At 38.5% G+C, this 59,578-nt stretch overlaps 2 protein-coding genes across 6 annotated transcripts; both read right to left on the bottom strand.

Annotated features, from left to right (window-relative positions):
• Positions 1-7,133: 7,133 nt before the first annotated feature.
• On the bottom strand, positions 7,134-16,106 carry LOC126828216 (arylsulfatase J). 2 transcript variants are annotated; one of them, XM_050557856.2, is made up of 8 exons: positions 15,844-16,106; positions 13,898-14,084; positions 11,911-12,110; positions 11,118-11,229; positions 10,725-10,820; positions 10,136-10,379; positions 8,902-9,062; positions 7,134-7,510 (listed from the first exon to the last, which is right to left on the bottom strand). In XM_050557856.2, the coding sequence occupies exons 1-8, from the start codon at positions 16,084-16,086 to the stop codon at positions 7,212-7,214; spliced, it is 1,542 nt and encodes a 513-aa protein (XP_050413813.2). In that variant the 5' UTR covers positions 16,087-16,106; the 3' UTR covers positions 7,134-7,211. The 2 variants fall into 2 exon arrangements, with proteins under 2 accessions (XP_050413813.2, XP_055959505.1); XM_056103530.1 differs by lacking the exons at positions 11,911-12,110; positions 13,898-14,084; positions 15,844-16,106 and adding an exon at positions 12,179-13,859.
• A 4,264-nt stretch (positions 16,107-20,370) lies between these two features.
• LOC130010229 (alpha-1,3-mannosyl-glycoprotein 4-beta-N-acetylglucosaminyltransferase C-like) lies at positions 20,371-58,633 on the bottom strand. Of its 4 annotated transcripts, XM_056103531.1 has the most exons (6): positions 52,775-52,842; positions 29,197-29,330; positions 26,346-26,405; positions 25,776-25,828; positions 24,058-24,091; positions 20,371-22,900 (listed from the first exon to the last, which is right to left on the bottom strand). In XM_056103531.1, exons 2-6 carry the CDS (start codon positions 29,303-29,305, stop codon positions 22,194-22,196), a joined length of 963 nt encoding a protein of 320 aa, XP_055959506.1. In that variant the 5' UTR covers positions 29,306-29,330; positions 52,775-52,842; the 3' UTR covers positions 20,371-22,193. The 4 variants fall into 4 exon arrangements, with proteins under 4 accessions (XP_055959506.1, XP_050413875.2, XP_050413894.2 ...); XM_050557918.2 differs by lacking the exons at positions 29,197-29,330; positions 52,775-52,842 and adding an exon at positions 58,514-58,633; XM_050557937.2 differs by lacking the exon at positions 29,197-29,330 and having other exon boundaries at positions 52,775-52,846.
• Between the last annotated feature and the right edge of the window lie 945 nt (positions 58,634-59,578).

Here is a 59,578-nt window from a genome sequence, read left to right as displayed (position 1 = left end):
CTGTTTATATTAATGATTTTAGTAATGATGACCGAGACTATGCAAAAATTTCACCCGCTTCTTTCTCGGCTCATAGTGGATCAATTTGACTGACATTTTCAGCAAATTACCTTTACACTATCTAGTTTTTAACTATTATAGCGAGAACTGCCATCTCTTTATCTTATCTCCCATAATGTATCTTTAAGTCTAAGAATGCTTTGTGAAACCGGGGAGTAGGATGTTGAAACCTATTTCATTTCACTTATCTCTTCTAAGTATTTAGATGAATTGTGCCCTTTGTAAAAAAAAAAGCGGATGCCATTCACAAGACACACAACGTCCTTATGGTCTTAAGATTTAGACCTCAACTCAAAGAAGTGTCACTAGCTGGTCTACAAAAAGTAATCATATCCCTGACTCGTGCACATAGGCGGGAGCACAACAGTAGGACGCTGTACACCATTTCTTTTCATTTCATTTCCTGCTCATAGGCGCACGGACTCGATAAATGTCAGGGGGACAGAACTGAAATGCCTCTAAAAAATTCACGTTTACAGACTGTCGAGCCGGTCTTCAGCGAGCGCCGTAGGCTTACCGTGTAGGGACCTCCCCAAGAAATTTTGAAAAAATGTGACGGACACATGAACGCTTTTTGGTGCTGCTTTTCCAGTCCGTGGTCCAAAATAAACTGATTTCGAAACAACCAACTGATCGCCAAGTCCACGGAGCCGCGGCCGGAGAAGTCGGTTTTTGCGGTGTATGGGGGCCTCGCCCTTCCCGAGAAAATTTTACATCTGCAAATGTGTTTTTTTCTCTCTGCTATTCTAGCCCACGAGTTAAGCAACTTTAAAGTTGTCCAAAGGGCAAACCACACTGCAAAATCCCGGGGAACTTTCTTGACCAACACCAGGATCAATGTACATAATCCTATCATGTTTATCAAGGTTGGAAATGACAGCATGGTTAATGGCTTATCTGAGAAAATTCTGAATGACACTAATTAAGACAGGATTAAGAATTTGAACTGTAGGATGTCAGAAATATTAACCCATGTAATACAAGTAAACCTATCACTTGTAAGATGATACACATTAATTATAGGGCTTAAGGCTGTTTAAACCGTTGGTCGGTATGTTAGTCATTTTGGGAGCTGTGTGGCTTAGTGTGAAATAAACTGAAATGAAATGGGGTTTAACGTCCAACTGGCTAATAAAGACGGACATACTGTAGCCCCATGGGTCTTTTGTCAGACGTGGAAAGCGGGCCACGCACTAAAACCGGTTGCCACATCTTACGTATGACCCAGGCCTCATTCCTTGCTTCATACCTTAATAGCCTTGTGATCGTCTAGTAATTTCCTTGGTTTCCCCTTCACGTTGTGTATTTGCTTCTTGCCATCTCAGTAGTTAAGACGATTTCTAAAAGAAGCGAAGCTAATGCAAATATGTGTAGTTTGCTACCTCTGAGAAACTACAGGCTAAATTCATGGGAACAGAAACTGCAAGATGGCGGCCTCTAGCAGAAACTGTTGTCAAGCCTAATTCACCGGGAAATAGCCTCGACTCATATTTCAATAACGTACGGCTTTAGCTGCAGTGCCGTGTAAACAGGCCTTAGTTTCATTCGACATGATAGATGCTAATATCCATATAGCAGAAAGTACAGATTGTCATGTTCGCTTCTCATAGTGGTCGTGAAAATAGTATTTGAGGTCGTAACAATTATTTAAAGAAATTCACAATATCTACTCACCCCTAAGGTAAGGCTGTATTTTTATTACTTCTGTATCAATGTAATGAAATGGGGTTTAACGCCCTACTTTTCTGCCAGGCAGCGGCGTTGCGCCCTACTCTTATATCGAATTCCAACTGCCAAGGGTCCTTTACGTGTACATGGGACCTGTGTTTTTCGTCATTTCTGGGCGACTATACGCCAGGTTTAAGGTCCTACTTTTTGTATCGAATTCCAACTGCCATTATACGTTGTCCCTTGCCGGGCCCTCCGTCCCACACTACTGAAAGGGAGGAACCAGGCCGGAAATCCCGATGAACTTTCTCGGCCAAAGCAGGCATCGAACACGGGACCTCCAGGTTAGCGAGCCAACGCCCTACTCACTGGAATTAAACAGGGCATTTTGTAAGGAATACGAAGCACGGGGGAGGGTGCAGTGTCTCCCCAATTGCGGAAGGAATTTTTTAAATTAAGTCATATACCTTAGATGCGTTTTGGGATATGAACGCCTTGTGGTTTGTGTTACATGTGTAATCGTTCCTAGCTGCGTAACATTAAAGGTTTAGAAATACAGAAGTAGTAGGGTGATTTGATGTTGACAGAGTAGAATTTGCCCCGCTACCTACTATACCAAAAATGCCTAGGAACTACAAGAATTTCAGAATTTGACGTCATAAACTGATTAAAACAATCTGTTTAAAACACGGATCCTATTCGGTTCGTTTTTTATAGTTCAAAATTTCGTTTTATGTGCCTTTACTACACTAGGGTCCGGACGAATTGTTATATTACCGGCGTTTTGGTTGAAGTGAGGAACAAGCCAATGCAATGGTCCGTTACGGCCACTTCTTGGCGTGCCATGCACGGAACTGTGAGTAAACCACTAGGAACGTTGATTGATTAATCAATCATTGACTTCATAGGTCAAAAGCCGCTCATACGACCCCTGACACGATCTACGAGTACAACTTGTCAGATCTTCATGTAGTGTAGGTCATCGAAAGTATAAAAAACGACACGAAATATAGATCTGTATTTTAATCAGATTAGTCGTCTGGAGACAGACCACCATTAAATTTCGCCTCCTTGGTCCCACAAGTTCTAGTTCGTCTATTTATAGTAATTCTCTACCAGACCCTTTTCTCCCCTTTAACATAGGCATTTCTGTTGATTTTTGGGTCTAGACTAGACGAAGGGGGGTTCAGTTAACACTTTTTGTCAGGTCTTGGTAAATATTCAAGATTTAAAGGCGGAAGGAGAACATAATTACGCTCGTAACATGTTGGTTACAATGGTATGTACGGAGTATAGTTACATGCTTTTAGTATGCTACGTCAAGTTTGTGTATCTCAAAATTTGGTTGGTCAACCTCATTTAAAATTATCATTTGTTTCTCTGTCTGTAGTGAAAAGCATTCAGCCCAACGAAAATTTGGGGAAAAGATGGAGCCGGGCAAAGAGGCAAATTTAAAATTGATGTCAATGGGAAAGTTAATGGTGGGAAAAGATGGGGCCGGGCAAAGAGGCAAATTTAACATTGATGTCAATGGGGAAATTAATGGTGGTCTGCAACCGTCTGGTCATAAAAGGATTATCTCCCCTTCCAAGAATTTGAAAAAAATTGATAATTCTGTCTTCTATTGTTTGTGTTTCATTTGATTTTTTTTTTTTTTTTGATTTTTTTTTAGCCCAGTCCGATAATTAAAGGTCCTCTGTTGGTGGAATTATTTATAATGGGATGTGGACCTAGCCGAACACGTGGTCGAAAAGCCTCGGAAAACGCGCGAAAACTGCTGTACGACATGATACAAATTCAAACCGATATGGACCAAAAATATGGCGGTCCGAGTTGTAACACGAATGTAACGGACGAGACGGACACATGCACGGATATGATGCGAAGAGCTTCAGTTACAACCAAAAGAAAAAGAACGTCTGTTACAATGACAATAGAATGTGTAACACAGGCACCGCGTGAAGTTTGGAGTCCTGTAGCTGAATAAACTGAAAGACATATTCAAAATTTAGAAACATCTGTTTCTCGGTCTGATTCAATTAATCCTTGCAAGTGTACAGTAGGAACCCTTGTTAGTAATACGACAATGCATATTATTATTAATACGTAAATTAAAAAAATATTCCTTGCAATCAATGATTCATCCACATCATTTTGTTTGTGACAAAGTCTCAATTAAATTCGAATATATAGTTCGAACGCCATTTGCATGATAGACATGGTTGTCAAGAACGACTTGTATCAGCTTCTCTTAATATATTATAGAATCACTCCTTCATGACAACATTCTTGTGCCCTGGACATGTTGAAATCATTATATGATAATTCTACTACGGATTTTTAGGACTGTAAGAGACCGTGAACCGAAATCAAATATCATTATGAACTCTCTTCCATTCTGATTAAAGGTCACCGTTTCAGCAGTAATTGGATTGCTTTAAAAAAATTCCCTTTAAAGACACGATTGAAACTACGGTCGAACAGGGATATTATCAGCCACCTTGGAGGTTTCATGGGTACTATTGTTTAATTGTCTACATGTTTCGCCCGAGCTTGTCAAGACATGCAATAATAATAACAATAACAATATTATGCTATTTATATATATATCTGTTTCATTATTATTATATTGTTGTATGCTTATTCTTCCATGACGTGACGTCATTGTTATTATTATTGACAAGCTCTGGTGAAACACGTATTTTTACCCAAATCTGAGTATTTTTGGTATATAAACCTAAGAGTTGATATATATATATATATATATATATTAGAATTTTAAAAAAGAATGTCAAATTATACTTTGCCGGAGTGAAAAGTCACATCACATCCACCTCATAGCAAATGATCAGTATTAATCTCTGTCTTGCATTAAATCGCCATTTCTACTCAGAAATTGACTTTCGTATTTTTTTTAAGCTTATTCTGTCTGTTTTGACATTCTTTTTTAAAACTCGTAACTCTGTTTGACCGGTGGGTCTACAATTTTTGGGTAGGTTGTCAAACACCCATATCGTACAGCATGTGAAATTATATAAATGAAATGAAATGGGGTTTAACGTCCTACTGTTTAGCTCCTAAACAGGGCTAATGAAGACGGACAAACGCCAAACAGTGTGCTTTGAGGGAAATTTTGCCCGGACAGCGGCGCTACGGCCTACTCTTATATCGAATTCCAACTGCCAAAGGATCTTTTACGTGCACGCCAATTTGTACACGGGACCTCGGTTTTTCGTCCCATCCCAACGACTAGACAGCTGTCCTTGTCAGTCCTGCATCACTGACAAAGGGAAACCACGCCGGAAAATCTGGATGAACTTTCTCGGTCAATACAGGGGTCGAACACCACGCCAGGTGACTCAATGACAGGCGTTATGATACAGCACGCACGTGCTAACGTGATCCCCTGAGGGTTGGGTATTTGCTGTATTATTTGGGCACCTGTACATCATGTGTATCAAAGGGAGAGAGAGAAATGGTGTTTAACGTCCACTCGACACAAACTAGGTCATTTCGGGACTAACATGTGGTTTAATTTTATTTACATAATTCGCTTGCGCGCAGGGGTCTTTAGCAGTGGGAGAAAACCGGAGGCCCCGGAGAAAACCCACGAGGTTGGACAGGCGACCCTACTCCTTGCCACGTACAACCGGGGATTCGAAACCATGCCAGTCGACTCAATGACAGACTTTATGATATAGCGCGCGCACGCTAACCATTCAGCCATCCACCCTCTCCCCCCCCCCCCCTGTGTATCAAACCGAAGAAACGAAGCTGGACCTGAAAGGTGATAGTGTTTGAGTAGGATCAAGGGGAGAAAAAAACTGATAGTTCTAATTAGTTTTCAAGCGATAGTTACGTACGAACTCATTGTGTGCCTATATGTGGTTACTAATTAGCATAGAATAGCATATTTACCCTTCACGAGAGCGATGCCTTCCTAAATTGAGAACCACTGCGAACGTTTCGAGAATGCCGTTAGGAAATTATTGCAAGCAGTCGCAGCCCAGTGAGATACTTGCTTTAGTGAATTTTTGAATTATTAATGCTTTTTTCACAAGTAACCCAGGACAGACTGATCCTTCATATAAAGTCCAACCGCGACAACGAGTTAAACCCCGGCAAGCGTTACTGTGTTGATATTTCCTTATGTACCCAAGTCTTGTTTAACTAAATACATCAAACTAATAAGGAATCTGTAATCTGATCACTGGGTAAGGCGTTAGCTCGCTAACCTGGGGTCTTAATCATAATTGACGATGGGTATCCCCCCCATTGCATACTGTACGTCGTATGCCCGTCTTCATTAGCCCAGTCGGTGCAGAACAGTAGAACGTTAACCGGTTAACCGAACACTAATCATACGTAAAGATGTGTATTCATACTGGTAACTTTCAGATGCGAATTTGTTATGACATCGTTCGCGCTCTATAAAAAGTGAATCTTTGCTTTAATTAATTATATTAATAAAACCCATAATAATTAGTAGGCATTTTATTTATAAATGCTTATAAATAAAATGTCTACTAATTGTGTCCACACACCGTCATATCCCACCACACCGGATGCTTTTTGATATTTAGTAAGTCAGCGTCTCAATCACTGAGCCACCGTGGCTCCCAGTATAATATATAGGTCCGTAGTTATAACGAATGTATCATGCCCTTTGGAGGTCGTTTTTGTTTTGCTGGTAACGCTCACGGCACGACAACGACTAGCACTGTAAATATTTGCTCGGGCCCTGCTGACATTCAGACCTAATCTACCTATCTTATTTAAGATCGTAGCATTTATGGCAAAGCGGGCCAGCCTGCGCACGCTCGGATTTTTAACACCCGCAGCGTTCTCCTTTGGATGTATTTTACCCGGGCGCTTTCCTGCAAATTAGACGTTACGTCTATTTATGTGGCTTCTTCTGGCAAGTTTCTTAGGAAACACTTGTCTGCGATATTACCCTAGGTGGAAGTGAACGTAAAAATCCAGGAACGAACGATGACGAATGAGGCATGACATACTCTACACCCACGCGGCCGAGAAAATTCATCGGGATTTTCCGGCGTGGTTTTCCCTTGTCAGGGATGCGGGACGTAGGGCCTGACAAGGACAGCTGTTTAGTCGTTCGGATGGGACTAACACCGAGGTTCCGTGTACAAATTGGCGTGCACGGAAAATATCCTTTGGCAGTTGGAATTCAGTATAAGAGTAGGTCGTTGCACCGCTGTCCGGGCAAAATTGCCCTCATAGCACACTGTATGGCACATGCCCGTCTTTATTAGCCCAGTCGGAGCAGAATGGTAGGACGTTAAACCCTATTTCATTTCTACACACACGAACAGGAATACTGCTTTTCAAAGGGCACATATGCACAAAATGAATTAATATTTTCAAAAGAAAGAAAACCATAATATTTATTAGACATTTTATTTATAACCAAAGTCCACACAACCTCATATTATCCCACCACGCCAGATGCCTTTCGATATTTATAACCAGTGTGTCCAAACACCACCGTGTAAATTTGGAAGAGCTTTCACATCCCCTGGTGGGTAATGTACTGGTACCATTGTTTGGTTATAGTACTTAAGGCGATCTAGTAAATCCCTGACCACTGTTGGATGTTGTGCTGAAACGTCGTGTCGCTCTTCTGGGTCGTCTCTGATGTTGTACAACATAATACTTTTTTGTACGGATGATGCGCGAACGACTTTATTTGTCTGTCCGGATGAGCGACCAACTATACCATGGCCTTGACCTTCCGGTCTTTTCCCCCATTCTTTAGACTCTGGAAATGAAACAAAGTTTAAATGGACTAAAAATGAAAGATTGGTTGACCAGTGACCAGGAGCACGTATGTTTCTAGATTGCTTCGTGCTAGATCATCGCGCTGTTATTTTAAATAGCCCTTCTATATCTTTCTGGGTGTCGAATACGTGTTATCTAGAAAACTTTATTTCTGGCTGAGCTGGGTGTCGAATACGTGTTATCTAGAATACTACATGTTATCTCTGGCTGGGTGTCGAATACGTGTTATCAAGAATACTACATATCATCTCTGGCTGAGTGTCGAATACGTGTTATCTAGAACACTTTATCTCTGGCTGAGCTGGGTTTCGAACACGTGTTGTGTTCAGCTATTCAATTTATCACTGTTGTATATTCATCTATAATAAATACAAATAGGACACGTGTGGCGATGACGAACCCACGACCACATATTTATAAGGGCTGTTGACAAAATAGGCTCATGCGATGTAAAAACATATAAGTATGTATTTGGCACGGTTTGACTTGGTTCCTTGTGCATAGCATTTAGAGAGCAAAGGCACCCGTGGCGTTTCTAGTTAGTTCCTGTTTGCATATGGAACATATTATATAACAACCAACAAGAGCGCTTTTCAACAATCCAACTGTTCATTAGTAAAATAAGTCACAGCTCTCTGTCTATGGGGCTGATGGTGTTTACCACTCAATCACAAGGATGTTACGTCTATAATGGGAACAGCTGGCGATAATTACAACGCAATCAATCACAACATTCCGTCTATAATGGGAATAGGTGGCGATATTTACAACGCATTCCGTCTATGGTGGGAATAACTAATCATGATAACTACACATGGAAGTGAATGGTGTCTTATCATGCAACGTGCTCCATATAATGGAAATGGTGAAGGATGTCTTACCAACGTGCTCCATAAAATGGAAAGAGTAAAGGATGTTTTACCAACGTGCTCCATATAATGGAAAGAGTGAATGATGTCTTACCAACGTTCACCTTATAATGTAAATAATGAAGGATGTCTTACCAAAGTTCTCCTTATAATGGAAATAGTGAAGGATGTCTTACCAAAGTTCTCCTTATAATGGAAATAGTGAAGGATGTCTTACCAACTTTATCCTTATAATGGAAATAGTTAAGAGAGAGAGAGAGAGAGAGAGAGAGTGAGATGGGTTTAACGTCCACTCGCTACACAAACTGGGTCATTTTGGGTCTAACATACGATTCAATTTTATTTCAATAATTTGCTTGCGCGTAGGGGTCTTTAGCAGTGGGAGGAAACCGGAGGACCCGGAGAAAACCCACGAGGTTGGAAAATAGTTAAGGATATCTTACCAACGTTTTCCTTATAATGGAACTATTGAACGCGTTTAGAAGTTAACTGAACAACTTACCTGGCAGCCCTTCATATTGACCAGTAAGAAGCTTCCAGTCTCCGGCTCTGATAGCCGCGCTAACTCTGTTATCAAATGTATCAGCGAACGCTCTTTTTCCCCAAACTTGTAATGGATCTATATTATGTAGAAGTTCTGTTCTAGGACTTTTAGCACCATGACTACAAAAGAGAGAATGGGGTTTAACGTCCACTCGTTATAAACTAGGTCATTTCGGGACTAACTAATGGTTAAATTTTATTTCAATAATTCGCTTGCAAAAAGGGATCTTTAACAGTGGGAGGAAACCGGAGGATCCGGAGAAAACCCACAAGGTTGGACAGACGACCCTACGCCTTGTCACCTACAAGCGGGGAATCGAAACTACGTCACTGGACTTAATGACAGACATTATAATCCAACGCGCACGCGTTAAACATTCGCCCACCCAGCTTTAGCTCGGTTTGGTCTATCAGGCATTTCACATGTAGCCCACTAATCTGTATTGCAAGTTTTAAAGTTTGACAACAGAAACATTTGCCAAATTATTATTAGACCACATTTTGTTGTTTTCAAGAAATATAGCACCCATGAACGTTTTAGGATATAGCTTGTCAAGCCATGTTATCCACCATGTAAGCCATGTAATCTATACAGGCAGGACGAAATCTCGGACAAGATATCATGTAATCAGCTGTAACGCTATTGCTGTTTTCAGTGTCTGAAGGATGGTAGAGTGAGTAAGACGTTGGCTCGCTTACCTCTAGGTCACGTATTCGACACCCGAGGTCCCGTGGACACATTGGTGTGCATGTAAAAAAAACCCTTCCGAGTTGGACTTAGATATACAAGTAGGCCGTAGTGCCGCTTTCAGGGCAAAGTTTTCCTCATAGCACACCGAATGACGTATGCCCGTCTTCATTACCCCAATCGGTGCAGACATGCAGGACGTTAAACCCCACTTCATTGTATTTCTGTTTGGAGGGTGTGTAAATTGTGCAACACATCGATTGATCAGGCCAATTAGTTCCTTTAGATTCTCAGCGTGCGTGTAATAATAAAACAAAATCATTTCAATAAATCAATTTTTGTTTTTTTCTTGTCCGATTTGTAAGAAAACCCTACTTCACTGGTTGACAAAACAAACATTTCCTGAAAAGCTACTGATGGCTGATGCGTTCCCAATACTTCTCTGTGTGAGATGATTTTCACATTTGTAAAATGTGTCCTTTGTTATATAAAGCAAATAAACTACCTGATCGTATTCCATAGGTTGAATCCATCCAATGGTTTGGTGCCTTCTAAATTTCCATTGGCTAAATTAACAAATGTAAGATACCAATCAGAAACGTGCATGAGTTCATGATTGACGTAACCTTTCTTAGCTAGACGATTACCATGAACAAAAGCTGCTCCCCGAACACCACCTTCAAACAAGGTACCTTTACCTCCTCTTAATGGCCAGTTACTGCCATGGTTCTTTACAGATCCACCATTGTCTACAAGAATAATTTGGACAATCAAACGATAAATAGAAATTTGTCGTAGATGCTTTAATAAATACGAGAGTAATATATGTACCAAGAACACAGCATGTCATCGTCGCCCCAAGAAGAAGATCGATAATATGAGCAGCGCTTGGGGACCAGTTTCTGGTACAAAAAGTTCTCTTGGTCTCTTTGGTATATGTATTGTGTGGTAGCCCATATTCAAAAGTAGCTTGGTTATATTTCTCTTATCCCGGTTGCTTGTTGGTGCTGTGCTCATCTTCGACCAGTTTTGAAACCTGTCGCAAAGACCAGAATATCATCAAACTTGTAATAACGACCAGGATAGCATCTTACCTGTGGTAAAGACCAGGATGGTGTTATCCCATAACCCAGCTTGTTTAAAGGCGTGGGTTACATTCCGTATACCTTCATCCATACATGTTACCATGCCTACAATTAAACAATATCAACTGTATACCTTCATCCACACATGTAACCATGCCAACAGATAAACAATATCAAATTTTATCACTAAAACCATGATTTAATGCTATGCTTACACTGACTGTCTCTGTGTTTGTGTTTTTCAAATAGATCGACGGTGGTCTTCCGCGAAAGGAAACCCCCCAAAATAAATGTTTGATTATTAATAAGGTTCCTTCTAAGTATACAAACGCATCAGATGAGCCTGGTTCATCATCTATTTTGACGACAACCAATCAGGTTTTCTTTCTTTAAACTGTGTACCTGCGTATATCCGTCTGTTGACGTCTTTGATGTTTGAATACATATCTTCATACTTCTTAGGTACTTCCATCGGCGCGTGTGGTGCTTGGTAGGGCAAATACAGAAACAGGGGCTGAAATTAATACTAACATATTATACATCTGTGATCGATTTGACAGTTATAGAAAGTGGTATCAGAAGGGGTGCAGCCGGTGCGCCGCCTCAGGGCCGATAAGAGTTTACGGGGCCCATGAATATCTAAGTTCAAAATTAAAATGGGCAACTATGCATGAATTTTACATTGTTCCTTTGAAGCTTATAATATAAATATGTACAAACGTTTTCGCTATATCGCAATCTGCTTAATCAAAATCCCCGCTGAAACGCAATTTTTCCTGAGAAGAAAGTTGCTTTTAACCCTTGGTAAACCGATCGATGTTTCAGATAACTAGTGGCTATAGTGCAACTGAATCATCTAGATATGGCTAGTGTTGGAAAGAGTGTGTGTGGGGGGGGGGGGCAAAAACGTCTCGCCGCAGCACATTTTTTTCCCTCTCAAGGTCCCTGATTTGACGGTCTATTATAAAATGGTATTTCACGATCAAATAAAAAGTGGAATGTCACTAATCTTCGATAAAGGAATTTGAAGATTTATTATAATGAGTGGGTTTGGATTATTATAGGGATTGGAGGATTATAAGTGATGCCTAATTTATTTTATGGTGATTATGGACAATATCAATAATGAAATTTGAAGATTTATTACAAGGGGTGGAGTACGGGTGGGGTGGGAGTTATTATAACCGATGTATACCTTTGTTTTATCGTGTTTATGAACAATATCGATGGCTTTCTCGGTAAATAAATGTGTAGAATAATGTCCATGTTGACTTCTGTCAATCGCAAGATTGTCTCTCAGGTCCAATCCACAAACTCTCGAATGGTTCACATGAGACCAGTGTAGATCGTCACAAGATATATGCCCCGAATAACTTTCACTTCCACCCCAAAAACCTTCAATTAAAAAATGTGCAGTATAATTTTTAATTCAAAGGGATAATGAAAAAAAATATAAGTTATACCTTGATGCAGCGTTGGTTACTAGGTTTTTGGTCCCTTCCCGGCGTTGGTCCATAAAGCTCATCTCCTGATTTTCCATCCCGGTTCCCCGTTTCAGTGGTGCATGACGGACAGCCCGACAAGGAACGGTGAGTTGGGTGAAAAACCGAGGTCCCTTGATTGCCTTGACGTGCATGTAAACGTAGATTATGCAATGTGTAACCCATAATGGATACAAGTCACCACATGATAGTGGGCCAATAACAAGTTTCGTTATTCTCTTTATAAGGTAATATAATTAATTTGAAATGTAATTTTCAAGATATTTTTTAAACTTTTGGTTTAAACAGTATTTATTTGCAATGTTTATAACTATAAATATTGTATGTAGCATATGAAAACAAGCATAACTATGCTTATTAATGTGGCTTATGTATATCATAAGTTGCATATTGATTAAACTTGTGAATACTATAATGAATATTATCAGTTAGCTATTGATTAAATTTGTTAAATGAAATGAAATGGGGTTTAAGGTCCTACTGTTCTAGTCATATCTGGAATTAAAACAGCCAATGTGTACACAGGACTTCAGTATTTTGTAACATTCGAACGACTATACGCAAGGCCATCTATCCCGCTTCAATGACAAGGCCATCTATCCCACTTCAATGCCAAGGCCATCTATCCCACTTCAATGCCAAGGGGGAACCACTCGGGATAATCCCCATAAACTTTCTCGGCCAACACTTGGATCGATCACGGGACCCCCAAGTTAGCGATTAAATGTGAATATTATGATGACAAATGTATGTTAGATTTTGATTAAACCTGAGAAAGTAACCATCGTGTTACATAATATCAAAGATAAACTGCAGTTATCAAAAATGCAGTTATACCCTCGACGGTAATCTCGTAACCTCGACTTAAAAAGATAAGTGTTGGATTTTTTTTGTTGCGCCAGACCGACTCAGTCTTTTAGTTCTCTTTGACTTCTGACGTAACGCATATGAAACTGCAACATAGATTTGTATCAGGTTAATGGCCACGGCAGCCATAACTGCTGATATATGTAACCACGTCAGATTACCTCAGACACGAATAAATGAAATGAAATGAAATGGGGTTTAACGTCCTACTGTTCTGCTCCTATGCTGGGCTAATGAAGACGGGCATACGCCATACAGTGTGCTATGAGGGAAATTTTGCCCGGGCAGCGGCACTATCGCCTACTCTTATATCGAATTCCAACTGCCAAGGGATCTTTTACGTGCATTCCAATACACGGGACCTCGGTTTTTCGTCTCATCCGAAGGACTAGACAGCTATCCTTGTCCAGACACAAATACATAAATATTAACTTTATTTACACCAAGAACAAGAAAACATATGATGTTTATATACAATCACACAATACTGTACGGCGTATAACTATTGGGCTAGACCAACATGCCCACTCATCAAGCAGACATTCCGCTACAGAATCAAGAAACCGATCCCAAAGTCTCTTCAACTTCAGGCATGATTGGTCGTATATACATATTGCAGAGTGGATTAGATATCATCCTTTTCAGATGTCATAAAAGTCGCAGGAACCTTCTGTTGTACTGTCTAATTAATATCACATTAACATACATCTGTTTATTGCAGGTTACCAGATTATTTTCGAAGCTACCTACAGTTATTTGTTGTAACTGAAAGAGGCCTACATAGGTTTCCAAAATACATGATCAAATACCTACCATAAAACGTATCAAAACCTTTACTTGTTGGTAAATATTTTACCCTTGCAAATCCTAGATGCCATTTACCAACAGCGTGTGTTTTATAACCAACATGTTTTAGTTTCTCAGCAATGGTTGGACTATCAGATGGTAAACCACTATCTTGAGACCACCATATTATACTATGTTGTAGCCCGGTATGAATCTAATTGAATCAGATAGAACAATCACAATGTTTATAGTTCGAGGGTGTCGAGAGAAATGGGGTTTAACGTCCACTCGACACAAACCAGGTCATTTCGGGACTAACATATGGTTCAATTTTATTTCAATAATTAGCTTGCGCGTAGGGGTCTTTGACAGTAGGAGCAAACCGGAGGACCAGGAGAAAACCCACGAGGTTGGACAGGCAACCCTACTCCTTGTCACGTACAACCTTGAAATCGAAACGACGACAGTTGACTCAATGACATACCTTATGATACAACACGCACGCGCTAACCATTCGGCCATCCAACCCCTCGTATAAGAGAGAGAAATGGGGTTTAACGTCTACACAACACAAACTAGGTCATTTCGGGTCTAACACATGGTTCAATTTTATTTCAATAATTCGCTTGCGCGTAGGGGTCTTTAGCAGTGAGAGGAAACCAGAGAAAACCCGCGAGGTTGGACAAGCGACCCTACTCCTTGTCACGTACAACTGGGGATTCGAAACCCCGCCAGTTGACTCAATGACAGACCTTATGATACAGCGCGCAAGTGCTAACCATTCGGACATCCACCCCCCACCCCCAACCCCTCTTTATAAATACACAGGCATTTGCGCCGCAACAAGTAATAATAACCGACACCAAGTGGTCCTCGAAATTCGTCTGATTGACCTCTGCTTAATGTATCTGGCGCACCAGAATTTTGACTGGTGGTAAATTTTCTGACACCTCTTGTCGAAAGTCACGCCTGAAATTGGGCCTTTAGCTCTATAGATGGTTCGTCTGACTTCTGAAGTGTGACTTAAATCTGACCCTGTCCTGTGTCGTCCTTATGTGTAGAGCAATAATAGGTTACAGCAGAAATTGTGTAGAATTGACAGATATGTTCATAAATATTATGCTATTATTAGGTTGTGAATCTTTCGAGTACCCTGGTATCCACACTTACTGGTCCTTCACACATTAAATCAGCCCAACCCATGTCTTCCAGTAAGATGTTCAGACGTCGAAATAACCGTGCTAATGAATACAGGCATCTGGCATGCAGTGTCATCAGATGTTCAGAAACGATTATTAGACTTACCTGATATCTACCTATGAGATATTGAAAATGAAATGAAATGAAATTGGGTTTGACGTCCTACTGTTCTGCTCCGACTGGGCTAAAGCGCACAGGCATATGTCACACAGTGCGCTATGAGGGACATTTTGTCCGGACATTGGCACTACTGCCTGCTCGTATAGCGAATTATAATTGCCAAGGGTTCTTTTAGCAGAACGCGATATTTCGTCCGATCCGAACGTCTCCAGGCAATCCCCGTCCAGGCCCTGAATTCTGCATCACTTACAATGGGGAGCCACGCCGGAAAAAATGTTGCAAGACTTATCTGATAGCTATCAGTGAAATGTTGCAAGACTTACATGATATCTACCTATGAGATATGAAATAACACGGCAAGACTTACCCAATATATGGATCTGATAGGTCTTAACTACAAGACATACCGGATATCTGGCTATGATAAGTCCCAATAACACTGAAATACATAGCCGATATCTGCTGGCTATGATAAGGACATACCAGATATATGGATCTGATAGGTTCCAACTACAAGGCATACCTAGATGGTGGCTTTGATAAGTTCTAATAACACTGCAAGACTTACCCAATATATGGATCTGATAGGTTCCAACTGCAAGACATACCCGATATCTGGATATTATAAGTTCCAATAACACTACAAGACTTACCTGATATCTACCTGTGAGAAGTTGTGATCTAGTCGGTGAACAAATGGGTTGAACATAATAATTCTCTAACTTAACCCCTTCTTTAGCTAACCCGTCCAAGGTCGGTGTTTTAATCTCAGAACCATGGTAACCAATGTCATTCCAACCATAATCATCTGCTACTATTAATAGTATATGTGGTTGACTTGGTGCTGCGTTGGTCAAATATATTGACCAAAGAACCACTGTTGCTGGTAGGAACATATTGTTTATATTAGCTAATATAGAGATTCCGTGCTATTTATCATAGATTCTTATCTTAGATGATGCAATGCACTTATCTTGGTATTACATTACATAATACTTATCTATACGTCCAGTAACAATTTCAGCCAGGCACGCCATGCAAGCTTAATCCGACTCGGCATATCTAACTAATTACAAATTTATCTATTCCGATATCTTCTAGATTATACAAACCAGTATGAGATTACTAAATCAAACAGAAACCGAGCATGCACTGGTAGCCATCTTGGAATTGTGACATATTATCTTGACCGTACTCAAATTGGCGCAGCCATAGGATTCCTTTTTTTAAAGAACGTCGCCCGAGAAAAAAAGAATAATAAGAGGTAAAAGATTACAAAGAACATGCACCAAGTCCCAGTTTCGAACAGCGCGTTAATGTCAGCTGTCGACCCTTCGCGTTCATAAGTGTAAAAGTTTCGTTCATGGATTTTTGGAAGAGTGGTTATCATTATCCCTGTCAATTCGGCCTTTGAAATTATTCCAGTTGGACGCATCTGGGAGGGGTGCAGCCCACCAACCCTCTGATCACTCTCATATGTTGGCAGAGTTGATGCATCCAATGAAAGCATTCCAGTTGCAGCCTACCACCCCCTCCAACCACCCGCACCATGTTTACAGTATTGACAAGATTATTCTTATCAATTCTACACACCTTCGCGACTTTTATCAGATGTATATCCACAAAAAATATCTTCAATGACAAAAGGGTTAAAAAACATTGACGGCTTATCACAAGCAAATACGGGTAAGTATAGAAGGTGTAATCGTCAGGTATCATAGATTTAATAACGCATTTACACAGACAGAGCATCTACGCATTATCTGCCTTGGCAAGCAATTACAGGGGCTTCACTTACTTGTTTAATTTTTGGGGCAGTGTATGAATTCCCGATGGTCACTCTCTGTAACTTGGATCCGTTTGACAGAAATAAATCTAATAAATCCAACATCGATAACATTAATAAAGCGGATCCTTGGGTGACGGAATATGTTGAACAAATGCTACGTGCATTGATTAATGCGCATCTGATTCAAAATGGCTAGATTGGACACCGAACGAAAGAGAATTAAACAAGTTGGAATTTGAGATCTATGATATAATTGGCTATTCATATGTAGTTAATCCGGAACCGTTCCCCGTGGAATCAGAATTCTCAGTAACTTACAGGAAATCCCTTGAAAAATGTTTCATTTTTAACAGGAGATATTGTAATAAGACATATGACTACAAACTGCTATGTTTTTACATATGGATACTAACAAAAACAGGTATGCTTTTTATTCTGCAGCATTTGCGGTTCGCCTTATCTTCCATCATCCTGATTACCCAATCCATGTTCGTTCCCAATCAATCAAGTTTTCTCCAGGATATTTACATGAGGTTTCGATCTCTAAAAAGCGATATAAATATCTTCCTAGTCTGTACAATTCTTTCCAGAATCAGGAATGTCTACAAGTCGAGAAACCAAATCAGTTGTTTGGTGAATATTATTCTCCGTACTCCCATGCTAGATGTATTATTAAATGTCTGACCCATCGTACTCAATCGCTGTGTGGTTGTATTAAAGAATCACTACTTCATGACAATTCCAGTAGAGTTTGTACTATTGCTGAAAGACATTTTTGTGCCCTGGAACCATCTGCTTCTCCCGAGTTTGTGATTGTAAAAGACCGTGTCTGGAAACCAAACATGATTACGAACTTTACTCCTTGCCGCACCTGAACAATTCAACTCCGGTCGACTTATTTTAGGATTTCATTTAAAGATACATTATGGGAGACAAGATAAAGAGATGACAGTTCTCGCTATAATAGTTAAAAACTAGATAGTGTAAAGGTAATTTGCTGAAAATTTCAGTCAAATTGATCCACTATGAGCCGAGAAAGAAGCGGGTGAAATTTTTGCATAGTCTCGGTTATCATTACTAAAATCATTAATATAAACAGCATAGTCTCGATTATCCACTTTTTCTGATTTAATTATCTTTGGCCGTTAGCGGCATATAGGAATCTAATCCAGCCTACATCGAAGGCTAGCCTTGACATCGAGAGTTCATTATGGTCTGGATAAGTTAATTAATGTCTAATTGATAATTTAGATAACATTTCAGGCCTAAAGAAAGACTTGTAATAAGCAGATTTTGCTCTTGCATAATGCATGTTTAAAGACACGATGGTCACTACGGTCGAACATGAGCCGGGGTTGGATTTCGGGGATATTATCAGCCACCTTGGAAGATACATGGGTTTCTGTCTTGGGGCAAGTGTATTAACATTCATAGAACTGCTTGAGATAGTATTTAAGAGTTTGAAGGCAATCAGACTGCACCGACGTTGTTCAGGGAACAGTCCTGGAGTAACACCACCAAATGGGATGAAACAAGAACCCTTGCAGTAAATACCAGAGTTGACAGACGATGTTTAATACTCGACATTTTGTACTGTGGGTTTCAAATGTTTTAATATCCCTCTTATACCAGTAAACTAGATTGAGTTTTGGTTTTATTGCCGTATCAACATGTTGTCATTAAATTTTAATAGTCTACATTTTAAAATACGAAGCTTTGGGATGTTTTAAAATGGTAATTCATTTATATTGGTTATATTAAACTAACCATCAGTTTACCATAATACTTTATTAAACATACATTACGCAAGAGCTAAATCTGCCTATTGCTAGTCTTTCTTTGGGCCTGAAATGTTATCTAAATTATTAATTAGACATTAATTAACTTATCCTGACCATTTCAACGCTAGCCTGCGATATTTACTGGATTAGAAGACTATATGCTGTTCCACTTTCATTCTTGATTTAATCAGGAAATGGACAATCGAGACTATGTTTTTTTTTAATCGTACCGACTTTAGTAACGATAATCGAGGCTATGCCGAAAATTCAATCGCTAAAATCTGGGTTCAGAATGGGTCACTTTGACTAAAATTTTCAGCAAAATCCCTTTACATTATCTAGTTTTTAACTATTATAGTGAGAACTGTCAGCTCTTTGTCTAATCTCCCATAATGTATCTTTAATGAGTGGCAGCTATAGTACTTGATAATAGTATGAGCGCACTGTTTACTCCCATTGTTTTTGAACATTCCGATAATCTTAATCTTTATAACCACAAATAGCCCAACATGTCAGAAGTATTTAAGGATGTTGACCATCTATATATTTTGCTACGCCCGGTCAAGGGAATCTATATTCTCAACTTTTGTACGTCTTTTTCCTAATTCATATCTGATTACTACTTCCGCCTCAAAATCATGACTATTCACGAAAATCTGGTAGAAATTATAAATTCAAACTCTTTTCGTCAATTCTTGACCAAAAAATTAAAAAGACATATCAGACAAAAGGGAAAGGAAAGGGGAGAACGAGACAATTAATTTCTAAAAAAAATGGAATGAGAAGAAGCAATTGGCTACAGGTCACTATTGATTTCCCCATTGATTTTAAAGTTAATTCTCGTATAACTTTTTCCCAAATTTTCGTGGGGTTGAGCGCTTTCTACCATAGATGAAGCCACTTCTTGCTGAAAAGCTGGTATGAGGTTCACCATGGAAAACTTGAGATACACAAACTGGAAGTAGCATACAAACAGACATACAACCGTCCGCCCTACATTTCAACCCACTCTTATCCTTCCTTCTCAAAATCATGAATATTCACAAAAACCTGACGGACAATGTATATTCAAACCCTTTCCTTCGATTCTACACCTAAAAATCAACAAAAATCGTCATGGAAAAGGGAACGGGACATAAATAGTAAAAATTGGCGAGCTGTGTCGAATTAAAGTCGATATTCATTAGTTACCTCCCTTTTCGTAGCGAATGATTTGATTTACTATCGTTCGTTGTATAATGTCAATGTTTTTTTTATCAGATTAGGGCTTTCTCCATGGATCACGGAAAACACCACATACTTAAGACACTTATCTAAAACTTGTGGAATGTAGTACTGGAAGATAGAGATGACTGAAAAGAAAGTTTTGGAAAAATGGATTGTTTTCTAAATCCAATAACTCGTAGAACTTTTGTCGTGCAAAGCACTATAGACTCTTATTTTTAATGAAATTTAGTTATTTGAACTTCATTCTGCACTCAGAGATCCATCTACTTCATACTTCGAGAATAGATCTCTGTACTGAATGGCCGCCATATCCCAAAATTAGTATACTATTTTGTAATGCGGTTCTACTCCGTTTCACATCTCTCATACACACAAAGAACAAATAAAGTTTTTCAGTTTTATTAAATGGAATCGGTATACATAGTTCTCACGATTCTAGAAGTATACATAGTGTTTTCGACTAAAATCGTCGATTTAGGACTTACAATATTGGCCAGCTAGATTAGTGTCTAGCGGAGCTAACTATATACATATATACTCTTCAAAGACAAGAAGGGGATATTCAGATGCAAATACCTATACAGGTTGTGATATGATAAATAGTCATGGACACTTAATATGCTTTGAGAGTATGTTCACAGATGAACCACTGAGCTGCACATGCGACACGCAATAGCGCCATACATGTGGGAGGGGTTCATTGTCAAATTTGACACTTCAAGGAAGGGTTGATGAAAACTGCCGCGTGCTGGTTTATTCTATCCATGTTTGCTTTCTTATCGGTTCTTGCATAAGATTTACCGTTTAGCGTATCTTTGCTTTAGTGTGTTACGTTTCATTTGCAATGAGACGTCTTCAACATGATGAACATCTACGTGCTATTGGCATGCTTCAAATGGGTTCTACACAGCGAGCAGTAGCCAGCATGTTTAATGTGTCACAGTCTGTGATCAGCAGATTGTGGAATCGGTACCAACAAACACACAATGTTGATGATAGACCTCGTTCAGGACGTCCTAGAGCCACTACACAAGCCCAGGATCGATACATTCGTACACAGGTCGTGCGAAATCGAGGACAAACGGCCAATCAGCTTTCTGTAAACTTGTACCAAGTTATAGGAATTCGTGTTACACCCCAAACGACGGCATGCGCGACGATCGCGTGTTGTGCATCCATTAACTCGCCAGAACATGGAAAACAGGCGTCAATGGTGTAGGCAGCGTAGAAATTGGGGTAATCGTCGATGTGCGCGTGTAATGTTCTCAGATGAGTCCAGATTTACTCTGGATTTCACGGATGGAGTGCTCGCGTTTTGGAGACAGCATGGTAGATTCGGGCGTGGGTCTGTTATGGTGTGGGGAGGAATCACCATGACTGGCAAAACGGACTTGCATATTGTTCAAGGAAGGGTCACTGGTGTGTACTACAGTGACCGCATCCTGGCACCGATAGTTCTACCTTTTGCTCAACGTGCAGGTCGACGTTTCATCTTTCAAGATGATAATGCTCGTGTTGTGAATGACTACCTCCAGCGTTACCATATTGTCCATATGCCTTAGCCAGCCACGAGTCCTGACCTTCCCCTATAGAGCATGTCCGGGACATGATCAAGAGACGGGCAACACTGCAAGAATTGGCCATGGCACTGCGAGAGGAGTGGGTCAGATTGCCCCAAATCGTGATTGGGCGGTTGATTAGGAGCATGTCACGACGAATTGCTGAATGTCTGAGGATTGGTGGAGCAATTACTCATTATTAAGACAAAAATCAAAAACGTCCATTTTCACTTTTGACAGTGTATCTCTTTGCGAGTGAAATGGTTCCGTCAGATAAGCCGCCCATGTGAACTGTTTATGTTCATGTGTAGGCAATTGGCCTGTTATTAACATACACTGGTTACCTCTAATAAAAACAGCAGTGCATTTCCGCAGTTTTGTATTGTTTCTGAATGTCTCCTACTTTTTTGAAGAGTATATATATATATATATATATATATATATATATATATATATACAAAACGTTCTGGAAACAGCTCTCAGGTGGATATATAAATAAATAAGATGTTTGAAAAGAAAACAAACTACATATTTGTTTATATAGTTACACTATCATATTAAAGCCTGAACAGGTTCCGATGGTTGTCTCTACTGTGGAACTCTTGCGGGGAAAAATTCCACACAAAGCATACAAAACTTGCCATAACTCATCTTTTAAAATGGTGATCTGTCACTCGTTTGTTGATGGATAAAGAAGAATGTAACCCCAGATGTCTGAATAATTTTGGCTTGTAGTAATATCGTTTCTGTTGAAGCATCAGTTTCAAAAAGTCTGATATCAAATAATCACATGGTTTTTCGTTAAAAAATGATTTCAATACAGTTGCGAGTTTGACAATATCTGGGCTATGGTACAATTTACCTATAAATCCCGATTCGTTAAAATCTAGCATTGCCCAGTCGTGCTTTTTATGTTCTTTAATAAATTCTTTGATGTTGTCAAGGTATCCTTCTCTAGTAAGCAAGTCATCTTCTAGTTGTAAATAATACTGAGACAGATTTGCGGAATACGCCATCAAATATGCGTAATCCAGATTCTGTTTAGACCGCCATTTGACACGCACAGTGGAATCATTATAAGTTATTTTTAAATGATCTAAGTCGGGATAATAATTGCCTGGAATTGTCACAAGATGCATCACCTTTTGGTCAATCAGATCATGATAGACAATTGTTATGTTTTTGGCAAGTTCGTCATTGTAAGTCTTGTTGGTATCGGCAAATAAAATGACGATTTTAACTTCCCACGCGTGTTTTGTTTTAGGTCTGGAATTGTTCACCAGAGATTCGAGTGTTGAGAAAATATAAACAGCACCTTTACGTTGTACAGTTGGAATACCAATAGTCAAAAATCCTGAAATTATAAATCATTTAGATCTAATAAAACTTATTATGTCGTTCTGTCTTTTTAGAATTTCAGTCTAATTAATCACGACGCGGCACGCTTTGAGTAGATTCCAAGCTCCGGATACTATTTTCAAACACATTTTTCACACCAAAGCTCGAACCACCGCGACTCATATTATTTTGAGTCGCGTTGTAAAGCTGTATAAGGACTTCTTGGATCGCGAGGCTCGCCATCAGGTTATCGTGAATCGGGTGAAGGTCTTGTTGAAAAGGCATCAACTTGACCTCTACCCGACGAGTGATCGACCTCAACACGACAAACTTGCTTCTGTCCAGACACTGTAGAGATCCTGTCTGGATCCATCACGACCTCTGCAGAATAGTATGAATGATGATCAAAAATAGGCGTGTAGTTTCATATTGTGCATAAAGTACGGACCAGATCTAAAATGTTTGGCGATCCAAGGAGACTCACAATTTCTAGCAGGTTGCGTATAATTGCGGTACAAATTTGATAAACATGCTTCCACCAGTCTCCAAGGTTGACAGTCTCGGTATCTGCATGATGTCGATACAATCAAACAAGACCCCAACACGCTCTCAACCCGATCAAGGATCAAGACGATCCAATCAGACGTTAACACGATCCCGATACGATGTAACAAGATCACTCTCAGACTCCCAACACACGGTCACTCGTCGAGACGAGATCTATTAAATGCCTTTTCAACATGATCTGCACCCGATTCACAAGACCTTCTCCAGCTTCACAACGCGACTTTGGTGTGTTATAGGCTTTAGTGCTACTATTCTGGTTTACGTAGTCTGTAAACCGAGGGGCGCTGAGCAAATTGTCCAACACGCGCGCTTTAGATCATAAGGTCTGTCATTGAGCCAAATGGCTTAAGTACCACACGCCCAGAGGGTCGCTTGATTTTTTCCGGGTCACCCGTTTTCCTCCCACTACTAATGACCATAAAGCTCAAACGAAGTATTGAAATAAAATTAAACCATACCCGAAATGGCCTAACTTGTGTCGTGTTGACACACACCCCCTCTCCCTCCTGTCTCTCTTTCTCTCTCTCTCTCTCGCTTTCTCTCTCTCTCTCTCTCTCTCTCGCAAATTTTCAATATAAGTTTGATTATTTATAAACCCAAATTTACCTTTGGTGGATACCCGGTCATTGTCAGGAACAAACTACAAATACAAGAAATATTTATAATCTACATTCACAATTCAATCTGATTAAAATACAGATCTATATTTCGTTTCGTTTTTTTTATACTTTCGATGGCCGACACTACATGAAGATCTGAGCGGATGTAGTGATAGGTCACGTCAGAGGTCATACGAGCGACTTTTGACCCTACGACGTCAGACATTTGATTAACCGATCAGCATTGACGTTTCTAGTGGATTGCGAAGAGCTCGCCGTAACAGACTGTTTCATGGGCTAATCCCTCACATCATCCAGAACACGTCAATGATAAAAAACTCTTTCAGATCCTAGTGTAGTAAAGACAAGTAAAACGAAATTTTGAACTATAAAAAACGAAACGAAATAGGATATGTGCTTTAATCAGATGACATTTAATTTTAATAAATAACTATTTTCTATATTACATGTAAAAAAAACGCACTTGTAGATCTTATACCTCTCAATTGTCTGTTTTCTTTACAGTTTAACTTAGACCACTATGAATGCTGGAACTTTTTCCTACCCAAGCAGCAGTATTAGTTTATTTGATAAATTAAGGATGGCCAAACTCCAGTGCATGCGTCAAATGTGGCGCGTTGCATAGCTGTGATAATAATAAAGTGAGGCAGTAAGCCTATTAATTATTTTTAGCGATTTTATTATTTTCGTGCACATTTATTTTAGCAAATGTTGTCTTCTTACATATTATTCTGTTTTCAGTTAAAATATGCTTAATTCATCAAACTATGGAATATGGACTTTTGTTCTGCGATCGTCCCATAAAAAAGCTAATTATAATGTCTATAATAAACTTTTACAGAGAGAGAGAAATGGATTTTAACGTGCACTCGACACAAAACATGTCATTTCGGGACTAACATATGGTTCAGTTTTAATTCAATAATTCGTTTGCGCGTAGGGGTCTTTAGCAGTGGCAGGAAATCGGAGAACCTGGAGAAAACCCACGAAGTTGGACAGGCGACCCTACTGTTTGTCACGTACAAGCGGGGGATCGAAACCACGCCACTTGACTCAATGACAGATGTTATGATTTCCCGCGCACGCGTTAAAGCACTAGCACACTGAACCCACAATAAACTTTTACAAGAAGTGGACGGGGGTACAAGAGTTGTATGACCAAATTGACAAATGGTATGCAAAAGGTTGGCCACCCCTGCAATAAATGAACGGTCAGGTCTAGTGGTCTAGAGTGTCGCACTTTGGGCTCTAGCTGTCCCGCCACCTCTGGCTTACGGTCGTGGTTTGGATCCCTGATATGTGGACCCTCCTCAACATGTCTACTCCGGATAATCCGGTTTGCGTCCACAATAAAGACCCCTGCACATGCGCGGAATATAATGCGATATCACATTCGGTGGACGCGGGCGTTTAACCCTGCGAACAACAACAACAACAACTGAACTAAAACGTCTTATTAATGACCGTGTATACTGTACTGGGCTGTACTCAAACAACATATATACGAAAACAGACACCAACGTACGACCCAAATCTAATTATATCAGCAAAACTGGTAATGCTGCGATGTTGATGGATAAAGTTGACACAATTACTTGAGAAAATCGCACTGGCCCAAAAAGAACCCCCAAATAAGGAACGTAGTAGCGATTTGTTCGCATTTATCAAAGGAGGATCTTAGCGTTTATTAAAGTATATATTTACCGTTGGTTTCATAATATCCGCTACATCCTTTTTTATTACATGGTTATCTGTTACTGAAAATATATTATTTTGGTAATATGTTATATGTATCAATGTTTAAAATCGAAAGTAGACAGTATAATGGCACAAATCACATGGTCTGTCATTGAGTCAAGTGGACGGGGTTTCGATTAACCCCTTGTGTGTGATAAGGAGTAGGGTCGCTTGCCCAACCACGTGGGTTTTCTCCGGGTTCCTCACACAGCTATAGACCCTACAACAGAACTATAAGTTAGTCCCGAAATGCCCCAGTGTGTGTGGTTTAACTCTGTCTCTCTCTGTCTCTCTTGTACTCACTCTCTCCCATTCTCTGCCCCTCTCTCGCGCTGTCTCTCCAAACCAAGTAGAGTATAGCCTTCATGGCACATTTGTCAAAATGGTTGATTTGTTACGTGATAACGTTTCGTCCATCAAAATGTTTATTGAACACTATACCACAACATCTAGGTCCGATTTGAGCTTATACGTACGAAGTGTTTCGTACCATCAAACTAAATCAAGGGTAAAAATAATTAAATTTTAAAAAAATACCTTCTATTTCCTTTATTGCCTCCCTTTGTTGTTTCAGTATTCCGGAAACTGTCACATTGTCTAAATAATGAAGTAAGTTGAAACATGGGTGAGGACATAATAAAATACGAACAATAATGATAGATGGTTACAATAGAAAACAAATTATACGGAAATTGTTACAATAACTAAACTTAGGCTGTCTGTCTACAGTTAGCCCCGCTTGAGAACAGGAACTAAGCTAGTTGACCGAAACTTTAAGTCCCAAATCGACGATTTTAGTTGAAAACACTTATTATATTTCGAAATTTTGAGAAGTATATATTCTGCTTTCATTTAATAGAATTGAAAAGGTTTAATTCGTCTTTTTGTGTATTTAGGGCAGAGATCTACTCTCGAATAGAGTTCTCTGTGTTCAGAAGGGATTTTGATGCCAACCATCTTAGAAATACGCCCTGCTCTTTCTGCACCAACGCTAGCGGGAAAGCGGGAAAGTACCCAGCGCAATACTCTAGCCGCATGATTTACGATCTCTGTATTGCTACGTTCCAACTGTCGTGTGATTGTCCCTATTGAGGCCACGATCTCGTACGCGCAGATACGTTCGGATACATTTCGATACGACCAACCCGATTGCTACGACTGACCTCAATATATGATAAAACCCGATAGGATTACAACGATTACTCCACGATTAAAATCACGATTTCCGGAATCTAGCATAACTGATCATGAAATCAAGTACGTCCTAAAACAGATAGTATTAAACTTTCAACACTAAGCTTTGCTGATAAACGCTTAATACATGTTTCTACAGTAATAACTGAAACTGGTGAGTCAACGTGAAGTTGGCACGTTATTCGGGATTCGGCACTAAGACAGACTGGCCTACCTTGCATCTGATCATTTTCTCGCTACCTCCGACCGTAGGGGTATGTGAACGTTGGGGGGGGGGGGGGGGCTATCACGGAGACGAGCGTTTGTCAAGCGATTAGGGTGTTGACTGGTTTGTTGGAGTGCACGGGGCAGTCCTCTCCAGTAATCACCTGTTTTATTACCGAATTACGAATAACGGGCCAGCACGTTATTCGGGATTCGGAATTCAGCAGTAAAATAGACCGACTTACCAATTTCCTCAATTCCTCCGATCGTAGGGGTAAGTGAACGTCGGGTGACCGACGACCGTTTGTCAAGCGACTAGGATGTTGACTGGTTTGTTGGCATGCACGGGACAGTCTTCTCCCGCTGGCTCGTTATTCGGCATAGAGGACTGCCCCGTGCACTCCAAAAAACCAGTCAACCCCCTACTCATCTCCTTGCTAGCCGAGTCGGCCACCTAACGTTCAATTACCCCTACGGTAGGAGGCAGCGAGGAAATGGTCAGAAGGAAGTCAGGCCGGTCTGTTTTACTGCCGAATCTCGAATCCCGAATAACGTACTGGCGCGCTATTCGTTATTCGCGAACCCCGATTAACCAGTAAGCACGTTATTCGGGATTCGATAATAAAATCGGTGAGTGCGGGAGAGGACTGCCCCGAGCACGCCAACAAACCAGTCAACACCGATTCGTGTACCAATGCTAAAGTATTTATTTTGTCTTAAATATTGGATATCGGAAATCCATCTTTTCCCGGTAAGATCACAACATCAATGTTGATTTAAATTGACAAATAATTCGTGTTTTCAATGTCGAAGACTTTGGATGATATTGAGTTAGAGACTTAGCTACTTTAAACTGTGAACATGTTAAAATTTTAATTTCTTAATGTTTTAAAACTGTTGTTTCACGTTATATGTATTTTAATTGTGAAGAGCGTCCTGGGGCAGCTTTTTAGCTGGAACACTCAGCGCTATACCAATTGATGAAGGTAGTTAAAATTAACGGAGATATATGCCCGAAGTATTATTAATAATTGACACTTTCTACCTTAAAGGATTTAATGACGATTAAAAATGGCGATGGGAGCCACGGTATCTCAGTGAGTAAGACGTTGGTCCGCTAACCTGGAAGTCGCGTGAGCGATACCAGTGTTGGCCGACATTCCCACTTGCCAGTGGTGCAGGATAGATGGCCTAACAATGAACAACGTATAGTCGATCGGATGGGACGAAAAACCGAGGTCCTGTGTGTACATTGGCGTGTACGTAAAAGAACCCTTAATATAGGAGTAAGTCGTTGTGTCGCTGTCCGGGCAAATTTGCTCATATAGCTCACTGTATGGTATGCCCGTCTTCGTAAGCATAGTCGGCGCAACCTCGTTTTGTATCGTTTTATAAATGGCGCCAGCATGCTTTGACTATATCTCGTTAATGTCGGTAAGATAGAGTAATCGTACCGCACCCGCCATAGCTGCACCCAAACCATTAGACGAAAGGGACAATACTGAACTTATCATACATATGTTTTATTGTAAATACCAGACTTATCATATGTTTTATTGTAAATACTGGACTTACCGTACATATGTTCTATTGTAAATACTGCATTTATCGTAAATATCTTTTATTGTAAATAAGGGATCACCTGGCTAAGTGGGTAAGACGCTGGCTCGCTAGCCTGGAGGTCGGGTGTTCAAACCTTGCATTGGTCGAGAAAGTTCATCCAGATTTTTCAACGTGGTTTCCCCTTGTCTAGTCGTTCGGATGGTACAAAAACCGAGGTCCCATGTACACATTGGCGTGCACGTAAAAGATCCCCTGGCAGTTGGAATTCGATATAAGAGTAGGCTGTAGTGGCGCAGCCCGGGCACAATTTCATTCATAGCACACTGTGTGGCGTCTGCCCGTCTTCATTAGCCCAGTTTAGGAGCAAGACAGTAGGCCGTTAAACCCCATTTCATTTCATTTCATTTTTTGTAAATACTGGACTTACCGTACATATATTCTATAGTCAATCTGTTGAAATGTACAACATATGATAGAAACACTAAAACGACAAAAAACTTTATCCAATTCTTCTTTGCATAGCTTGATATTCTCATTTTATTTTTTTATTAATAATTATACCTATGAAGAAAAGGGTAAAAATGTTTATCAAAATGTCTGTGTAGATGGAAGATATTGTATTGCAATTTCATGAATCTCATTGTTTACGTCTCTGAAAATACAATGCGGAAGTAATTGAAATGGCTTATTAACAAACAACAAAATAATAATAATAAAAACAATACGCACAGACTAAGCAGGCGCAAATGATTGTCGATCAATTTGGGCTGTCCGCATATTTCACCGGACATAACTGATAACGAAAGCATCGCTAACGCTGCAAGATATGTCCACATTCCTGCTTTGATTGATATGGTACTTTTTTTAAATGAAGAGAATGACATACAAAATGGCTGTAATACGACAAGAGGCAAATAAGGCTAGGCGTTGGGTTTGTTTTGCAAAATTTTCAGACAAAATATTAACAAAAAAGTGAGTGTGACACTGCCCCAGGGGTCAGGGCATGCACCAAAATAAATAGTTGCTGTCCTTACGGCATAAGGAATAAATATGCAAAGTTCCAAGATGATCCATTCAGAATTGCAGCCTGTAGACGATAAATACAAAATTTGGGCGTGGCTCTGCCCCTGGGGGTTGGATATGGAACAATATACATATAAATAGGTACCACCCTGTTATTGATTGATATGCTCAATTTGAACAAAATATGTTAATTATTGCAACCTGTAGAGTATTTACCGATAAAAACTAACAAAAAAGTGGGTAAGGTACCACGACCCGGGGGGTGGGGGTGGGACATGCACCAAAATAAATAGTTGCTATCCTTACAGAATAAGGAATAAATATGCCAAGTTTCAAGATAATCCATTTAGAATTCCAGTCTGTAAACAAAAAAACACAAAAATTGGGCGTGGCTCTGGCCCTCGGGGTTGGACATGGACCAATATATATAGGTACAACCCTATTTTAAATTGGATCGAAATCTGTTAAGAATTGCAATCTGTATATCATTTACAGACAAAATATCAACAAAAAGTGGGTGTGGCACAGCCGAAAGGGCAGGGGGTGGGGTTGGAGGGGGGGGGGGGTTGGAGTAGGGTGTTGTACATCAACATCAATAGTGTCGTCCTTAGAGTATAAGGAATAAGTATACCAAGATAATTCATTCAGAATTGTGGCTTTCAGGCACTAATGGCAAAAGTGGGCGTGACTCTGCCCCTGGGGGTCGGGACATTCAGCAAAATCAATAGTTGAATCCCTTAGGCTATAAGGAATACATATGCCAAGTACCAAGCTGATTCATTCAGAATTGCGGCCTGTAAACGACAAACACATAAATTGGGCGTGGCTCTGCCCCTAGGGGTCGGGACATGCAGTTGTCTTCCTTAGGCTATAAGGAATACATATCCATTAAGAAAACATGGGTATGGCTCTGCCCCTAGGGGTTGAGCAATCACCAAAAACAATAGGGGTCGTCCTTAGGGTATAAGGAATAGGTATGCAAGGTTTCAGAAGGATCTGTTAACAATTGCGGCCTGTAGGCACACAAACATTGGGCGTGGCTCTGACCAAGGGGGGTCAGACATGCACCAAGAATAATAGAGGTCAGCCTTAGGGTATAGGGAATAAGTATAAAACCAGTTTTCAAGACGATCGATTAAGAATTATGGGCTGTAGGCGACATACAGACACACAAAGAGAAAATGGGCGTGGCACTGTCCCTGTGGGTTTGGCATGTACCCCAAACTATAGGGATGTTCCTTAGGGTACAAAGAATAAATATGCAAAGTTTCAAGATGATATGTTAAGAAATGTGGCCTGTAGACGAAAAACAAACAAATACAAGAATTGGGCGTGGCTCTGTCCCTGGGGGTGTAAGGAATAAGTATACAAAGTTTGAAGAAAATCGTGTAAGAATTGCGCCCTATAGGCGACCCACAGACACACACACATACATACATACATACATATATACAGGCAACAAAACATACGCCCACAGCAGCTAAATCGTCCGGTAGTCGACAAGGGTTGTCACATATTTATTCTTTTGTAGGTAATTAGGGGAATTTAACAGAGAATTTCATACAGGTGACATTATAATTTTCGTCGTTTAAGGGTTCACAAGGTTCTAAACACTAAAACAAGGGTCGTAACTCTGGAATTCGACAGGCTTTTTCGTTTTACTAATTCAAATAATGCATGTAAATTTCATACAGATTGGATGATAACTTTTGTCGTTAGAGCGTTCACAACGTTCAACAAAGTAAATCAAGGGCCATAACTCTAGACATAATTGACGGAAATTGCTGACATTCAATGGGCGTCTTCATTTCACTAATTTAATTGATGCATATGAATTTCATACCGATTAGGTGATAACTTTTGTCGTTCAAGCATTCACAAGATTCAACAAAGTTAAACAAGGGCCATAACTCTAGATGTAATTAACGGAAATTTGCTGAAACTCAATAGGCTTGTTCGTTTTACTACTTTAAATGATACATATAAATTTCATACAGATCGGATAATAACTTTTGTCGTTAGTTAGAGCATTTACAAGGTACAACAAAGTGAAACAAGGGCCATAACTCACGGCGTAATTAACGGAAATTGCTGAAATTCAATAGGCTTCTTCGTTTCACTAATTTAAATGATGCATATCAATTTCAAACAGATCGGATGATAACTGCTTTCATTGTATAAAATATTGTATTCGGGATTAATTAGTCGGCAATTGCTGAAATTCAATAGGCTTCTTCGTTACACTAATTTAAATGATACATATCAATTTCAAACAAATCGGATGATAACTGTTGTCATTAGAGCGTTCACAAGATTCAACAAAGTGAAACAAGGGTCATAACTCTAAACGTAATTAACAGAAATTGCTGAAATTAAATAGGCTTCTTTGTTTTACTAATTCAAATGATGCATATAAATGTCATACAGATCGGTTGATAACTTTTGTCGTTAGAGCGTTCACAAGGTGCAACAAAGTGAAACAAGGGCCATAACTCCAGAAGAAATTAACGGGAATTGCTGAAATTCAATAGGCTTCTTCATTTCACTAATTTAAATTATGCATATCAATTTCAAACAGATCGGATAATAACTGTTGTCATTAGAACGTTCACAAGATTCAACAAAGTGAAACAAGGGCCATAACTCTAGACATAATTAACGGAAATTGCTGAAATTCAATAGGCGTCTTTGTGTTACTAATTTAAATGATGCATATAAATTTCATACAGATCGGTTGATAATTTTTGTCGTTAGAGCGTTCACAAGGTGCAACAAAGTGAAACAAGGGCCATAACTCCATAAGAAATTAACGGAAGTTATTGAAATTAAATAGGCTTCTTCATCTCACTTATGCAAACAACATATATCAATTTCAAAACAATCATATAAATGTAGTCTGTAGAGTGTTCACAAGAAATTGTAGACGACGGACGGACGGACGGGGGCGACGGCAATATACGACCACATTTCCATGTGGGCGTATAAAAATTATTGTGTTGTATTGACTTATAAGTTAAAATAATTCCAAGATCAATTTTGTATTTGGTGGCTTCAGTGTTCATTTTATAACAGCTGATGTTATTTTTCGCTGTCTGTAATACAATGATATTTGTGTAAAATTTGTATTTCTGTACTTAAGTTTGGGATATCAAGTATTACGGGGTTATCCAAATTACCGGTAAATGCGCTAATTTCTTGAGACATCTTCATTTGACACGTGACCTATTTTTAAAAAAAAGGCAGCTTAAATTGATCTACGGCATGATACGACATTTTAAATTCACTCTAAAATATTCCAATCACAAATGTCTAATCTATACCAATGAAAGACGATAATTCGGTGATTATGATTCGGCCAGTCACGTGGTAATTGGACCGTCAATAGACGCTTGTCCAGTTGCCGTGTGTATTGATAGTGCTATATTGTACAGACAGTGAGATATTGTATAGATAATGTATATCCTATGTGTAGTGCCTGTGACGTCACCAGCCAATCAACCGGATTAAGGTCGTAATTGAAAAATCGAAAAGCGTTTTGGCGTGTCGGATACTTAAACATTAACAGCGGACTTAATTTTAATCAGATTGGTGTGAACTTGTCGTAAAGTTGATATAGTAACCATGGGCTATACATAGATGCAATTTAGATTTTTGATCTTACGTGGTCTTTAACTTAAAAATAACTTAAAAATTAAGTTAAAATCTTAAATGTTTAAGTTAGAGATGCCTTCCAATGTACAAACTGTATGATGTGATGATATATTTGGGCTAAAAACATATTCCAACTAATTAATCTATCAAAAATTTGACTCAAATCCCTTTCAAAATATTGTATTCGGGATTAATTAGTTGGAATATGTTTTTAGCCCAAATATATCATCACATATTCCAACTAATTAATCTATCAAAAATTTGACTCAAATCCCTTTCAAAATATTGTATTCGGGATTAATTTGTTGGAATATGTTTTTAGCCCAAATATACTATTCAAAAAAAGTAGGGGATATTTGATTTTGGGGGCATAATACTAAAATATGCAAATGACTACGAAAAAAGTCACTATAGAACCTAACAGAAAAAACATTTCCAGTTACATGTGACGCCCAAACGCACCAATAGCTACCGCATGGAATGCAGGTGATGCTTGGGATCATCATTGGGGTCCAACCCAAGATTTGCACGACTCTGACTTTGAATGTTACAGTCATTGTGGCATTGAATTCCAGGGTGGAAACATCAGTTTAATTGTTTTAGTGACCAGAAAACAAATTTTGATATGCGTCGGCTTACCCAAAATGAAAGGTTACGTGCCCTTGGCATGCTACAGATCGGCACAACACAGGCGGTTGTGGCGCGGACGATGAATGTTTCTCAGTCTGTCATAAGCAGGCTATGGTCCAGATACCGTGATACACAATCTGTACAGGACAGACCACGCTCAGGTCGACCAAGGGCGACAACTCAAGCCCAGGATCGATTTATCCGTACCTTGGCCTTGAGAAATCGTGTCATCACAGCAAATCAGATCAGCGCTCGTCTTCAAACAGACACTGGTGTGAGAGTGAGTGGCCAGACGATTCGGAATCGACTGCATAGGGGTCACCTTCGCGCCCGACGTCCTCGCGTGATCCCTTGTTTGAGAGATCATCACATTCAGGCAAGACGTCGTTGGTGTAGGGATCGTCAACACTGGGATAATCGACGCTGGAGCAATGTGATGTTTTCAGATGAGTCAAGGTTCACTGTTGATTTTTTGGACAGACGTAGGAGGGTGTGGCGTCGTCGAAACGAGCGCTTCCAAGACGTTAACGTCATCAGACATGATCGATTTGGGGGTGGTTCTGTTATGGTGTGGGGAGGCATCACTGTTGCTGGAAGAACGGCTTTACATGTTGTTGCAGGGCGTGTTACAGGCCAGTACTACCGGGACAACATCTTGGCAGTCCATGTTGCGCCGTTCGCACGACGTCATGGCCGCCGTTTCATCTTCCAGGATGACAACGCAAGATGTCACAGGGCCAGGATCGTTACAGGTTACCTCCAACAACAGAACATCAAAACATTACCTTGGCCAGCACTGAGTCCCGACCTCTCCCCCATCGAGCATGTCTGGGACATGCTTGGACAGAGGTTACGTCAACGTCAACAACGTCCTGCCAATGTCCAAGAACTGGCTGCTGCGTTGCAACAGGAATGGGACAATCTGGACCAAAATGACCTTAGACGTCTCATTAGGAGTATGCCACGTCGGATCAATGCTTGTTTGGCAAACAGAGGAGGATTTACCCGTTACTGACTTGGTTGTGATGCTGTGGTAACTTTGCTGTTTGACCCCGGGTATCATTTTACCCTTATAATGGTCAGTCTGTGCCTTACTTAGTCTAACGATCATTTGGAATAAATCGATGAATGTGAACTTCATTTCATTTTGTCATTTGTTTCTTCGTCAGTTTCATTAGGTGACTTTAATAACACTTAAAAATCAAATATCCCCTACTTTTTTTGAATAGTATATATCATCACATCATACAGTTTGTACATTGGAAGGCATCTCTAACTTAAACATTTAAGATTTTAACTTAATTTTTAAGTTATTTTTAAGTTAAAGACCACGTAAGATCAAAAATCTAAATTGCATCTATGTATAGCCCATGGTTACTATATCAACTTTACGATAAGTTCACACCAATCTGATTTAAATTAAGTCCGCTGTTAATGTTTAAGTATCCGACACGCCAAAACGCTTTTAGATTTTTCAATTACGACCTTAATCCGGTTGATTGGCTGGTGACGTCACAGGCACTACACATAGGATATACATTATCTATACAATATCTCACTGTCTGTACAATATAGCACTATCAATACACACGGCAACTGGACAAGCGTCTATTGGCGGTCCAATTACCACGTGACTGGCCTAATCATAATCACCGAATTATCGTCTTTCATTGGTATAGATTAGACATTTGTGATTGGAATATTTTAGAGTGAATTTAAAATGCCGTATCATGCCGTAGATCAATTTAAGCTGCCTTTTTTTTAAATAGGTCACGTGCCAAATAAAGATGTCTCAAGAAATTAGCGCATTTACCGGTAATTTGGATAACCCCGTAATACTTGATATCCCAAACTTAAGTACAGAAATACAAATGGTGCCAGTCATTTGTCGATATATTCATTATTCGCTATATATAATAATAATAACCATTTCTATACATAAAGAACAACTACAATGAATATGGAATTGTCCGATGACTATGCAAAACATGTACAATAGATCGCACTCATTTCTCTGCCAATCAACGCTTGGTATCTTATTATCATGTACTACGGGTGTAGTAAATGAGGTTAAACTTCGCCGCGAAAATTGCACGGGGTCATTCGTGGAGTTCCTGGTGCCGTTTGGTGAGTGATTAAACTGTCAATGCAATTGTGAAATACTTTTATTATAAAGAAGATAACCGATGTTAGACATTATAACCTAATCGTATCAAAAACGTTAATCCATCCATCAATTAAATGTTGTTTAAACGCCAATCAACAAATAATACGAGGCTACTTGATTACAAAAACACCGGTGAGCAATAATTATTGGGTATATAGTAATTTTAAAAAAACTTAATTATTTTATACATTTAATGTGTGAGTGTGTGTGTGTGTGTGTGTATGATTCTACCATTAGTTCATACGGGTGTCGTAAATGAGGTTAAACTTCGCCGCGAAAATTGCACGGGATCATTCGTGGAGTTCCTGGTGCCGTTTGGTGAGTGATTAAACTGTCAATGCAATTGTAAAATATATACTTTTATTATAAAGAAGATAACCGATGTTAGACATTATAACCTAATCGTATCAAAAACGTTAATCCATCCATCACTTAAATATTGTTTAAACGCCAATCAACAAATAATACGAGGCCACTTGATTACAAAAAAACCCACCGGTGAGCAATAATTATTGGGTATATAGTAATTTTAAACAAACTTATTAGTAAAACTTAATTATTTTATACAATTAATATGTGTGTGTACGATTCTACCATTAGTTCATTTGTGGGTACTACGCACACATTTCACCTAGAGTGATGTCTTTGATCTGGCGGCGTAAAAAAGATAATTACCTAATCAGCATTCTTAATCCCACTAACAATCACTGCTAACACCGAGATGTAAATTAATTAATGACCCCCCCCCCCCCCAAGTCTGTATAAGTTTAGTCGCATTGATTAATTAATGACAGATATTAACGACACTACTTGTCATATTATTATCAATACACAAAGATAGTTAGATGACACTTCTCAATCTGTCTGTTATTCCATTTAGATGATTACCCTCAAAATTTATTTGTACTGTATATTGAGATATTTTTTCGCATTTCATTTTTACGGTCCATTTCAGAGTAATGAAGTCAAATCCGTCGTACGATGATAACGGATCGTCATTTACAAATCGCTTTTCAATCATGTTTGACTTTTATGATACAATTTGCATGACCACATCTTTTTAACACTGTACTTTTTTACTCGCGGAAATTAGAATTACAATACTCTTTTGACGAAAATGTATCTCTAATCAATTGGACTGCACACGATGTTAGTGGGTATTGAAATTCCTGTCATGAGAAACAAATTCTAAATTGAATCATAAATTAAAATGAATTACAAAACCGATAATTCCTTAGTCAATTGTTTTATTTAATTAAGGAACTAAGGGGGATTAAGGAACTAGTCAGGCGTTAATGAGTAAACACACCGGTTGTATATAGGTAATTAAGGAATAAACATTCCGAATATGCATTCGGTCACTGTGACGTCACTGGCGTCTGAGGGGATTAAGAGTGTTTTCGATAATTGGCAAAGTCGTTTTTAAGGGAGGTCTATTTTTACGACTTTGAGTGAAGATAACTGAATTAATTTCAATCTATCAGATTGGTGTGAACTTGCCGTAAAGTTGATATAGTAACCATTGGCTACACATATCCAAAAGTTTCCAAGCCCATCTTATGTGCACTTTAAGTTAAGCGTGGGATCGTCCTTAACCAGCAGCCATTTCCTGTAGTATGCAAAGGGCATGCAGCGGGATCTAGTATATCTTGAAATGAAATGAAATGGGGTTTCACGTCCTACTGTTCTGCTCCTAACTAGGCTAATGAAGACGGGTATACGCCATACAGTGTGCTATGAGGGAAATTTTGCCCGGACAGCGGCATTACGGCCTACTCTTATATCGAATTCCAACTGTGAAGGGATCTTTTACGTGCACGCCAATATGTACACAGGACCTCGGTCCAGCATCACTGACGAGGGGGGAACCACGCCAGAAATCTGGATAAAGAGTTTCCACAGTGTAAATGGCCACCTAACCAAAGGTGTGTGGGCCATGTGGAACCATCAACATCATCGGGTGAATATTTATGTCTGGAGATCTCAGTCTCTTGCGTGGTGGCATATCGGCGGCACTTATGCCTAGGTCCTACTGGGCATTTTTTGCATATACTACCGATGGGAATTGATGATCCCCGGTAGGCACCGGGAACAGGTTCCCCGGTGTACAGGGGAAGCTTCGGGCTCGTCGTGGGCCATGAGGAACCATCAGGTGGCCTCAGGAGAACTTGCATTGAAATCTTTTCCAATGTTTTCCTGACGTTTCCAAGGGGAAGCCCCGAAGATGCTTCCCTGAAGTAGTGAAGCTTCAGCGAAATATTTTACTTCAAATATCCTCAAAGGTCCCCTTATAAGTCAGCAAGACACACCGTCGATGCTTCGGTGATGCATCGGGGAAGCTTCGGAGTCGTCGCGAGTCATATGAAACCGTCGAGAGGCCTCGAGATAGCTGCGAAAAAATTTCAAAGCTTGTGTTGAGGTCTTCCCGACGGGGATGCTTCCCTGAAACTTCCGCGAAATCCTTTTTCCCCCCGAGGCATCCCCGATTTAAATATCCTCTAATAAATTCCCCCGATAATTCAGCAAGACATCGCCGATACTTCGATGATGCCCCGGGGAAACAAATATTTCACGGAAGTTCCAGGGTAGCATCCCCAGAGATTCCTTGTGGATCTGGAAAGCACTAGGGATGCACCCCCGGCCTGTTTTCCTGACAATGCAAGCATTGAAACTTTTCGCACTTCTCCTGCGGCCTCCCGATGGGCCCACACGACTTGCGATGCCCCGGGAGCTCCCCTGGGACACCGGAAAACCTGTTCCCGACGCCTCCTGAGGCTCATCAATTTCTATCTGTAGTACATCCGCAAGGCAAAAATTGCCCAGTAATACCTACATATTATATAAGACAATTGTAACTAGCTTAATACGCCCTAATAAGTGCCACTACTTGAAATTGCGCGACTTATTAATATTTCAATTGTTGATTATTATTTTATCCTTATTTTTTCGGCAATAATCTTACATGTTAAGCCAGGTAAAAATTTCGAAATTTCAGTCAGAAGTAATATAATGACATAGATGGCTAGATTTTTAATATCGTAGGGGTTGAAAACCATTATTAAGTTTAGATATGGCAGAAATAAGAACTTATTTCTCCCACGTGATCATATATGATGTGTATGGTAGAAATCGGTTTACTGAGGACTTGATACACTCGCTGTCCAATAAACACTAACCGCGGACTTGATACACACAATCATATTTTCCCTTTTCATATCACACACATGAAAGATACACCCTAACTGTAGAATACCGCCCAACGTGGAACACCTCAGATCGACGTCCTCGGTTGACACAGGTCCACGATTAGTAGGTGTGTATTCAGATGTGTGTCCTCGATATACACCATATACAAACGCACACACACACACACACAGGGGACGTATAAAGATTACATGTATATATTTTCATATTTTATCATTGCTTTATAATGACTAGAGGGGTCTAGTTGAAACGTAACCCAGTAATAAGCTGTAATTGTATTCCATAGAATTGTGACCTGTATATTCCAGTTCAATTATTAAATGCGATTGATACAATTTGTCATAATACATATATGTATATTGTCACTCCTAGTATAATGAGTTACTCGGATGACATAATATTACTCATACGTAGTATAATGAGTTACTCGGGTGGTAATTAATCTGTTTAACATGTGACCTGGGGTCCACTTATCTTGTATATCTCACTCTTCTGACAGACACGCTTCAACCAACATCTAATTGTAAAGACTTGTACGATCCGTTAATAAATATTAAACTTATATGAATTATTAATGAGTTTATCAAGTATGGGAAAGCATTACAGGGTTTAACGCACTTTCCTGTATTAATCGGGGTAACGAAGACGAGCATACGTCATGCAGTGTACTATGAGAGAAGCTATGTCCGAACAGCGACGTTTTGACCAACATATTCCAGCTGTCAATGTTTCGCCAACGACTACACTGGGTTTCGGCATTCTATACGATCGGAACGACTAGACGCTGTCCCTTTCCACTAGTAGGGTGACCCATGCACCTACAGAAATACAGTCAACCGCTGATAGTTCGAGACTACCACTGAAGCGTGCACATTCGTCGTGTCGAGGCCAACTTTCTGACAGTATGATACTATAAATAGCCATGGCACGTGCAATTCTCTACAAATCTATCAACTATTACAGCCGTAAAAAATTTATTGTCGACGATTTTGAATAGCAGTAAAATTAAGCTTCTTGGTTATTACAGCAGATTTAGAAATTACGTTCGTTTCATTTTTTAAATCGCTTTATCATTAACTGTACCGTTAAGAGCGGCATCTTTTGGTTTAGTACAAATAATATCTCTGAAACACTCAGGTTAGACAGGAACATGATACTAGCAGTAGTTTCATTTTACTTTTACAAGCTTCTTAAAACAATTGTTGAGCTAGCTAACGTGCTCATTTCTAAATTCAATTTCTTGTTCTAGCTTTCTGTTATGTTTCGTAAAAAAGTAGTCTTGATTATCCCGACTTGTCAATTAGCCCTAGAATGGTCGATAGACTGGTTAAGCGAGACTAATTTCAAAACAAGGGCACGTAACCTATCTTTTACTCAAAAGTGTCTGGATGTTATGGACGACACATGGAACCAGTTTTCAGTCTATTATTTATAGATGATTAATGATCATAGCTTATTAAGTACAACATGATCGTTTATTTAGTGACTATAATTGTGTGAAACTGATTTGAGGCTTGGCATATATATAAATATTGTGGCGAAATTGTCGAGATATATGGAGATATTTATTTATGGTGGGTCACCCTACCACTAGCGTGTTATACATTGAGCCACTACATCACCACTTATCCCCACGACATCGTCTTCAAGGCATTTTAAAAGTTTTTGAAAGGTTTATCTTATTGCGAACTATCAGCAACGAGAGAGAGAGAGGGGGGAGGGAGGGGGTGAATGTTCACCCCACACAAGTTAGGTCCAACAATCCCCCGCCTCGAAAAGCCACACATCTAACTGTATTGAGTCATAAAATGCTTGCGAGATTCAGCGCCGTCATTAGATTATAAATAAAACTATACACCACCATAAATCCCGATGAATGTTCTCGGCCAACGCAGGGATCGAACACGGGGCCTCCAGCTTGTAAATGCAATAAGGTTTAACTGCCTACTTTCCTGCACCAACCGGGATATTGAAGAACGGTATATACCGTGCAGTGTGCTATGAAAGGTATTCCGCCTACTTTTCATCCAATAACAAATTACTAAATTATGCTCGTGACGAAATAACATGTGAGTATCCAATGAAATTGACACGTATCTAGTCTGGGGGCTCAGTGCGGAGGGGTGTCTATCAAATGGGCACAAAACCAGACCCAACCATGAAACTATTCAATTGTTTTTCGGACAACTAGTTTCATTATGTATAACAATCGTTGTTAAAATAAATCGGGGAGATTTCGGTTTGACAGTTTTTACGTATTTTTGAAACAGGTTTCGAAGTGTTTTGGTTCTGTTATGCAAGATTTTTTCGACGTTCTAAAGTAAATGTACGGTGCTAAGACCACCTAAAGATAAGTTTTAAATGTTACTTTTATTAATTAGAACAGGTTTCGCTTTAGTTTTTATATTTAACGCCGACATTTTATTGCTTTAAATCTTCCTAGTGCAAAAACGGAAAATTTGACCTTTTGGCCTCCGGAATCACAGCATGTTTTCATGGTACAAGAATGGCTGCGCATTCATTTTCAGTGCAAATGACCACATTTTACCTTTGACCCCGAATCTCTCGAAAACACCCCAACGGCGGACTGATTACCACTCGGCATCGTATTCTATTCAAAATTTTACTCTAGAAAAGTCGGGTCTGGTTTTTTCTGCCCATTTGATGCCCCCCCCCCCCCAACGCACTGAGCCTCCGGTCTAATCGGTAATCATCAATTATTTCCAGTTTCTTGTCGAAAGATATGAATACATGAATTTTGTCTTGTCTTTAATGGGTGTGCCTGAGGGGTCTGTTATTTATTTTTATTTCACATTTATCATTAGTATACACTTCTTTACAATATTTACAACATATAAAAATATATTTAGTCAATGCATAAATAAGTAATTATTTCATTAAGATCTTTTTTTATGTGAGTAACACTATAAACCTCAGAATGCCTCGTTCGGCATTTTTGTCCAAACGAGGCAAAAACGTGTCAAAATTTTTGCCACGTTGTAACGAGGTAAAAAAATGCCTCGTTTGTCTGGAGTTCCAAGACGTGGTTTTTTAAATCGCCCTGTTTTTGGAACGAGCTATTTTGTTCAGAGCGAGGCTGGGTAAAATTGCATCGTTTATTAAACGAGGTATTTTATCCAAGATAATTATTAGCGGTATTTGCTGTCAACAAATAGAGCCATACAAATAATGTTCGGACCATCATGTGACCAATTGCAGATCTACAAATTAGATTATTTATTTGGGACATGATATTGTTCATAGTTATGGCTTACTACACTGGAGTTCTATTGTGTATAATAAATGCTTCCCAAGCGAAACAAAACATAACAATGTCACGTGACAATATTACATATGGCGGATACAAGCGTTCTTTGATTACATAATACATGCTGTTTGGTTTGATTATTAAATAATACGGCAATCTGTATTTATGGGAAATGGGGAATGAATTTCCCCAAATCCAAATCTAGATGACTGGGCGGATTTGTGATTTGAATCTCGAACTCGGTGTTTTATACATTTTATTATAAAATTGTAATGTTTTACATGAATGAATACAATTACAGTTTAAAACAGTACAATAACATTGTGATTTGACGCTCTACAATTGCTTGTTGAAAAAGCGTTACTGATATGTTTTTTTCCAATACAGCAAAACGTAAAATCATGCATTATAGCTATTTTTATTTATTTATCCTTGGTGCTTCAAATTCAATTTAGGGTACATCAACATATTTAAAAATATGTTTTAAAGCTTTAGGTCATTTTATTATATCTTTCTACCATAAATAATAGCCCGAATTTAAGTATACCAAAAGTTAAAGAAATATAACCAGTTTTTGAGCCATTCATATATGACAGCCAAAATTGTAATCAGCGCGCATGTTTTTTTTAGGCTAAAGTCTAACCAGACATAATAAATATTTTATTTCATTAATCAATTCCATTCCGCCATTGGTTTGTCTTAAACTCGTCATTTGTGTTCATGGGCATCAGGGTCGAGATGGCAACGTTATATGTTTTATTCGTCTAATTTACTATAAAACACCATTCGGTTTGCCTCACGGGTTAACGGCATATTAATAGCTTTATTCACCGAGATGGTTCCTTTACTTATAGTTTATTTTTCGAATTGCTTTTTGTATTTATTTAAATGGAAATATTTAGCACCTTCTTGTTAAACCGTTGAAAGATTTAAAGTTTGGATTAAGGTTAAGTGAGTGTGGGTCAACGATGCCGCTGTCAGAGTGTGTATAGGGTGTTAAAGTTTAAAAGTTATTCCCTACAAGGTGGTTCTACGGTTCTTACCATACAATTCAGCTGTGAAATAACACAGTTTCTTGCATTATGTGTACAACAATAAAACTAGTTCAATTGCAAGTTGTCTAAACCACGGTGTTGTGATGTATGCATCTAAATGTTTCGACGACCCACCAATCAGTAGTTGCATGATGATTAAATTTATCGGACATGGAATGTGAAAATGCTTTGGAACTTTCAACTGTAACACGTTGCACTAATTGCACAATATAAGCCAAAAGGATCCGCCTTGTTCATTTATAGTCCGGGCCTGTCTTCAGTATTAAAATATAAAATTGGACACAAAGTATATTTAGTAATCCGTATTGTAGTAATGGCAATCACGGCTTGTGTTTTTTTGTTTTGTTTTTTGTTGTTTGTTTTTTTTTTGCAAAATATAAAATAATTACGATGTCGTTTAACACTCACAATAACATATTTGGTTACCGGCCATTCAGCCATTCAGGTCGTTCATGTGTCAAGTATACAGTCATATATACCAACGCCTAACTATAGAAGCCTACCATTCTTAATTTCTACTTTTCGCCCTCCAAAACACGAAAGTCGAAAAGTAGCAGTTACGACAAAATGTGAGGCCAAAATCGACTCGAAAATAGGAAATTAAGAAATAATACACTGCGATAATAGCGCCCCTCGTATTTTTCCTAATTTCTTATTTTCGACTTGCATTTTGGCTTGTATACCGTCTTGTCGACTTTCAACATAGTCATATTTTTGTATTTATTGATGTCAGTAAGATGTTACTATGGAGAACGTAAATTTCAGATTATACATTCCAGACTTCGTAATTGTAAAAGTGCTCTAAACTTCCATAGATTTTTAATGCATATTTCACATAACCCGACATGCAGTTGTGGTCATACTCAAGAAGATAGCGACCATTATTTTCTGCACTGCCCAAATTATTCGTCTCAGGGGTATCTCAACATTAAATACCCTCCCATTTAAATCCATAAATACAAAAGCGTTCCTATACCAACGAAAGTAACCCGTTCAACAAAGTGAGTTTTAGTAAAGTTCACAAGTATTTAAAACTAAACAAGCGCTTTGAATAGATAAGGTAATTGTCAGGCGACGATGATTGGTGTTAAATAGTGATGATGACGATGATGATGACCATGAAGATGATTTATTTATATATTTATTTATATACTAGAAGAATGCCCGGCTTCGCTCGGGGGTCATAACTCCGAAACCGGAAGTGGTAGACTAACGCCACCTGGCCTATGTTACTCCCCGGTCCGAGCTACCCATATACCCCAAATTTCAGACTCGGAAATGACAACGTGGATGATGGATCAGTCGAACGACAGAGTGAATGACAGGAGTTTTTCAGTCGAATAACAAAGGTAATGGCAACTCTGGTCATAGCATATCTGTTTATAATATATTTCATATAAATGTTTATACACGTATTTGAAAAATACATTTAGGTCTACGTGTAATGTTGAATGTATAAATTTGGAAAAGTTTTGATCTCTTGAACTGTTTTATATAAAATACACGATTAACGTAATAAATTGTAAATAATGAATCAAGCCAAGACATGTATTAAATGTTTTAAATGCTTTATTGAATTGGAATAGAAACTGAAAACAGATTAACACTCCGTGTGAGATATTTCATTCAAATATTGTGAAAGGGTTGGTAATAAAATTAAAATTATCATTGTGTCATTTTGATAACATTGAATCGTCCTATTCTGTTATGTAGTCGTCTCAACATATTGTTGTCATGGGTTTCTTCTGCTAAACAACTCAATAGAAACGAGTAAAGTATTATAAAAGAAATTATGTCTAAAGAGTTCTTCATGACATGTATTGACTGTAAGACACGAAGCGTATAGGATCTAAGTGTGATGTTAAAGGTCAACACGCAAATATTGAAATTGGGTGTGTTCGTGGATTGACTTATAGAATGTTGTTAAGACGTATTTTGATGATTCACTATTAGCCTATAGTTTATAAAGTTATCAAAATTCATGAGCCTCAACTAAAGGGATAATAGCATTGTTTGTTGTTGCCTTTTGACCAGCTTTCGTATAGGTTGGTCACCCGACACTCAAAATTAGTCGTGGAATAAGCGAACCGCCAATTTCAATTAGTCGTGGAGAAGGCGAATCGTCAATCTCAATAAGTCGTGGAGTAGGCGAACCGCCAATCTCAATTAGTCGTGGAGTAGGCGAACCGCCAATCCCAATATGGAAATGTGGTTTAACGTCTGGACTAATGAAGACGTGCATGCGTCATGCAGCGTCACGGGGGAACGTGGTGCTACCGTCTCCCCTTATTTCCAATTCCAGTTGCCAAGGGCTCTTTTACGTTTACTGATCCACCGCAGCTCCCAACTCTCGAGACAAGCCGGGGAAGAGTCAATTATGTGGGCTTAATATCTGGTCAGCCTATGGTGGGATGTAATGATACAGATTGAAGGGGGGGGGGGAACAAGTTCTCAGCATGCCGAAAAAAGTGACGAAAAATTTGTAAAACTTCCACAAAGATGGAGTACGAAAACCGGAACGCCTGTAACTTTTTTTTTGCCGAGCGCCGATTTTGGTGGATTTTTTCCACGAAGTTGTACCCAAATAGACCTTTCATAAAAGCAAGAATCATTTGTTTCAGATTTTTCCCAAGCTCACGTAAATCCAAAGTTCTCCTACCAGCCTAATATTCTTTGTATGAAAAGAGGTGTGATACTAGCCACGAGGACGTAGCTAAAAACGTTGAGATATACTGATGGAGGGTTGAGAGATAAGGTCTCTTATCTAGGGTGATTACAGTCTATGTCTGTTCCCTGATCAGTTTTCATCCAATTGAAGTAAAATATTAATTATACAAAAAAGAAAAATTAAATCGGTATTTATTAAACTCATTACTGTATTTGAATTACGTTGTCCTAAGGGGAGCAGTTATTGTTAAGAGATTGTTAGAATCTATCAAGTGCCTAAGAAAAGTTCGCCCACCTTGTACCACTCGACTCCCTGTAAGCTACTCTAGTTGCTTTTTAGATGCTCGTTTCTGTCCTGGAAATTAAGTGAGCTAGGTCTTAAAAGCGCACAAGGTACGGGTAAGATGAATAGTGTCAATGGAGACACCAAGAAAGATCAATTTCTGACTAGTTCCTTCTACTTTGTAATAATTAACACTAAAGTCAAGACAGCCCAGAATTTCAATAGTTTACAGTAGCGCAATGTTCCACTATACCCATGTTGTCCAAATAGGCAATTACAGTCACACCAAAACGCTCACTTAAGATACGATAAACAGCGCTGTTCAGCGTTTGAAAAATTTGGGGGCTTTTTGAAGAACCGAAAGGCGAGTGTCTCCAGATAATTTCCACCTCAAACCAGTCAACAAAGAATCCGATGGGTGAATCTGGACACTTCTTTAGGCACATAGTAAGACACATGATAAGTCAATTTTTGCCAAAAAGTTGTTTTCTTTAATCAATTTACAGGCAGTATTGAGGGTCATATAAGAGCAGGTTTTGTCATTGACAAGGCTATTTAAGGAAATATCAACTGGTAGGCTGGCGTCGTGAATGAGACGCACCTTCCCGTTCGATTTTTAACAGCCCCCAAAGCGGAGACTACATGTGGTTTAAAAGCAGATAATACATAGTTACCATGGGGATTCACATCCAATATTTGTCTCTTAACATCAGTATGATTTATCACAGAAGATGTGTGGTTATTGACAAGTTATTAGGTGTGTCTGTGATTTTAAAACCATGTTGGACGCCATGCAATATGTAGTCAATATCTGGGTCATTTGGAGACAGTAACGATTCCCAGGTTAATAAATTCAACTGTGGTGTCATTTTACCGTCTCCAGCGTCAATCCCCGATGCTAAATCCCTGGTTTCGTTTGAGTTTGCCCATTCCCCTCGAGTAACCGAATAATGACGGGACGAACCGTGGTTTACACTAAAACAAATAGTACAATTGTTAGCAAGATGACATTTGGTTTCATTCCGTATATAGCAGGCTGGGGAGTCGTGTCGACGACAAATTTCTCTTCCGCCAGGAAGGAACGGACCCCTCTTCTTATCTCCTGGATTCTTTGACCAACTGGATTGTTGAGTTCCAAGTCTCAGGTTTATTATTTAACAATATTACATACAATGTAGATATTAGATATATTAGCAATACCTGCTAGATATTACATACACGGTAGATATTATATATATTAGATAGATATTATTGGAAATTTTTTGTTTTGGTTTATGTTTTCAATTTGATTAAGAATGTATTGAATTTAGAAATTGATATTTCATCGTGCAGTAAGTTAGATATTAATAATTGGTATATCGTGGAGTTATTGGATATAAAAGTTAGATATTAATATATGGTATATCGAGGAGTTATTGGATATAGATGTAAACTCAAACACCGCTGAATGTATACGTGCAGCAGTCTCGAGTTCTTGTGGCAAATCTCAGAGCTTATGGATCTTTCCACATCAGCTTATATACGCATGCCCTGTTCAAATGATTGGGGGTGGGGGTATATTTTATCATAGATAAGCCAGGTCAAAAAGTCAATCAGCCAGAAGCATTAATTATATTCCATAGAACTATGGCCGTCTGTATGGCCTCCTGTGTATTTCATAGAACTATGGCCTTCTGTATGACCTCATGTGTATTCTATAGAATTATGGCCTCCTGTATATTATATTTCTTTAACTTTTGGTATACTTAAATTCGGGCTATTATTTATGGTAGAAAGATATAATAAAATGACCTAAAGCTTTAAAACATATTTGTAAATATGTTGATGCACCCTAAGAACCAAACTGAATTTGAAGCACCAAGAATAAATAAATAAAAATAGCTATAATGCATGATTTTATTGTAACTAGCAGTATCATAATACAGATGTGACCAGAAGCTAATATTAATAGGGCCTATACCCTATAAAAGTTTACAATAGTGTACCGTAATCAAATTGTTTACTGTCCCCGTGACATGGATTCAAATCACAAATCCGCCCAAGCTAGAACACTGCAAATCCGAAGATCTTTGTTTATAAAAATAAATACTTTCCATTCAATAAATATTCCAGTCATCTAATTTTGGATTTGAGGAAATTCATTCTCTTTTTCCCATAAATACAGATGGCTGCATTTTTTAATAATTAAACCAAAATGCATGTAATCAAAGAACGCTTTTATCCGCCATATGTAATATTCCAGTCATCTATTTTTGGATTTGAGGAAATTCATTCTCATTTTCCCATAAATACAGATTGTCGTATTATTTAATAATTAAACCAAAAAGCATGTAATCAAAGAACGCTTTTATCCGCCATATGTAATATTGTCACGTGACATTGTTATGTTTTATTTCGCTTGGGAAGCATTTATTATCCAGTATAGTAAGCCATAACTATGAACAATATAATGTCCCAAATAAATAATCTATTTTGTAGATCTGAAATTAGTCACGTGATGGTCCGAACATTATTTGTATGGCTCTATTTGTTGATAGCAAATACCCCGTTTAGTAAATGAGGCAATTTTACCCAGCCTCGCTCTGAACAAAATACCTCGTTCAAAAAACAGGCCAATTTAAAAAAAACACGTTTTGGAATCCAGACAAACGAGGCATTTTTTTTACCTCGTTACAACGTGGCAAAATCGAGGCAAAAATTTTAACACACTTTTGCCTTGTTTGGACAGAAATGCCGAACGAGGCATTCTGAGGTTTATAGTGTAAGTTTCTTGCGACTCACGCATATTTATCATATCTACAATTTGACCAGCTACTGGTTTACGTTGGTATTATCTCATTTATTTATTCATGTTTAAAAGTTTATTTACTTTTATCTATCTTCTATACTAATATTTGTGACTGTCGTTTGTCTGTCTGTTTGTCTGTCTGTTCGGGGTTGGTGGCTACACTAAGTCTGCCCCGAGTCTGAAATTTGGGGTATAGGGGTAGCTCGGACCGGGGAGTAACATACGCCAGGTGGCGTTAGTCTACCAGTTCAAGTTTCGGGGTTATGACCCCCGAGCGAAGCCGGGCATTCTTCTAGTATTATTTAAATAGTATCTAGATACGCCGTATCTGTTACAGATATAACTAATGTTATTACAAGTATTAGAAGAACTTCCATGTAAGGCATTACGGGCGCATATCTTAATACATTCATTATTATACTATTCAAAAAAAGTAGGGGATATTTGATTTTTAAGTGTTATTAAAGTCACCTAATGAAACTGACGAAGAAACAAATGACAAAATGAAATGAAGTTCACATTCATCGATTTATTCCAAATGATCGTTAGACTAAGTAAGGCACAGACTGACCATTATAAGGGTAAAATGATACCCGGGGTCAAACAGCAAAGTTACCACAGCATCACAACCAAGTCAGTAACGGGTAAATCCTCCTCTGTTTGCCAAACAAGCATTGATCCGACGTGGCATACTCCTAATGAGACGTCTAAGGTCCTTTTGGTCCAGATTGTCCCATTCCTGTTGCAACGCAGCAGCAAGTTCTTGGACATTGGCAGGACGTTGTTGACGTTGACGTAACCTCTGTCCAAGCATGTCCCAGACATGTTCGATGGGGGAGAGGTCGGGACTCAGTGCTGGCCAAGGTAATGTGGTGATGTTCTGTTGTTGGAGGTAACCTGTAACGATCCTGGCCCTGTGACATCTTGCGTTGTCATCCTGGAAGATGAAACGGCGGCCATGACGTCGTGCGAACGGCACAACATGGACTGCCAAGATGTTGTCCCGGGAGTACTGGCCTGTAACACGCCCTGCAACAACATGTAAAGCCGTTCTTCCAGCAACAGTGATGCCTCCCCACACCCCCAAATCGATCATGTCTGATGTCGTTAACGTCTTGGAAGCGCTCGTTTCGACGACGCCACACCCTCCTACGTCTGTCCAAAAAATCAACAGTGAACCTTGACTCATCTGAAAACATCACATTGCTCCAGCGTCGATTATCCCAGTGTTGACGATCCCTACACCAACGACGTCTTGCCTGAATGTGATGATCTCTCAAACAAGGGATCACACGAGGACGTCGGGCGCGAAGGTGACCCCTATGCAGTCGATTCCGAATCGTCTGGCCACTCACTCTCACACCAGTGTCTGTTTGAAGACGAGCGCTGATCTGATTTGCTGTGATGACACGATTTCTCAAGGCCAAGGTACGGATAAATCGATCCTGGGCTTGAGTTGTCGACCTGAGCGTGGTCTGTCCTGTACAGATTGTGTATCACGGTATCTGGACCATAGCCTGCTTATGACAGACTGAGAAACATTCATCGTCCGCGCCACAACCGCCTGTGTTGTGCCGATCTGTAGCAAGCCAAGGGCACGTAACCTTTCATTTTGGGTAAGCCGACGCATATCAAAATTTGTTTTCTGGTCACTAAAACAATTAAACTGATGTTTCCACCCTGGAATTCAATGCCACAATGACTGTAACATTCAAAGTCAGAGTCGTGCAAATCTTGGGTTGGACCCCCATGATGATCCCAAGCATCACCTGCATTCCATGCTGTAGCTATTGGTGCGTTTGGACGTCACATGTAACTGGAAATGTTTCTTCTGTTAGGTTCTATAGTGACTTTTTTCGTAGTCATTTGCATATTTTAGTATTATGCCCCCAAAATCAAATATCCCCTACTTTTTTTGAATAGTATATTTTGAATTGAACTAATAAACTGTTTTACAAATCGTTTGTGAAGCTGAGCCTCTATAGAGACAAATTAAACATACATTATGCAAGAGCTAAATCTGCCTATTGTAGGCCTTTCTTTAGGCCTGAAATGTTATCTAAATTATTAATTAGACATTAATTAACTTATCCAGACCATAATCAACCCTTTATCTAATCTCTCATAATGTATCTTTAATGGAATAAGGACATTATGTGTACGACGTGGGATATACAACAGCCTATGGGTGCACTTGCGCCAAGTACAGTAAAACCTTGCAATGGACCCATAGGAGAAATCCCACAGCTGACAACCATACAGTGGCATACAAAGGCGAAAGAGAAAGGAGGATTCTTGCGAGCGAAATACAAGTAAGGTGTCAGACATTTATACCAAACATATAATAGCTACATATCGTATACTCGCTCGAATAAATAATTACTTGAATGGTACACGTTTATTTGGGTAATGGTTTGTCTTGATTTGAAATTGGATAGCCACTGTAGCTCAGTGAGTAAGAAGCAGGCTCGCACAGCAACGGACAACGTATAGTTGTCTGAATTAGACGAAAACCAGACTCTAGTGTATCTTTGTCGAACACGTAAAATGTACCTTATCAGTTGTAATTCAATATAAGAGCAGGCTGTAGAGCCGCTGTCTGGCCAAAATTTACCTCATCGCACACTGTATAGCATATGCCTGTCTCAATTGGTCATGTCGGTGAAGAACAGTAGAACGTTAAACCCCATTTAATTGCATGAGTCGACAAAATGCAATTATTTCCACTTGACGTGTCCAGAATATATAGAGAATGGTCGCTAACAGTCACCATAATGAAGATTGACTCAGACAAAATGTCAACATTGTTTTTGTGTTAATAAACATCAAAACCTTCAAAATAACGATTATTCCACGGATGGGAATTATGTAACAAACTCTACGTGGATACAGAGGGTATCTGTCCCTGCTGTCTTACTGCAATTTCTTTTCCTTTTTTGGGTAGGGGTGTCTCAAATATTATCCGAAATTCTGTATAAACTTGCAATATTGCTATTGTTTAGTTAGCTTTCCACTTTAAGGTTTTTCATAATACTACACGTCCCACGATTATAAATGAAACTTGAGGCGTGCCCGAACACTTGAAAAACTAAAATGTAACTATTATTTTTAAGAATATTTCTCACATTGCTTCGCCCATCTGGTTATTGTTTAAAAACAACAAATGAGCAATTTTTGTTCAACTGAGAGTCAATTATATAAACTGGCATAAGGTACATTGAGCATATATAATAACTATTAATATATAAAAACGTAATAAAAGTATTTACTTTACCCAGCAGCTTCAAATAGCTAGAAAATTTTTTATTTTGTTCGTTCTGCACGACTATCTTTCGTTTAACAAAGCCGCGTAAATACCGAAACTGGTAAGGTATATGAAGCATATCCTTTATTTATTATATAAAAAGGTGAAAAGAAAATTTGCATTGACCAAGTTACATTCTTTGCTTCAATTTCATATGTGCATACAATAGTTTCTTACACATTTTTATCGAAACTATTGTATGTACGTATGAAACTGAAGCAAAGAATGTAACAAACTTTTTTAAAAGCGTTGAATACGATAAAATGAACATTTTAAAGCCAGCGCTGTAAGATATTATGTGTGGCATGTTTTGTTATTTGGGGTGATACAACACATATCAATCACTAAGAAAGTAACATTTTTCTTTTCCAACTATTCAGAAAACTGAGGAAAACTAAATTTAGAGTGATCCTGTATTAGTAGGGTTTTTTTTCAATTCGGACTAGATTTGTCAACACAAATAACTTATGTTAATCTCACCATGTTCTCGGGAGATTAATGTTGTTGATTGGGTAATCAAGTTTAGTTTGTTGATCATCATGGACGCCGCCGCACGGTCATAATATATCGAATAATTTTAATCAGATTGGTGTACAATTGGCTAAAGTATATATAATATTATATCCGGGCTTCAAGTACATATGTAATAGTTATATACCATGTTTTCAAGGTGTATGGGTTGATACACCGTCTCTTTTTTTGAGTGGGGCTCAAAACATACTTTTTCGCGAAATAAAGATTTTTTCTATTTTTCCCAATTTCAAAAGCATTTTTCATTTCACAAATTTATCAAAGTTTCCCATTTAGAGCCCCCCCCCCCCCCAATTATCTCATCGCAAACGCTTATTTCTACTCAGGTAAATAATGTCAGTACACCGCACGTGCATTTCACGGTTTAAATCAGGTCAGGGAAAATGTTCATAACAGGGATATTGATTGGTTGAGAAAAGCAAACGTCATCCAATCATTTTGTACAATACATGTAGCCATTTCTTGTTGTTTTGCCAACATCCTGGCAGAAATGAATGCGGGAATTCGTCGAAGAATCCTACTTTATAATGTTACAGATATATATTTCTAAGACCGAGAATATCATCAGTTCTGCAAGAGATTTCTATGATCGCGAAGATTTAGAAGCCCGATCCTTCACAGAACAAGAAATTAAAGCCATGCAGATGAGTCGAATTCTGCCAAACACGAGGAAAAATACCAATTGCATAGGAATATGGTGACACTTCGAGATCAGTACAAAAGATTGGATTTTAACTTTTTTGATAAGCAAGGTACATTTGCTAATGTCCGCACAGAACAATTCATTAACTTCGCGAGGTATTGACATCCACTGACAGACAAAAACAAGAACAGCCATTAAATGAAGACAAGTTGGAATTGTAGAGTTCTCAAGTTTGTAGTGTAGAAAATGCCAATGGATTAATTTATACTAGTAATAGTATAAAGTGGCCGTGAAAAGTGGCCGTGTATCGGTGTATACCCTCCCATTTTCATCAAAGAGTCGAGAAAAAGTATGGGTATAAGATTTTGATATACATGACCATTTTATCTGCTCTTTCACCATGATGTTTTAGATAATAAATTAGACGAATAAAACGAACCAGGATGTTTGTGAACACAACTAACGAGTTTAAGACAAACCAAATGTGGAGTGAAATTAACAACAGCAATATGAATTTTTGCCCAAAACAACGGAGTAGTCCCATGAGAAATGGAACTTATAAAGCGTCAAGAATAGTTTGGTGAATGTTCACTGATGCTTCGACTATTGCCTTGAATCATCGAGGATTCCTCTCAATAATTTAAAAAAAATGAAAGCCTACATTAATTAATAGAACAAAAATCATAAAAGCACACAGTGAGTCAACGTTGGGGCCAAAGGTATTTTATCTTGGAAAACAACCATCGGCTCAAATCTGTTTATTGGAAAACGTTATATCCTATTTGAAATTCGATTTTAATATTCTTAAATTATTTTTTTATATTTTAATGAAAGCTTACTTTATTGACCTAAAATAAATAAGAAAAAATCACATAGTAATAAGCTCTAGAAGACAAAGGTAAATCATGTTGATGTTGAGTAAAATAAGCCTTATCCAAAAAAGGGCGTGTCACTTTGATATTTTCAAATGGTCCATTTTAAGGTGTATGGAAATTACATTTCAAATCTGGGAATCGAAACAACAAGTATTTGGTGGATTAGTTTTAAAGTTAATAAAAACTTTTTAAAATCGACAATAATTTACGGCCTTATAAATCAATTCATAAACCGTCACAAATGCCGTCTCTCACTTCATTCCGGGCTGTACCACGCTTTACCTATGCATGTTTTAAAAATATGAATCATGTTTTATAAATTCCCGAAAAACACACACAACTAACGTATGATTGTATGTGATAATTCTCGGTAGTTTTGTTACCGAAAATACTATAAAACTACGAAATTTAAGAGATTTAGTTCATCGATATAGATATCGTAACGTCGTTGAGCGAACTGTCAGTGTGTGTTTATTACAGACAATTCCCAAGATGCATTGCGCGTCGCTGGGTTACTCAGTGTATTTTTACTCTGTGGTTGATACTCTTGGACACGATAACTTTGGTTCTAATTAGTTAAAGTGATGAAACTTGGTGTATAGTTTCATTACATCAATACCTTGACTAAATTTTTGAAATATTCACACAAGCTTGGTTTGTATTCGTATGTCATATGATATTTACCACGAATGTTTAAGGATAATAATACATTGCAACAATATAAATCCATTCATATAATATTCATATCAGCGTGTTTTGTATTCGTATGCCATATGAAATCAGCATCATCTTACATTTAAAAAACGTCGAACACATTTTCTTTTTTGCCTGTAAAAATACCTTTCTTTCAAACAAAATATACAAATTATTAATTTGTTCGACTGAACCATTTGAAATTAACATCCATTAATCAAGCCGAAGGTAGTGAAAAGTATTGAGATTTTATCGTTAAAGTTTAATCATAGAAAATGTTGTAAACTTAGAGATTTTATAATAATTGAGTATAAAGGATGTTATGCTGGTTAAATTATATAAGAATTAAATTTGCCTATTGTAGATCTTTCCTTTGATCTCAAATGTTATATAAATCATTTATGCGACATTTATTTACATACCAGGGCCCTATTTCTCGAAATCTTAACTGAAGATAAAATCGAAATTTTAGTAGATACTTCAATTTTGAATGGCCAATCAATCTAATATTATCCAATCAAATTACTAAAATTTGGATTTTATCTTAGTTGAAATTTCGTGAAACAGGCCCCTGGCCTAGAACTTCGGATGGCTTTGATTTTCTCAAATTTAAAATTTAATTTAAAAATGACAATCGAGACTACTGTTCTGTAAACAACGATAACTCCTCTCAGAATGAAGTAATTTGACTGAAATTTTTAACATATTTCCTTTTCATTATCTTTTTTAAAACTATTATTGCGAGAACTGTCAGCTTTTTATCTAAATCTTGCGTAATGCATCCTTAACTTTCCCTTATTGATCACCATGCCATATTAATAATACAAGAGACATGGGGATTAACGTCCACACGACACAAACTAGGTTATTTCGGCACTAACATATGGTTCAACCCTATTTTAATAATTTTTTATATATATGAAATAGAAATGCTTAGCGTTCGGTCATGGCAAATGCCCCAGTAGTCAGCTAATATTCCCGGTTTATGTGCTTCACCACGTAACAAATACTACTATTTATTTAATTTTATCGTTCTTTGGGTTTGGGGGTGGGGAGGAGGTGAGTGGCCGAATGTGTGTGAAATGGGTTTATTTAACGTCCGCTTCCACCGAGGTGATTCTGCAGACAAAACCGAATGGTGAACGCGTGCACTTAAGATCATAAATTCTGTCATTGAGTCAAGTGGCCTGGTATATGACAAGCAATAGGGTCGCCGCCTAACCTCGTGGAATTTCTCTGGTCTGCTAGTTCCCTCTTAATGCTTAAGACCTTATGTGCAAGCGAATTATAGTTTGTGTCGAGTGTTCGTCTAATCCCATCTATCTCTTTCTCTCCCTTTTCTCTCTCTCCGTTGACTGTTTTGAGTTTTACTCGCCCTCTGGCAATAATTGACTTTGGTTGTTTATTCCATAAAAAAGAGGTCCAGGATATGAAAAAGCAATTTAATATAGTTGGAGATTTTAGAAGATGCTTCGTTTGAGTACGGAGATTTCCACTCGGGATTAATTATATTGATTTTATTTTATTTTATTTGAGTATGGTGGCGGCCGTGGTGTTGTAGGTTGCGCTGGTAGTAGAGGTTGTAGTGCAAGAGGGGATGGGGTGTCAATGTTGTTATACAAATTATTTTCGTTGATTTTTGTCTTGGCGGAGGGCAATATTTTCCATTTCTTATGTTAATTACATTAAAACATATATTTCTTTGAGTTAAAGGTAAACGAAATGTGGTTTAACGTCCAAATTGGCTTAAAGGACAATATTGGTGCCAGTCATTATCACATATGTGATAGAGCTGGTTAAACACATTCCAAATATAATTTTAACATAGAGATCATTGCTACGGTAGCTGAGTAATACAGGTTTCCTGAATCGGAAGTGACGAGTGATATCAGATACACGGCCGAATTTCTGCTCACTAATAATTCCTTCAAGACTAGACTAAAGGAATTTGTGGCGGGTCTTTCAGTATTTTGACTAGACTACAAGTACATGTAAAGAAAACTTATAAGTAAAAGTAGTAAAAGGCCAAACTTTTAAATGATTCAAACAATCAACTCTTATCTATACAAAAACGAAATTCAGTTACAAATGAAATACGAATATCGAAAAAAAAGTTTACTTAAATCGACAAGACTTGCTTTTGGGGTACCCCATAGGGTTCAATTTTAGGTCAGTTACTTTTGCTATTTTTCATTTATATAAATGAAAGGAAATAGGGTTTACCATCCACCTTTTTTACACCGATTGGGTTAATGAAGATTTACACCGATTGGGTTAATACGCCATACAGTGTGCTATAAAAGAGATTTTGTTCGGACAACGGCGCTACGGCATACTGTTGGAATTCGAAATAAGATTCGGCCAAAGCGACACTGTGCGTTCAATAATTCCGCAGAACACACTGTGTGTCGTATCTCCGTCTCCTATAGCTCAATTGGCGCAGAAAAATAGAACGTTACTCCCCATTTCCTTTCATTTCCCGTCTTCATTAGCTCAGTCGGGATAGAACAGCGGGGCGTTAATGCCCATTTCATTTCATGTCCCGTTTTCATTAACCCAGGCAGGGCAGAACAGTAGGACTTTAAACACAATTTCATTTCATCATTATTCAGTCATATAAATTATTATTTAAACATTTATTAACATAATCAACTCTCAAGAACATCAGATGGCTCAGACACAGAGTAGATTAGAACAGCTGCCATTTAAAAGTTTAATGCTACACCATATCTTGTCAAAACTTCGAACACCAATAATTCCGCACATAATAAAGTAATTTGACTTATATTTTCAATAATATTCATTTTGCATTAAATTATCCATCTTTAAATTACTATAACTATCATAGCAAGAACGACCATATTCGTTAAACCCAATTTCTTTCCCTTAACACGATAATAGTTTTTATAAGACTTTTGTTATGTTTAAATATCGTTTGAGGTAATTAAAAACCCAGACTTACCCTGTGGTATCTGTTATACACACTGCAAGTTACTTTTTCAAATATATTATACGCTTTCTATAAACTTATTCAATCATTACTTTACCTATTGACGACCATAACCCTGTAACGCGTGTATTTCGCTATAAATAATATTAACTAGGCTATGAGAAAGAGTAAAAGTGAGTGGCGGGGGACATATTGGGATTAAAATATGTTGTTGGCTGGGAAAAACTCCCCGGGATTTTTCAGTGTGATGTACACTTGCCGACTGTTTAAGAATTGGCGCTTGGCAAGAAACAGTGTCTAGTTATTCAGATGATACGTAAATCGAGGTCTCAGATATGTTACTGTGTACAGACTGAACAAAAAATATATATACACTTGCTATTACATGTACATTATATCATTGGCAATAATAAGATCCAATTTTAGCTTTTAGTTACACACTGTTAACCACCAATAGATGACAATAAATCATAAAATGTATTCAGCTCGACGTAAGACTTAAATAAATAGATACAGTTGGTTTAACTTGAATAGAAGTTTTAATTATCTATGCTGCATGTATGCATATATTACCTTGCAGCTGAATCACATTACATATCTTTTTAGTTGATGTTCATATCGTCTTACGTATTTGTCAACATCAATGTGACCTTGTTCTATGTCACATTAGCTTTTTCAGACTTGTTACCACGAATTTACTCACCACACCCTCGCATAGTTAGAAATTTATTGTTTCACTTGACTAAAGAAACATTTTGTAGGAATGTATGCTTTTATAGATTGGACACTTGTTTACAATATCATTGTCGGTGGAAACTGGCACTATACCTAAAGAATGACTGAACAAATAGCGGAGACGGGGTTTCAGCCGGCTGATTTAAATTATTTCTTTAAATACAGTAAAGCTTGAAATATGTCAGTTTTCACTCTTTAGAATGTTTTTGTAAATAAGTTTTTATTGTAGTTTCCGTGGCGTATTCCCAATAAGCGTTAGAAACAAAGATATACACCCTTAATCCCGGTGCCGATAAATGTTGGGTTGTGTGGAACATGCTAACAAATCTCGGGTACGATATA

This window comes from Patella vulgata, chromosome 1 (genome assembly GCF_932274485.2).
Source record: "Patella vulgata chromosome 1, xgPatVulg1.2, whole genome shotgun sequence".
NCBI classification, from domain to species: Eukaryota; Metazoa; Mollusca; class Gastropoda; family Patellidae; genus Patella; species Patella vulgata.
Note: the sequence above shows the minus strand (reverse complement) of the source record. Positions and strands in the feature narration are given on the sequence as shown.

Excerpts from the sequence above, each read along its gene's own strand:
- LOC126828216 (XM_050557856.2), bottom strand. The coding sequence starts at position 16,086 with ATGTTCCTACCAGCAACAGTGGTTCTTTGGTCAATATATTTGACCAAC. Across the intron at positions 14,085-15,843 it reads TTCTCACAGGTAGATATCAG|ATTCATACCGGGCTACAACA; the intron begins GTAAGTCTTGTA and ends TGATTCAATTAG. Across the intron at positions 7,511-8,901 it reads TCAATATGAAGGGCTGCCAG|AGTCTAAAGAATGGGGGAAA; the intron begins GTAAGTTGTTCA and ends TTTCATTTCCAG.
- LOC130010229 (XM_056103531.1), bottom strand. The coding sequence starts at position 29,305 with ATGAGAATATCAAGCTATGCAAAGAAGAATTGGATAAAGTTTTTTGTC. Across the intron at positions 26,406-29,196 it reads GACTATAGAATATATGTACG|ACAATGTGACAGTTTCCGGA; the intron begins GTAAGTCCAGTA and ends TTCATTATTTAG. Across the intron at positions 24,092-25,775 it reads CGGATATTATGAAACCAACG|TTTGTTCCTGACAATGACCG; the intron begins GTAAATATATAC and ends TTGTATTTGTAG.